Raw genomic sequence first — 72089 nt, forward strand, 5'->3', positions numbered from 1 at the left:
AATAATTTGATAAATAGAAAAAGAGTTGAATGCGCAAGGGTGAAAAAATACGCGACAATTTTCTTTTGAGAATAACAAGAATGACGGCTAGCATCGTGCGAATGCGAATTTTTGTATTGGCTTGCCAAAAAATTCTCGTAATAAATTGTTAAAAAAATCACGTATGTACTTTGTTATGATCCACGGTGGTGGTGGGTTTGAGGTCATTGATGAAGTTGTGTCTACATATATCATATAAAATGTACATAGTATAATAGATATGCCAGCGGTAACGAACCATTTTGTGCTCATGTGTAGGGCAAATTTTGTAAATCAATTATTTGAATATCGAATATGAATAATATGGTAAAATCATCGAATAATCGAATAAAATATTTGAATATTTGAATAATATAATATTCGAATATATTGTATTATATATGTATACTGCTGCAGGAGAGTTATGTTCTTTTATCTAAAAAAAAATTACACACATTTGGACATGGCTAAAATATATGTATATAATGTAACAAATCCACGTTCTCAATTTATAATTTATTATTATTAGTGATATTATAATTATGATTATTAGTGATTAGTGATATTCACGATTAGAACATTTGACATTTAATGCAATATTCAAATTTCTGTTTGTGTGTGTGCAATTTCTGTTTGTGTGTGTGCAAATACAAAATTTCTGTGTGTGTGTGTGCCTCGAATAGGCTCCTAAACCACTGAACCGATTACGATGGTACTTTCAAGATTTGTTGTATGCATGTCCGGGAAGTTTACTGTGAAAAAAAAAACGGGAAGGGAAACGGGAGATACGGGAATGGGTGTCATTGTAACGCTATAATTTCAAATGTTTTCGCGTCGCGACGAACGTGTTTTTCCGACAAATGGGAACGGGAACGGGAACGACAACGGGGACGAGAACGGGAACGGGAACGGGATATATGTATGTATATAAAATTGAATGTCTGTCTGTGTGTCTCGTATAGGCTCCTAAGCCACTGAACCGATTACGATGGAACTTTCAAGATTTGTTGTTTGCATGTTCGGGAAGATTACTGTTAAAAAAAATCACCCAAAAATGGGAACTGAAGCGGGAAAAGCGAGAATGAGTGTCATTGCAACGCAATAATTTCAAATGTATTCGCTGCCTGCGTTTTTCCGACAAATGGGATCGGGAACGGGAAAGAGAACGGAAACGAGAACGCGGACGGAAATTGCATGCGTTTTTGTGGCATTGCAACGCATGCCGGGTTCAGCTAGTAATTTTATAAATATTGAAAAAGGGGTGAATATATTCGAGTATTGAATATTCGATTGGGACCAACCAAAAGTCCAACTCAATGCATAGTTTAAGTCATTTCATAAATTGATACATTTTTGTACATATGTCAATTACATCTAAATATATTGTAAGTATTCTGTTGTAATATCATTAAATATCATACAAAAATACTCGTAATTTTCTCTGAAAAATTTCAGAATCAACATTAAATTTTGTCCACCTTTTTAGACTTACATATATGTATGTATGTACATATGTACTTTGATTGTCAATATTGTTAAGTAACGTGTGAAACCTAAGCATGTGTAATTGAAGATCACTTCACTTCAAAATTAAAGGCCAAGTGAAAATATAATATAATATATTATATAATATGTATGTACACATAACTTTTTTGATTCTACATATGTATGTTCTTAACATATCTCCAATTGTTTGTACAAAGCTTGATGAGCTTAATAATATTGCAAGTATTACGAATATTTGTAAATATAGTAAGCGAGAAAAACTTCACTAAAAAAATCACTCGATAGTTTTCATTTCCATTTGATATAATAAAATAAAATTGTTATTAAATAGAAATTTACTATTTCAAAACAGAGTGAAAATTGCCATTTAAAAAAATTTCAATGTTCTGTTTAATAATTAATAATATAAAAGCAAAGAAATTGTTTCCAATTGTGAACAATAATTTAACTTAACCAGCAGTGTCGAATGAAAAATATCACCCCGTTGAATCTATTTGCGATGCTTCGTTCCAAATGTAGGGTATAATTTTCATAATAATTGTTAAGGCGACCCTATAATTTTCACGATATAACAAATATCGATGTAGATATGAACTTACATGCACAGTTATATAAAAATATTACATTTTTAGATTAATTTGGGATTCGTCTGAAATGACTGTCACTGTAATTGTGATAATTTGCCTTCGCCTAAAAATGATGACTTTTTCAGTAGACGGTTTCTTTTTGGCTCTATTCACTATTTACCCGACTCGTTATGACAGACTGACGTCAAAGATTCATATTGCGTGCTAAACAGAATTTAAAATCTTTCAAATTTTAATATTAAAGCTAATTTCAACTATCATTTGGATTATAAAATAAAAATATGATTATCATTATTTGGATACAACAAACAATTAGAAACAGGTAAAATTTTTGGGTTTTGAAAAATGTTTAAGTTTACTAAACTTTAGTGAAACAGTATTATTTTATTGTTTGCGAATACAAAATTCTGAGACTATTTTTCAGCTACTTACATATGTTTGTACATACATCTAATATATAATTTTGAAAGTGACTTTGTATGTATGTAAGGTTTGGGTGGTAGAGTCCGTGACGTTAAATTTAATAAAAAATCAAATGAATTGCCATATTTAAGCGGCTTATATTACAAATACCGAGCGAAGCCGAGTAAAACCACTAATATATTATAATTTTGCATCAACGGTTTCCTTCATATGTCTCGCGATCGACTGAACGCATACATATATGTATGTATTTAGGCACGTTGGGTCATTAATGCGACGCATTTTCCAAATTTTCAACTTATTTTTAAAATAATAAATGGTCAACAAGAGTGAAAATGATTGTTCGAATGACGTCATTAACGGCGTGTATACGTAGGCGTGTTGTTGTGATGTAACAGACGGACGAGCCCCTGTTTTCGCCATCGACGTTGACCAAGGTGACTAAAATTTATCTCTTGAAAGCTCATTTTTTAGTTTTCCAGTGGAAAAAACACCAGTAACTATAGTATTTTGAAAATAAACCGTGGAAAAGTCCATACAAGTGCGCGCGAGCTAACTCGTGACGGTGACCGCCCAACGGCACTTTTCCACATGTTTTTCCGGATTTTTATCATAATTTTCAACTTTTTACTTACAGTAACTTAAACTTGAAATATTATTTAATATCGATAAAAAATCTTTGAAATCAATCTATGCTATCTATGTACATACATGTGCATGCATAAATGTACATACATGTGCATGCATAAATGTACATACATGTGCATGCATGTTATACATGTGCATGCATGTTAACTAAGATGATTTCTATATATCCATTATTTTTATTAAATTATATAATAGATATATACATGTTACTATTAGAACGTACATATAGGAGCCTCGGACAACAAATGCAAATGTACATTACGTACATCAACTGACATAATAACACCGTTATGATAAACGTAAACGTGCGCTATTTAGTTTTTATTATCAAAAAATGCAATATATTTGTCATAAAAATATTGATTAGTAGAGTTATGACGTAATTTATATGAAAATAGTTATATAAGGTTTCATCAAATATTTATTCGAACTTATTTTACCAAATGTATAGTCGAAAAATTTAAAAATGGTCAGGTATATTACATATACACAGTATTGGTATTATTATTTGATGTTTTTTAATTAAACAACAACTAACAACTACATACCGTCGCGGTTTCGGAAACCGGAACACTTGTGATTTTACGATTTTTGGGCCATAAAAATATTGTCCCTTTAGGTGTGTCGTTTTTAACGATCGGGTCTTTTAAATATGATTGTTTTCTACGATTTGAGTTCAGTTTAGTGTGAGTTTTCGAGGTGTATGGATCGAAATCGTTGATAATAAAAATACCATGCAACAATACATTCAACTATCATTGGAGGAGAATATAAAAATCACGGCTTTGCCAGACTCTGGACATTCATTGCGATCAATTTCTCAACAAATGGGACGTTCTGTATCTACTGTGTCAAGAATAATGAAAAAGAAAAAGGATTCTGGAACTTTTGCTCGTAAGAAGGGGACAGGACCGAAAAGATGCACATCCGAGAGACAAGATCGCCTGATAACTCTATAATCTTTACGGTAACGGTTCAAAACTACTGTAGAGATAAGAAAAGAGATCTCGGATCAATTTTCAATTGAAATTAGTGATGTAACCTTAAGAAAACGACTCAGAGAAGCTGGACTACACGCTCGGAAACCTGCGAAAAAACCATTACTTACGAAGAAAATGATGAAAAACCGATAAGAGTGGTCGAAATATCACAAAAATTGGACGACATCGGATTGGCGACAAGTCATATTTTCTGATGAGTCGAAATTTAACCTCTTCAGCTCCGATGGTTTTCCGTATGTTCGAAGAAAAGTTGGAGAAAGATTCGACCAAAAATGTACCCTGAGACAGAGAAGCATCCCCCAAGCCACATGGTTTGGGGATGTTTTTCTTATTATAGAATTGGTCGAATACAGTTTGTGCAAGATTCCATTAACGGAATAGCATATAAACAAATTCTAGAAGAAAGTTTATCCCATCAATGGAAAACCATCTTTCAAATTCTGATGATGTCATATTCCAAGATGACTCTGCCCCTTGTCATCGAGCTAAATTAGTGAGTATTAATTTTATTTAATGATATTGAATGTAATTAATAATATTTCGATCAAAAAACTGAAATATTTTTGTTACTTTTTTTTAGGTTCGGGTTTATTTGCAGGAATTGGGTGTAAATACATTAACATGGCCTGGGAATAGTCCCGATTTAAGCCCAATTGAAAATTTATGGATGGCTATTAAATATAGGATTAGTAAAACAAATGTGTCTAGCCATCAATCATTAAAAGAGACCATTGAAAAAGTATGGTATGAAGACTTCCCCATCGACATTTTAAGAAACTTAATAGATTCTATGCCTAACCGTATCAAATCCGTCATAAAATTAAAAGGAGCCGCAACAAAATATTAATTAAGTTTTTATAATTTGTAAATAGCACCATGTGACTAATAAAATTAAAAGTTTGCGCTCAACTGTGTTTTTTCATTCAAAATTTCATTCAACTGTGGAGACTGCGTTTGGTCATAAAAACCGGCTCGGACTAAAATTCTCCCTACCTTTTTTGTTGTTGTTTCTTTTCTTAACGATTGTCGTTAAAATAAAGCACTATGATATAATCTACCATTTTAATGACTTTGGTTGTTTATTTTATTTAAGATCACTGAAATTTTACGCAAAATCACATTTTTCTATGGTGTTTCGGTTTCCGAAACCGCGACTGTACATACATACATAGGTACATACTAGGGTTTATACAAAAACCGACTTTTGAAAAAACCGGTTGTCGGTTTTTGATATTCCAATAAAACCGGTTTAAACCGGTTCCCGGTTTCACTCTAATATTATTTTAAAAAATCCAAACAATGGCAGACTTGACATCTAATGGAAGCTATATTAAATAATATTTACAGGTATTTATTTCATTTAAAGCATCTGCATTCAACAATATGGTAGTTGTCTTTATGTTTTAATATTCCATCTTAAAGATAATGCTTCAAAATAATATTTTTTTTACATTCTTGAAATTTTGATGGAACACCTTAGAACACCTAATTGAATGTCTATCTGTCTGTCTGTCTCGTAATGGCTCCTAAACCACTCAACCGATTACGATGGAAATTTCAGGATTTGTTGTATACGTGTCCGGAAAGATTACTGTGAAAAAAAACCTCTTAATAATATGATTTGTAATTATGATTTTACCGACGCGAAAGTAAGCGCCATTGTGAAGTCAAGGAAATGTGTTTGTTGGTAACCACGTTAACACGGTTGGTTTATGACGACACGACGTTGAGAGACTTTAATCCATGGTAAGGGGAATTGCATGCCCTATTCTGGCATTGCAACGCATGCCAGGTTCAGCTAATATAGAAATAAAATCCCGGTTTTTTGTAGCAAAAAAACGATTTTTGAATGTTACAAATTGATCTTATCAAAAGCCGGTTTTCCTAAAATCCCTAGAACATATGTACATATGTCTGTTATACAATTTTAATCCATGAGAATTCAATTTGGTTTGAATTAGCTAATCGTTTCATTCAATTTTCATGTTTAGACTGTCGTCACGTCTTACGTACATATATCTGAAAACTGAAAATTCATTGCAAAAATTTAAAGAAGCCTTTTATGAACAAAAATACATACGAGAAATCGTCATGGTTATTTAGTAAATGATGATGCTAGTGCAAACATGCTAAAAACGTGTACGAAATAAATTAACATATTTATTTCATCATTATCGGTAGTCTTGAAGCAATTTTGTTCTCGTTTAGTAAATAACCGACTTCATTTAAAATATTAACAGATTTTCTTACAAATATTATTATAACAAATTTACCGACTTCGTTAAAAAATATTAAACAAATTTTTATTCAATTTCTAAGCATATCCTTAATTTTTTCAGCAATACAATTTTAACGTTTTATTTAAGTAATAAATATGTTTTAAAATTGACGTGATTGTTTTTTTTTTTGTAACTTATTATATGTATGTATATCAGCAAAGCTGATGTAACAAAGAAATATCTTAATTCGCTTGCTATTATTTTTGGTCGATTTTATGCAAATTTGCCGAATCAATTTATGTGTCTACCCAATTGATTAGATAGCCTGTCTCATTAGGTCGCCTATTCCGTGCTATTTTGGTCCCGATTCCTTGCAAATGTCGATTGTTATTCGTTCAAATATTTATATTGAAACACTTTGTCGTGATTGTCGAATGATTTTGTTGTGTTTCGATAGGAAAACAAAGCGCGTCACAGTGTTGACGCGCTGACGGGATAATGGCTGGAAAAACATTTCCATTTCCAATTAGACCCGATTACAATTGCGAATATTATCACGAGTTTTAAAGAAACATACCTTTGTGGAGGCGGTATGCATGTGTATGTGCAATGTGTCACAGTTGAAATTGGCACTTACAAATGACCGTCTAATTTTGACCTCTTCTTACCATAATAATTTGCCATTTTACCATAGTAATTTAACCAATTTAATAATTTAATGATTGGATTCATATTAGATCTAATAAGTTTATAATTGGATTCATCATTTCAATGACTGTTGACTGAATATCAAAAACGCAAATCGCAGTGGAGGCTGTCAACTTCATTTATAAAGAAAATATCCGTGCTGTTGAGACTATAATCTACGTAAATGATAGCTCAGATTTTAGGCAAAGTCGTAGAGTCAGCGAAGTCAGTTATATCAAAGCAAGCTCACACTATGATGAGTACCGAAATCACCGAAGTCGAAACGTGTTCCGCTGCAGTGGATAGAATCAAAGATTATTGAAAAAAAAAATAAAAATAGGGGCACTGTATGATCATTTTTTTAACTCATGAAAATATAGTGACTTTTTATTAAAATTGCCCGGGAATTTTTCGAAAAAATCGAATAATCTTGATTATGTTAAAATATTTATTTATGTATTTAAATTTGGAACATTGTGGCATTACAAGAATTTCTAATGCGCCACAATGATCGAAAATATAATAAAGGGGAAAAACACATACATATATGTATACATATATACAGACAAAAATACATAAAAAACAATAGTATCATAATAATAGCAGATAAAATAAAATTTTCAAATAAACAGAATATATGTAGGTATGTATGTATGTATGTAGTAGGAAATGTCTTGCATCTGCATACATACAGCCAGCACCAATATATAAGAACCAGCCATAAATACAAAACATCCCCGCGAGGAAGAAATAAGATCAAAATTCCACTCACACATCACATCTAATTATGAAAATAATGATGAGCGCAGCCTACCAGACAAATAGGTTAAAATAGTCTTTGATAACCTACGCTTACTTACATTGGTGGAAAATATCACATTCAGGCACGGCAGCAACGATTTCACTAAGAAGTCGGATAGTTCTTGGAATAGGAGCCATCCGATAAAAAACTGTGCGAGCAGGATATATAACCATCACATGATGATGTTTACCACGCGTAAAATTAATAGGGGCATAAAGTCCCAACTGTTCCAGCAAAATGAATTAAAGATAAGTTCAAGGGAATTATACTCAATTAATTTGCTTCCACACGATAGCATTATACTCTGGCTTGCTTCTGACAAGCGAGTTGAAAAGCAAGTGAAAATACAAAGGGCCTCAAGACAAATCCAAGTCGACGAAAGGAGACATCAGCGACTGTCTTGATGTGGTTGTGAAAGGTGAGTTGAGAATCAAAAGTGATACCGAGATCAACCACAGATTCCACACGCTTCAACAAGACGGATCCAATGGAATATCTGTGACAATAGAGCGAATGTTCATGTCCATAAAAATAGCTTATTAATATTAAGTTCTAGACCTAAAATAGAACTGACCTCCAGTATGGCGTCAATATCAACTTGAAGAAGAGAGGCTTGCCTCTCATCCTTGACTGAAAAGAATAATTTGACGTCGTTAGCAAACATGAGACATGATGCATTATAGGATAGATAGGTACACTTATTTAGCAATGATACAAACAATATGAGGATTATAAAAGTAATGTTGTTTTTTCATTTATATTCATATTTGATTAAAACGTTTTCTATCCTTTTTGGGTATTACTGTCAAAATAATAAATATATTTATATGTAGGTATATACATATTTACTTTCAGTTGTATATTAGGTACTAGGAATCGATACAACTCCATTTTAAATATTTAAACTTATTACAAGACCTTCTAAATCAACAAAACTTTCAACACCGAAACTGATACGTGTATGGACAATATTATATATTGTAAAGTGGTGTTTACCTTTTGTAGTGGTCATCTAGCGATAAGCAATAATTGGATTATTATTTTTTTTTTTTGATATCGGTATGTAGGTACATATAATGCAATGGAAAACAAAATAAATTACTCTGAAATACATAGGTATATATTTTTAATGATAAAGAGCCTGTTGTGTTCTGCATAAGTGGACTTGGGAGAGTCCTAAAGGAGACAGAAACGAAATCGATTTCATCCTAACAAATGCCCTGCACTCCGTTAAAGACGTTAGTGTTTTAAGTAAAGTAGATATAGCTAGCGATCACAGATTAGTCCGTGCCAAGATGGCCATTAATATAAATTGCGAACGTAGGAAATTAATAAAAGGATGCAGTAACTCTCCAGATTTCGCTCAACTAAGGTCTAGGAAAAAGGAATTCGAACTCGAACTTGGAAATCGATACGGGAAATTAAACCCAGAAGCAGACATCGAGGAATTGATCACTGTAATTAGTTCGGTTCTAACCTCAACAGGTAAGAAACTAGGTGGATTCAGGAAACAGATTAAGCTAAGCAAAATTTCAGAGGAAACAAAAAACCTAATTAAGCATAAAAGGAAGTTAGATAGGGATAATAATAAGCAAGAATACAATCTAGTAAATAAGGAAATTAAAAAGAGAATAGTCAGGGATGTCAGGGATTTTAACAGCAAGCTAATAGAAAATACCATTCAGAATAACCGTAGCCTGAAAAAATGCAAACAAGATCTTTTCTTAGGCAAAAACCAAATGATCGCAATCAGATCAGAGAGCGGAGTACTAATTAGGAATAGAGAAGAGATCATAGACAGAGTTTATACGTTTCTATGCAAAACTTTACGAGAACATCAACGGTCAATTTCCCGCTCCGGAATCGACACACGGCCAAAGGGTTCCTGCAGTATTGCCTAGCGAAGTAGAGGCCGCGCTAAAAACTGCAAAGAACGGTAAAACCCCAGGGGAAGATAATATTCCCATTGACTTACTAAAATGTGGCGGCCCCCCCCCCTAATTAATATCTTAGCTAGGCTTTTCAGCAAATGCATCCAGAACCAAGCTATACCAGAAGGATGGAATTCCAACTATCGCAACTATCGGAACGCAACTATCATTTTAATACACAAAAAAGGCGACAAAAGCTATATCAAGAACTACCGACCCATTAGTTTACTTTCAGCGGTCTACAAGCTCTTCACGAAGGTTATTACAGAAAGGCTGAAGAATATCCTCAACGAGAACCAACCTATAGAGCAGGCAGGGTTTAGGGCAAATTTCAGCACAATGGACCACCTCCAAGTAGTTGGCGAACTAATCGAGCGCGCCAACGAATATCAACGGCCATTGTGCCTAGGTTTCGTCGATTATGAGAAAGCCTTCGATACAGTTAGCCATAATGCAGTACTTAGCGCCCTACAAACACAGGGAGTGCCGGAACCCTATGTGGGACTGTTAGCTGCAATATATAAGAATGCCACAGCTTCGGTTAAAATTTTTTCAGGTACAGATAGATTTAGCATAGGAAAAGGAGTAAGACAAGGAGATACAATCTCGCCCAAGTTATTTAATGCGGTGCTTGAGGGAGTTTTCAGGAACTTGGATTGGGACACAGCCGGAGTAAGCATCAATGGTCGCTTCTTGAGTCACCTTCGGTTCGCAAACGATATAGTTTTAGTAGCTCATGATTCAGCTGACCTACTTATCAGACTGACACAGCTGGACAGGGAAAGTAGAAAAGTAGGATTAAAAATTAACGTAGATAAGACTAAACTAATGTTCAATAGTTATTGCATGCCTGATAGCATCCCCTTAGATGATAAACCAGTAGAAGTAGTAAATAATTATTTATATTTAGGTCAAATAATTGACATGTCTGGTAGTAAAGATGAAGAGATAAAGAGACGTATGAAATTAGGATGGAGTGCATTTGGACGGATGAATGCTGTTTTTAAATCAAAAATGCCACTCTGCCTGAAGAAAAGGATCTTTGATCAATGCGTTTTGCCAGTGATGACGTATGGATGTGAAACTTGGACACTGAACGCCAAGATGCTAAATAAAATCCAATGCACTCAAAGAAGTATGGAACGCTGTATGCTTGGCATAACGAGGAAAGACAGAAAGCGGAACACGTGGGTGAGAAGTATGACAAGGGTAGTGGACATAGTGGATAGAGTGAAGAGATTAAAATGGCAATGGGCGGGTCACGTAGCTAGGAGGATGGACGAAAGGTGGACAAAAGAAGTGCTTGAATGGTACCCGAGAGAAGGCAAAAGAGTAAAAGGAAGACCGCAGGGAAGATGGGTGAACGAAATTAGGAAAATGTGCGGAATGAGATGGATGAGTGTTGCGCAAAATAGAGACGAGTGGAAGCGTGTTGGAGAGGCCTTCATCCAGCAGTGGATGGCGAGTGGCTGTAAATGATGATGATGATGATGATATTTTTAATAGTGCAGTAAGAAAAATAAAAGTGCAAACGTACCTACATATGTGTGAATGTACAAATGAATGTAATACGTAGTAAAAAATATTTGAAATCGAAAATCATTTATCACAATCTCCGAAAGCCAATAATTACTTTAAGCAGAAGTATCATTGAACGCCTTCGTTATCGTTTATGTATACATTTGATTTTCGTATTTAACGTGGGGTATCGCTAAAAGCCAATACCCCACGTTAAATAAAGCAAAAATATCTGTGGATGAATACACATTCTCATATTACAGTGTGAGAAAAACGTGCTCAGACGGTAACAACAGTATTGTTTATAAATTCTTCGGAAAGAAACACTATATTTAAATATAATATTACTAGGGATGAGTCTAATGAAATATAATCGCATGAGTTATTCCTTTTTTTAGTGTACAATAATTTAAAAAATAATAAAACCCGAAGTCTGTCGATGAATACATTCTCATATTGCAGTGTGAGAAAAACTTTCTTAGACGGCATCAGCAGTATTGTTTATAAATTCTTCGAAAAGAAACACTACCTTTCAATATAATATTACTAGTAATGAGTCTAACACATTAAAGTATGCAATAAAAAAAAATAATAAATCCCCAAGTCAAAATCGAAGTTGAAATCGGAATCGAGAATTGGGAATTGGACTCGAAATCGGATGGTGTGAAAAAAGAGCCTAGTGAACCTTAGAATAGGCTTGTAAAAAAAATCGTTCAAAACCTCGGTTGAGACTCGTTGAACTTAGATACATACCTACCTATATAAGAAGATATTTGTGGTTTCGCAGGTTCGATCAAAGTTTAGGCTTTTTACTAACCTCTTCTTAGTTCATAATCGGTTTATTATGTTCGGCTAGCGTTATCCCACACACACACACACACATAATAGTGTCTTTATAGGATATATATGTAGCTTTATATGTACATATATAGCGTCTTTATAATATGTTGTAAAACAGTGTTTATTTCAATTATATGTATGCATAAATCATTTGTGTAGATCTGCGTAAGGACGTATGCATTTATACCAGACATTGCGTCAATATTTACTACAGTTATCATTAAAGATGGTGTCCTTTGTGTCCTCACACGTTTGTCTCTTAATACATGTGACATCAAATTGCAAACAAGTGTTTGTGATATATTTAATAAAAATATTCAATATGTAAAATCGATACAACGTGATTTCAATCATAACGAATAGACCATTTCAAGACTATAAAACAAAACGATTTTGTCAAAAATTTATTGCAATGTTAACATTATCTTTGTATAGAAATATGTGCATAGGGTCTTTCAACTCAAATCTTGCGTTTTACTTTGAAAACTTTTGAATTTAAGTTTTTGTATTAGAGCCGTTTTAAAACCTGTCTAGGGTTTAAGTTGGGATACCTAATCTGATAAATCAATATTTAGTGGTACCAAGTTGAACTCTGTGAATTCGGAGGTATAGCAAACGACCATAAAAAAAATCGTTATGTACATACATACATACATACGTACATACACATACATATGTATATAAGCTTTTGAATTATATAATTGATAGTCCTTATTTATCAAGATCCTATTCCAATATCAGATCCCTCCGTAATTCTTCATTATTTCACATTAATCCCTATTCTACCAACTACTCCTGTAATGCATTTTTATATAGATCTTGCTCTTTTTTTTTAAATATTTCCTTTTCTTGCTTAGAATTTTGATTTTATTTAAATTTTGATTATTTTTCTTAGTAATTCGTATATACATATGTACATACATACATATGTATGTATGCATTGTGGCACACACAGGCACCGTAAAAGAAAAACCACCAAAAATTCGAAACATGAATACTCATAAGCCGTCGTGTTTTCCTTTCCCCAGTTTTTCGGGCGATGTCGCTCCAATCTCCTGCAACTCCCTTCTTTCTTCCGCCCAGGCCGGGCACACGAACAAGGAATGCTCTGCGTCATCTTCTTCAGCTTCGCAGTGGTGGCATTTCATTGAGGCCTCTTTTTTGATATTGTGGATATATTTGCCGAAACATCCGTAGCCCACCAGCAGCTGCGACAAGTGGAAACTGGTATCTCCATGTTTCTTCTCGACCCAGTTGCTCACGAACGGGATGATCCTGTAGATCCAGCGTCGCTTAAGAGAGCTGTACACCCGAAACCTTAATTTTGTTGCCGTTCCTTTCTTCCATATATATATATTGAGTGAATGCGACAATATATATCAATATATATGTATATATTGAGTGAATGCGACAGTTGCGCTTCGACCAGATAATACGTATTTTTAATCGACAAAATCGAGGTTTCGTATTCTCCAATTTTCTCCTCCGAAACTGGACCAATTTAAAAAAAAAATCATCATCAGTATGAGAAAGATATTTTCTGTGCAACTATATGCGTATTTTTTTTTAAATCGACCGTTAAATAAGCACGCTGGACTCTTTTCGTGGGTGTAAAAAAGGGGCGATTTTATAGATGTTTGGCGGCTCCTAGCTCCTATAAAAAATAACTAATCAAAAAAATAAAACGATAAATGCATCCGAATGGTAGATATCCATAGCATATTAAAAATAATTTCTCTAGTGCCATAATTGAGGAAGGGAGAAGTGTAATACGTTTGTATGGATATGTCGCTGGTGTCCAGCCCTCTTAAGGTGAAAACACATTAAATTTAATGGCAAGGCACGTCTTCTTGGCTTCGAGTCAAGAAAGGGCGTTCCCAGTTCATCATTAATTCGAAGGATCTGATTATTTCGATAAGTTTCTCCTACATTTATTCAAATATGGGATTAACCGCTATCAATTACTGTCAAGCTTATATCAACACAAGTGCAAAAGATCACCGAAAACACTTCAGGGGCTGATTTTTTGGGGAATGTGTGCCTCAGGGATGGCTAGGCATGCTTGAGTTTATTTTTCATGCTAAGTATCTAAAAAAAAAACACGTGCCGCGTGCCTCTATCTGTGATTACGCCCTTACAGTATTCGTCTTCTCACCACTTCTGCCAGCATCTCGTCAGCTCCTGCCGTATCGCCTTCCACCTACGTGTCGCTGCTTCTCGGACTTCCGACGCGTTGCCTCTCGAGCCGTTGAAGAGCTGCTTCCTCTCCTTCGCCAGTAGGTCAATCCGGATGATTCCTGCGACTACCAGTACAGCGTTTTCGGAGTCAGTCGAGTACTCCGTAGCCACTCGAAGTACATTCCTGCGCTGTTTAGCAGCTTCCTTCTCTTCGGTTTCGGCCTTCCTAGGTTAGACATCAGTAGTCTACTCCATCGTGGTGATTTTCGCCGCTTTTACTGCTACCCTGCTCACGTGTTCCCTGAAGTTTTCCTGAGCTTCCTGTCAATGTGTTAGGAAAACTTCAGGGAACACGTGAGCAGGGTAGCAGAAAAAGCGGCCTAAGTATTAACTCCCAAGTATTTTAGAGAATTCTGAAAAACTATGGGTTCTCCTCCGATATTAATCGTCGGTGGCGTCGGTTTTCAGCCTCGGGTGAAGAAGATCGCCTCCGTCTTCTGCTTAGCCAGTGACATTCCCACTCCATCTATCCAGTTAGATACCCTTCTGAGGACCTCGTTGGTGTGCATCTCCAGCCACTCGGGTTTCTTCGACGACACCAAGATTCCAATGTAATCCGAAAATCGCACCACGAGGGCGATTTTCGTACTGGTAGCTCAAGTCGGAACATACCGTCGTACGTTCCACAAAGTCGGTCCGAGGACCAATCCCTGCGATCACCTGCCATCACTCGGTACGTTCCTTTCTCACGTCAATTCCCCATGGTGTATTCCAGAATCCGGTCGCTGAAGTAGCTTTGCATTATCCTTAGCAGTTAGTCTGGAAATTCGGCGGTCGCCTTCATGGCCCTCACCACTCCTGAGTGACCAGTATAATGTGGTTTCTGGATTTCAAACCTGGATTTCAAACCATTACCTAAGCTTCTAGAACCGTCCTTACCACCGTTCCAATGGCGTCGATTGTCGATCTTCCCCTTCGGAACCCAAATTGCTGTGAAGACAACCTATCCGGCTCGAGATACGATTGTATCCTTTGCAGGAGGAGTTTCTCCAGTAGCTTTCTGGAGTTATCGAGCATGTCCAGAGGTCTTTATGAGGACGGTTCATCGGGCGGCTTCCTGATCTTTGGGAGGAAGACCAGGTGCTTCCATTCCTCGTAGAATTTCCACTCTTCAGGCATCTATTGAACAAACGGAGTAGTAAGTCGGGGGCGCATTCTTTGACCGCAAGTATGGCTTTGTTTGGTATCCCGTCTGGGGCGGGTGCTTCGCCGCCTTTCAGTCCTCTGCAGGTAGTTTTCTACCTTAACCCTTTTTTAGGGGAAAACCTTGAGAAAACAATTGAGAGGGAAAAACCTTGCCGATCACGAAGGCAGCAAAGACCTCCCAAGCCGATAAGCTCTCTCTCTGTCGTGGAACATCGAGCCCATCACCATCCCTGTCCCCAGCGTTTCAACCCCGATCATGGCCTTAAGGGCCTTTCTTGGGGCATCCCACGCAGGGCAATGAAGCCATGTCTGCTCCGCGTCGTCTATCCCAACTTTTTTTTCCCGTGAGAAGGGAAGAACACTGCCTCCGTCTTCTGGACTGCACCTGATAGAGCGCGTCATTGCCGCAGATCTCCACGCTTCTGAGGGATTTCGCAACCACCATGATTGTGACATCGTCAGCAAAAGCAACGTCTATCCTAACCTTAACTTAACCTAACCTAACCTAACCTAACCTTAAATAAATAAGTGTTGGCTGCTAAGATATGTTTGGTTCCGCATCCAGTCCCACACATTTATACAAACATCCCAAAAACATGTACCAAATTGATTTACGTGATTTTCCTATAAAATCTTTTTAATCAAAATTTTAAATTATATTTAATACCCTCAATGTCCGTTTTTCCTCTAACAAAATTTTTTCCAGCTCCTTCAACAACTTCAGATCGGGATTTCGTTGTATATAATGTGTATATCAAAACTTTTCACTAACAAATACGACGCTTCATTACGGCAGATAAATCATTTTTAGAGCTATGCCTGTAATCTACAGATATGTATATAAAATTGAATGTCTGCTTGTCTGTATCATATAGGCTCCTAGACCACTCAACCGCTTATGATGGAACTTTCAGGATTTGTTGTATGCATGTCCGGGAAGCATACTGTGAAAAAAAACGGGAAAAATCTCTTAATAATATTATTCGTAATTACGATTTTTCCGACGTGAAAGTTTGAAGCGCCATTGTGTAGCCAAGAAAATTTGTTAGTTGGTAACCACGTTACCAGTAGGTTTATGAAGACACGGTGCTTAAGAGACGTTGTTCAGTTCCAACCATCACTTGAAACGGGAACGGGAACGGGAATTGTATGCCTTATTCTGGCATTGTAACAAATAAAATATCAACAAAAAAATACTAAAAACAATTCTAAATTTCAACGATCGATATTTTGTATAATGCCCAAGTAAAAAGTTGGTCGCCATGATAACTAATGTGACATAAAAATAAGGTAAAAAAATAAAAGATGTCACGACACTGTTAAAATAAAGTAAAAAATTCTGAATCACTCATAGCAAATATTTTTTACTGCCAATATTCCAAGCGTCGTTACATTTGTACACACATACAGTGATTTTAACGCATATTGTATGTAACGTACACACATTTAATTTCAATTCCACGGTTCAAAACCCACCTTAAATCCCGCGAATACCTACCTTAAATTCCGTCTGACAATCGGCATCTTTCACACATAATATATCCGTTTACAGTAGGAATTTTCGCATTGGAAAATCGCACTTCGCATACAATCTATTAATTTGCTGTGTCAGGTGGTGGGGATCTTTCGAAGACTTGGCCCCTTTGCCACTACCAAGGCGTCATTCTTCGGCCGACGCTTGGACACACGCTACGTATTTACAACACTCTACATATATAGTGAATACGACGACGGCAATCTGAAACGCAGACGGCGCCCTTTATTCAGCGATGCCCAAAAGCAATTCGGCCGCCGCACTCAATGGTGACTATAGGGTAAGTCGAAAATAACGAAAAACAACCACCACTGAAAATTAACTCGCCCTCGCGCCGAATTTCCCAGCGCACTCGTGTTGACAAGTGAACTGTCACACTTGAAAAAAAAACATTGATATTACTATTTGACCGGACCGTAGTTCATATATATATATATATATATATATATATATATATATATATATATATATATATATATATATATATATATATATATATATTTATAAATACAAATGTTGTGTATTACAGAATGAATGGAAAATGATTTTGTATTAGTTTTTAATTTTCACTCTTTTCAACGAGTCAATTAATTTCATTACATTCGGAAAGTATCGGAAAAGTCAAAATTAGTTATAATTTGTTTAAAAACCGGTCTATATTTTTTGTTTATTTTCATACTATTTTTATCGTGTCAAATTTTTTTGTTTAATTCGGCGCTATTTTTTTTATTATAAAATTTAATATATTTTCAAATTCCATGAATATATTGAAGTGAAATAAAATTTTTTTAGCACATACACATTTACAGTCGGCGCATATTTGTCGAAATTTATAATTTGCCTTGTGTACATATTTTAAATCATATTAATGAAATAAAAATGCTTATTGCTTATAATGCGACTGAGAACACTTTCGATCTTTCTATTATTGAATAGTGTATATTGACACAAATCTTTATCATAGTCGAAATGATTTCGTGCTTAATGAATCGTTCAGAATTTAATAGTTGTGTGTAGATATGCATGATATATGTAATTAAATTGTATAATATTTGCAGACATTCGATTTCATTTAAAACATGTGCACAGGGTATCGGTATTGAGGAAAGTGAAAATATTATTGGGGTTTAGCCCACTGAGATACTATTTATCTCGATCCCCGTGTTTATTATGTAATAAACGACGTTTTGGCTCGTGATTTTTTCATATTCGTCACTGAGATACATCGTTAGACTTTTCTCTCGTATTATATTTACTTCATTTTGCGTCACGTTTTCATCTATTTGCAATACTTTTTTGGTGATCCCAATTTAATTTGCAACATGTTAACTGCCCATTTTTATATTTACCGCGTTGATTCCCACTATTTATACACAGTTGATATATAAAACACACAATTACCAGACCGAAGGTGTTTCATCGTCATGGCATAGTTGCTTCGATTCGATTTATTAATCATGACATACAATCTATGTACGATACTTAAAATTTGTTATTAAAACGCATTTAAAAATAAATATTCAAGATGCTCAAACAATGAAATCAAAGGACATTTATTTTTAATTTAAAACATATGTATTCCAATTTTTCTAAGCCGCTTCAACCTTCATGAAAATTCACAATCATTCAATGATTCTTCCTTGAATATGAAAATTTTACTTTTGAAATAAAACTTTTAGTACTTTACAGTAGGTACTAAAGATACAGCGGGAAGGTCAAGTTTCAATAACACTTGCACATGAAAAAAATAGCAACGTAAAACATAAATAAAGTAATAATATCATTACTACGAAAAATATGTGGATCAAAGTATTTAAACTAAACAAAATACTGCTATCCAATTTCGCTTACGAATACGATTCGCAGGTTTCGCAAACGAATACGAGTACATAAATCGATTCATCATAATTTAAAAACAATGGAATTATTCGTATAAAATGAATATGTTTCTACTATCGATAAGATATTTAAAAGGCAATATTTTAAAGAGAATACAAACGTATTAGCTAACTTAAAACAATAAAATATAACCTTCATATAAATGGACCAAGGTTAAGTAATACATTTATCTGTGTATGAAATAATATCAGAGTACATATGTATAGTATTTCCAGGACGATCTTTGAATAACTTATAATCATTAATCAGGGAAACGAATCGTTTGGATACTGTATGTATGTACATACATACATACATACGTTCATAATTCATGCTATTTTTTACATATGTACGTAGGTGTGTTAAGTTATAAACATCCCAAATATTAAATTTACACCACTCCATTTTGGTGTTTAGTTTTTTTTTATTATTTACATTATTCTCATATATTAAAAACCAATCAGATATGCACTCACTACACGCAATCAGTGATTAAAAAGCAATAAAATGTTATTCTTATTTTAACCATAAAGCGATTGCCAACATATCTGGCTATATTTTTTTGTTTGCATTTAATAAAGAATTCCAAATCGTACATTTGTGTAGTGACATTGCACCAAGAGATGTTCGCAAAAACCAATATTGCAATCGTTGCACTCGTTGATTGCAATCACATACGTAAATTGCAATCGTTGCACTGCATATTGTTTATTTTTCTCGATATAAAAACGCCACGTTCAACATCAAAAATAGTGGCGATTATTTTAAAATTATCGTGGCTCTGGGGAATTTTTGGCAGGTTCGTACGCTGTTTGTCGTCAATTGGAAGATGGATATTATTACATTGAATTATTCGTCTGCGTCTAACTATTTGCTGAATTTATTCAATTGCTTGAAATACTATGTATTTTATCATTGTTTAGTTTAAATTCCTACTCATTGCGGTATTCCAAAAAAATTCAATTAATATTTTTTCCTAATATACCATGCATCAATGTATGAATGATTTCAAAAAAGGCAACAAAAACCATAGATATTTTTCGGACAATTTTTAAATTGGATTCAAGTATTCAACTTTATCCATTTTCAATATATTCTACATAAAATTTAAATATCATTTTATATCTTGTGTATCTCAAAAAAAGCTTAAACATATTGTATGACATGTTATTTTGCTCCGTCTGAAGTTATATCAACACGATTGTATGAGCATGTGTATAGAAGAATTATTGAGCATTTTTATACATCATTTGCTGGATCAAATTTCTAATAATGGAGTCATCTTAAATCATGTTATTAAAGTGACGGATCACAATTTATAACGACAGTTATAATATAACGAATGAAAAGCGTACTAATCAGGTAATTACATACATTAAATAGGGGAATCACACATTTTTAACGCGCATCATTGAAATCATTGAAACAACAACAAATATTCCAAATGTTGCAGAAATTCAAATTTACATATGTATGTATGTAAGTTGCTACACAAAAATAACTAGGACACATGTGAATTGTAAATTCTAATGACGTGAACCATTTTTCTTTTAACCTTATTGTTCTTTTTTATTAGCTTAAAGATAATCAGTATTAATGCAGTCGTTTTATAATTCACAAACTATTTTTCAGTTAAATAAACTACCATAAAATACACCCCGAAAAATAGCCAGAATGTATCGTAATAGGATAAATGTGCATGCCTAAATTTCCATGCAATTATTTTATTCTGAATTATTTTAAAGGACTGAATCAATTTTTTATTTAACAATAGCTGAACCCGGCATGCGTTGAAATGCCATAATAACGCATGCAATTCCCGTTCCCGTTCTCGTTCTCGTTCCCGTTCTCGTTCCCGTTCCCATTTTTCGTAAAAACGCAGACAGCGAACACATTTAAAATAATTCAATTGCGAATTAATTCAATTCAATTCAGCGAACACATTTAATTTAATTCAGTTTATTTTACCCTAACAACGCAGGTCGCGACGCAAAAACATTTGAAATTATTGCGTGTTGCAATGACACTCATTCCCCTTTTTCCCGATTCTGTTTCCTTGTTTGGGCGATGTTTTTTCACAATAATAATCCCGGACATGGATACAACAACTCCTGAAAGTTCCGTCGTAATCGGTTGTGTAGTTTAGGAGCCTATACGATACAGACAGACAGACAAGCAGACATTCAATTATATATATATATATATATATATATATATATATATATATATATATATATATATATATATATATATATACATATGTATATAGATTTTCTACGTGAATTAATCGAAAGATTCAGAAATATAATGCATTCACGGCTCATAAACAAATGTGACGACATCTTTAATCACACTATAACAGTCATCTTTAATCACACAGATAGTCCGGGAGTTCTGATTGAATTTAATGGTCTATTTACATATTCATTAGATCTTCCCTATTTTTAAATTCCATACAAATTAATTTAATTTTTATTTAAATTCCATAAAATATTGTAAGTTCATTTTTCTCTTCGCCAAAAACTTGTCAATCGGATTGGGACTAAAAAACTAGAGTTTCTCAAAGGGGATGCTAAAAGGTACTTTAATTGAAGAAAGACTTTTTTTTAATTTTATTTAACATTTTGATTCGGGGACGTTCAAAGAAATCGCCCATTATGTATCCAATAAATTATTTTTCAAAATGTACATATATGTATGTACACATACATACATTTTATATGTCTATGCTAATAGTTACTGGTTCATTAACCATAACCTCCATATACACATGTATATATTGTATATGTAAGTATGTATTTTATAGATTTGTTGATTTTGCTGGTATACTTGTAATGCTTTTTTATTATATCGTCAGTTATCGTCAGTATTTATAGAATAGTAAATATTTTTGAAAAATACTCGAAATCCTGAGACGGCTTGATTATATAAATTATACGAAATCTTTTCCAAATTTGATAAATTATTGAGTAACAATTTACAAAGACGATAATTTCTAATGAATGATAGGTATATTTTACATATATTGAAATATTGTCATTTTGGACCCCAGTGGACGGCCCGTCGTCGAAGAGTTAGATCTCTGCGACTTGAAGACTATCCCAATCGGCTCTCGGGATTGGGTGCGTTTTGGCCGTATTCCAACCTCTCGCGAACCCGTCGATTTAAAAATAATATTTACCAGAAGCGTTCAAAGCGACTCCATAATGCAGGAGAATTTGGAGGGAATTTGCGTTGACCAGAATAAACACGGGAAGGTCGCCAGTTCAAGTCCGGCGGACGCGGAAATCCACAGACGCACATACAAGTCATTGTCAGTGCGTTCATGTCACAATGCGATCAAACTGTTTGGTTTATGTACATATACATAAAGTTGTAGAAATATTTTTGTGACAAATTTCGATCTCAAGATTTTGACTGATGTGAATTGATTACCTCTTCTATTCAAGACTTGATGATTTTTGGAAGATGTTTGTAAAAAAAATATCCTGCTTCCGGTTGACCGAATATGAAGTTTTTTATCATTATATTAATTTGAGTAAATACATACATATACGTATGTGTGTAAAGTTAAATTATGGCATTCCTTCTTCTTCTTGTTAATGCCTTGTCCACATCCGGACGTTGGCGACCACCTCGTCGATTATTTGAATATATCCGCATCGGTCTTCAGCGGCTCGGAACAGCTCTTCGGCGCTCATATCGGTCCACATGCGCATGTTTCGAAGCCAAGATAACTTTTTCCTGCCAATCCATTTTTTCCTTCTATTTTCCCCATGGTTATCAAACGGAGAAATTCGTATATTGGACCCCGTATCATGTGTCCGAGGTACTCCATCTTTCTCCGCTTGATGACAGAAACAAGTTCCCTGCCTCTCCCCATCATGCCGAGGACAGCTTCGATGGCATTCCTACATACACAAAAGCTTCCTCTTATCCTAGAGACTTTCAGATCATTTTTATAAATCGTTCAGTACTAGTGGTCTTACCCGGCTTCGCTCGGTATTTGTAATATAAACCGCTTAAACATGGCTAGTCTTATAGTAAATATTGTATTGTACAAACAATGAAATAATATTGGTAATGGCTGTTTTACTAAAGTTTATTAAACTTAAACATTTTTCAAAACCCAAAAATGTGACCTGTTTCTAATTGTTTGCTGTATATATGTATATATATATATATATATATGTATATATATATATACATATATATGTGTATATATATATATATATATATATATATATATAATATATATATATATATATATATATATATATATATATATATATATATATATATATATATATACATATATTTATATATAGATTAATGTTATAAACCGTCAGTCGTGTGTGTTCTTCACCAATTTCATCGATTTAACGTCGATGAAATTTAATTATCGTTTGATGAAATCATGCAAGTGCTGTGATATATTCTTTCTTCGTACGTAACGAAGAAAATAAATAAAACATCTCAGAAAAACGTGTGGGTGTATAGCGTGGATGTATGTTCAAAGTGTATAATAAATATAATACATGCGAGTTTGAATTCTAAAAATATTTTTAGAAATTTTTTTATTTAGTAATGTTGAAGTCTTATTGAATGAATTATGTGTATGTGTCATCATCATCACCATCCATCTTACAGCCATTTTAATCCACTGCTGTATGAAAGCCTCTCCAATACACAACCATTCGTCTGTGTTTCGCGCATCTCACCCCTCACATTTTTCTAATTTCATTCACCTATTTCCTTGTGGCCATCCTTTCACTGTTTTACATTCTCTTGGGTTCCATTCTTGCACTGATTTTTTCCACCTTTTGTCCATTTATCTAGCTACTTAACCTGCTAATTGCCATTTCAATCTCTTCACTCTCTCCACTATATCCACTACCCTGGTCATACTTTTTACCCATGTATTCCGTTTTTTATCTGTCATCGTTATGCCAAGCATAGAGCGTTCCGTACTTCTTTGAGTATATTACACTAATAAATATATAAATGTGTATAATATTAACTGATTACAATGTACATGTATATACTATTTAAACATCAAAAGTATATACATATATATTACAGAAAATCTTCAATTATTTAAAACTTTAATTATTTAAAATTTACAGCGATTTGCTAATACATGCATACATACTTGTGTCAATGAAATATGTCGGTACTATAATGAATAATAATAATAAAACAACAGAAGACATATCATAAAAATCATAATATGACAATAAATAAGTAATAAGTTATGAATTCTAAAACTTGTTTTATGTACTCGTTTCATTCAATAAAGTAAAAAAACTTCTTTCAAAACCTTGAACTAGGCTGTGATTTTATAATAAAATAAATATTTTCTTTTGACGACTCATTCAATGATGTATATCATTCAATAGTTTAATTTTTACTGGAAAGCATCGATACAAAATGAAAATTTTAATGACATAATTTTTTTTACTAAAATCGTCTATTAAAAAAAAGGAGACCCATAAGGGAATCTATGACAGTCAACCCAGGGGCGGTTTATCGAACATTGAAAATAAGCGTGTGAAGAGGCGCCTGTACTTTGGGGGCCTCGAAATGGGCATTTGCTACCAAAATTTACAACTTAATTACTATCATTGTCCACAATATGTTCGTAAGCCAAGAATAAATGAAATTAGTACCTATTTTACATAGTATTTTGAAATAGTAACTATTTTATTCCAAATACTGTTAGTGTTTATAGTAAATACATAAAAATAAATATATGGTTTTGTAAAATCCTAATGAAAAACCATATATTGAAAATAATGGTATAAAACGATGATAGCATTTTTTTTCTTCTCAAAAAACAAATGCGTCTGGGGCACCTCCGTTTACTAATCCGCTACTGAGTCAACATAAAAATTTGAAAAGAAAATAACAATGGTAATGATCAACAATTCAGTAACTAATACCTTGTTTCCTATCTCCTATGTACATATAATATAATATTGTTCATGTGTAAAAAATACAATTAACGCACAAGCCATATTATATTATTCACATCATAATATATGTATGTACATAGATAAAGTTTTACTTGAGTTTAATTTTCACGAGATTTTTATCGTTCATTATGTCTCAAATACTTTTCTAAAAGCTACTGATTCAATGATTCTGTTTTATACATTTTTAATTCATCTACATTTTTCTTGTTATTAGTATTCATAATGTTCTCTTGTTCTATTGTATAAGTTTTTAAGGCATAGTAGGGAAAAACAAAATTTATTTACAATTCTTACAAATTTGTTCATAATATGAATTTTCAACGATAAACTGATTGTCTTATCGGTAACATAATTGCACAAATATAAATATTTCAATGTTAATCTCGTAGCATAGTCGGACTATTAAAATTGAACTACATATAACCTTTTTATGGTCCATTTTTTCAAAATTACCATATATTCACTTTATCATATAAGCCACAACTGGAACATATTTAAATCTCAAAATTATCTTTAATTTTAAGCTAACGAAAAAAATGTATACATAATTTTCAATTCAGTTTAAGTTCAATATAAAATTTAGTTCAAATTCAGTTAAAGTGTTGAAAAATTCTTATGGTAAATGCGATTGTACTTTTCAAATCGTATATCTCGTGGTGGTTTCATGTTTTATTAGTAAATTAATTTTTTTTATCATAAATGAATCTCCTACTATTTGACATATAAATCACAATGCATTTATGTATTTAGCATCTTCATAGATATTTAGTTAATAAGTTATGCAGCGAAAACCCTGAGTAATAGCCAATGGACGTCATTGTTACATATGTACATAGTACATATAATTAAATAGAAGAATTTCATATGAAATATTGTTATAGAAACAATATTTATGTTGGCGTATGTTTGAAATAAAATCTGACTTCAATAATGTTGGAACTCACGAATGTTTCCATTGCATTAAAATAGAAAATTTCTGGACTGTTTTCATTTAAAAAAAGTCGTCTTATCGAAAATAAATTCAAATAATTTTTTCGCATAATAATAATCAATTTGATGTATCATTAACACATTTATATTCCGTGTATAATTCATTAGCGGCGTTAATTAAATTGTGTTGAAAATAGATAAATGCACACATAGTACTACAATAATTAAGTTACATCTCCATCTATATATAATACATATATATACCATACATATGTACATATATGTATGTATGTGTCTAGTTATTATTTGGGATAACAAACTATTAGGTTACTTTTAACTGCGAAAATTAATAATTAATTTATGTAAAAAATTTTATTGCTGAATATAAATAAAATGTCTAAATAAAATTATCGTATTATAAAGACCACTACAAAACTAGGGTTTTGTTTCGTAGATTACGAAAACAAACGCAGAAAGTTCCAGAAACCTACTATATGGGGTTGTTACATACATATGTAGTTGCAAAATACAGATGTACATATATATATATATATATATATATATATATATATATATATATATATATATATATATATATATATATATATATATATATATATATATATATATATATATATATATATATATATATATATATATATATATATATATATATATATATATATGTATACGAACACCACAGCTTCGGTTGGTCTTAATCAGAAAATGAAATACCATATCTTCCAAATTATTGAATTCAGTATACTCGAAAACGTTTTCAGGAACTTGGAATTGGATAAGGCATAATAAAATATTTACTGTCACCTTCGATTCGCAGACGATATATGTACATATGTATATCGTCTGCGTACATATGCATATGTACATATATGTATATATTACATACGTGTATATATTTATGTATATAAAGATAGAGTGTATGTTTATGTAAATGGTTTTTTCCAGGAAGGCGCATTGGGTTTAACTGCTAGGCCTTCCTGGTATAAATAAAATAAAATAAGCATTTAAAAAAATGAGCAACTTATACAAATTTTTGACTTTTGCAGTCATATTGCCGTATATTAAAATATTTATATTTAATTATCTAGCGAATTTTAAAAGTCAAAAACATGCTTTTTTACTATTTTTTTCCGTATTCCGTATTATGAGCTAATTTCGCTATTTTTTTACTAGCCTCTTTTTACTTCACTTTCGATTTTTTACTTAATCACGTTTATAAGTATTGGTTTTTTTATTTTAATATTTTTTGTTTTTATCGAAACATGCTAATTTGAGCGGAAAATGATTTCAATCAAGATTTGTAGCTGGTCAATTCTGTCAATTATTTCAATGTTAATTCTGTCATATGTCATTTACCGAAGTTGTTATTTTTGTACTGTGTGTATGTACATATATCAGCGCTCGAAATGGACGAGAGCGCATGGGAACGCCGCTCCCTCTCCTGAAATCCGGAAATGTAACATTCCCTCTCGATAAAAATCCAATATTTTCGTACCCTTTCGTAAATTTAAAAATCGTTCAGTTTTTCACGTCTATCTGATGAGAATGTTTGTATTTAACGATTCATCACACACAAAGATGTCAATCTTTTATGAATACATAAAATCTGTTATGAAGAATATAAACTCAATGAGCCACTGTTCGAGTATCTTCAAAATTCTTCATATATACATGTGTATATATGTATATATATATATATATATATTATATATATATATATATATATATATATATATATATATATATATATATATATATATATATATATATATATATATATATATATATATATATATATATATATATATATATATAATATAAGAATAACATTTTATTTCTGATTAAAAAATACTTATTGAAAACAAAACATAAAATTACATAGGGGCGCAAATTGAAAAAATGTCTAGTAACATATAATGTATTAGGTATAATGTAATAGGTAAAAAAAAAATCAAAATCATTTTTAAAAATTATCTAGCATTCCCATTCGTGAAAATTTCCATTCCGTGGTGTACATATGTACATGTAGATATATATATGTGTATTCGAATCTTCTCAATTTTTACTAAATAACCGGAACAGCACAACTGGTTCAGGATGCCGGCGCCATATCTTAAAAGCGAAACAATCCTGGTCAAACTGGGACTAATGGTAAGCCTATATAGTGTTATAAAATAATAATATTGACAAGCCCTGGTAGACAGGGACGAACGAACGATGCGACACGAGACTGCGCGCCAATATTATCTTTGCTTATAAATAGACCGCAGTTCGTACTATTCCCGTTGGAACATCACTGGACCACTTGGTTAACACGTCGACTATCGCTGCACATTTTTATTTCCCGCACGCCTACGCAACACAATTTATTCAATCAAAAATTACCATGTGTCTTGTTTGTTTTGAGAGCGCGTTTGGGGGGCTAAAATACAAATAGCGCCGTAAGTCACGGTTATGTCCTAGTGGCCTTCTCGCGAGTGATCTGACGCTTCCTTTAAAAATATTGTTTGTGACCCACATATTGAACAATTGGTCCTTCCCATTTGTTTGCACTGATTGGTGCACATCAGTCGCACACCGGGTGGTGAAAGAAATTGCCGTTTATTGAAAGAATTCTTTGTTCATTTGTTAACACCTACCCGCTCCTTTTGGTACGCGTCAAGGACCATCGAAAATTATGAGACAGGCTTTGAAAATTCGCTAAACGAATTTCGGCAATGTGTTCCACGTGCTCTACTGCAATCCATCATCATCAAACTGTTATATACCTATACATGGTAGGTATATAACGTGTGCAACTACCAAAGCTTCGGAAGTTTATTATACACAATCAATTATGCATTCAAGATACGTTATCATACGACTCGTCAGTTTTTCCATTAAAATCCAAATAAAACTTTTATTTAAAATGTCGAAATTGTATCTCCGCGGCTTCAGTTATTCAGTTAAGTACATTATTTATTTTTGACTATTAGTAAAATACAATATATTCACATATTATTATAAGACAGCTATACTTTCATCGGAAATCCGTATAAACTTTCAATAAAATCTCGCTTGAAGTGTATCAAAATTTTTTTGTAAGATTTAACTCACAAACAGAAATGTCTAGCAAACAAAAATCTCCAAGTCGTTTTTATGACGTCAAATTTCTACTTATGAAATAGTTTAAAAGCTTATAAATGAGGCTTGGGAGCCTGAGATTTGATACTCTAAATAAAAGTTGAATAAAAGCACAAATCCCGGATGTTTAAATGTGATGAAAATGCTATAAAGGAGTTCAAAACAATCTAAATCCGAATCCTTTGAAATTGTTTCCACTCTTTTTGTACTCGTTTAAATTAGTAAATAAGAAGAAAGGGACTTTTAATGAAAATACAGAGCATAAATTGCAATGATTACATTTGTGAACTTGAAATGAAGCCAACAATCGGATATGATTAGTTTCGCATTTGTATATCGAAAAGCGAATATTTTATCCACTGTATTTTTTTTCACACGCTATAATTTGTAGATTCGCAAATAGTGAAATGTGTGAATTCAAAAACAATTCATGATTAGTACGCACTTGCGAATTGGTTTACGCCACACACAGTACGTGGAAATTATTCGATTTTCCAAAATTGATAATGTAGGACCGGAGCCTCAAACCGAAACTGAATTATAGGCGATAAGAATAAACGTATAGACAGCAATTATAATAAAAATTTAAATATAATAACAAAGTAAATATGATTTTAGGACAAATTATGCCAATTAAAAGGTATTATAATTTCCAAGCTGTTTGTAAGAACTTTTGCGATCATGTGCCAAATCCGGGGATTCACGAGCATTGTTTTTAAATATACCTAGTAATAAAATATCTATAATGAGCAACTTCATTTTCGCCAATGTCATTTTTTTCCATTGTCGTCAACTTAGAAATACTTGAAAACCCGAAAAATTTCCGAAAAAAAAAAAAATATCTTTCTTTATTTATTACATTGTATAACAAAGTACATATATGAATACAGTTCAATATTATTTAAGTTTTTAAATTTGTATAAAAATAATTAATAATTTGAATCAAAATAGTTTTTAAAACAAAAAGTTATGAGAAGGGATTTTGTACGCAAGAACTTAAACTAAGGCATTAAGTAAATAAGCTTTTGAATATTTTAAAATATTAATTATTTATACTAATATTTTATGTTAATATTCTAATGTACAAAAATTGAGTTCAGAAAGTAACTATAACTGAGAAATTCATTTAATTTTCTCCGACCTCTCATCCTCTAAAAGGAATTTAATTGAAAATAGAGTTTAATTACATCCCCACAAGCTCAAAATAAATTTAATATTATAATTAAATTCCATACAAAATAAAAATAATTTGAATTATTCGAAAAAAATTGATCCCTTGCAGATCGATTCAACATTGCCGATACAGTCCTGTGTCAGAACCTGGAATCAAAATCCTTTTTGTGTTATTTTATTTTTTGATCAATAAATGTTTATTAAAATTAAATTAAATTTTAATAAAAATAAATAGCGATAAAAACATTTTTGTATTTTGCATTTGCTAGGGAGTCATCGACGATATTTTTTTACTTATCCAAATCAAGAAGACTGCCATTCCAGGTGCAATGAGCTGACATTTGTATTATATGTGAATTTATTATGCGGAAAATACACATGTTATAACATATTATTGCGATCGACCACATACTAGCAGCGAACGTAACCAGAGCAAGCATTGTAAACAAGCTGAAAATAACTTGTGTAACGGCTTGTGCCAAAACAGATTGAATTAAAAGTGTCTCTTTTGACTATCGTCGCCGATTTGACGACCACTGAATTGATTTTCGGCTTAATTGATACTTCAAATTGGTCTCAGTACGTACACTTAATGTTAATCACCACATCCAATACTATCACGTACGTATGCTCAAAACTAATAATATGTAACTATATTTTAATGACTGTTTTTTTTTTAAAACAGTCATTAAAATATATGTTATGTTAAGGTTAAGTTAATATATGTTATATACATGTTAAGGTTAAGTTAAAAGTGGATTATTTTCAAGTTCTTAAGCAAAACGTTTAGAAAATTCAAGTTACTACATAGTTGGATAAAATAAAATTTTGGGAAAATCTTGTGTGCCACACTTCGCAAACTCCTACTCATTTTGAGTTTTTCTTATTGCAGTCTATTTATTGTGTTAATTTGTATGTTTTCCCAGATCGTTTTATAGACGCGTTATTTTAAAATTTGATTGCGATGTACTACATATTTACCACCCACTAAAAGACATAAAAAGAAAATGATTCGCCTCCCCATTCTTCAATCTATTCATTTCTTCAAAGTAAACATAGAACATTTTAAAATCTTACGTATAAGATATGTATATATTGAATTATAAATTTTACAATGAAAACTTTTGTAAAGAAATTGCTTTCTTACAAAAAAAATCTTGTATTATTAAAAAAAAGTTTTGTATTATTATAGAGCTTACAAATATTTACTTTATCTATCTTTAATTCTATAGTATGTTTGTAGTAACAATAGATGAAGTTTTGTTACAGTGTAAAAATTTTCCCTCGTTTTTCAATCTGTCACTAACATTAGTACTGGATGTGACTGTAAGGAGCTTTTTTCACACATTCATAGATTTGCGGCCAAAATATAATCAAACAGAATAAATGAAACATAATCAAAATAATTAATTGAATCTGTTTAGTTTTTAAGTTTAATAAAGGTTTAATAAAAATTAATTAATTCTGATCTGCCAATATTAAAATATAATTTAATATTATATTACACGTAAATAAACATCAGATAGATATATGTAGCTCGAACCAGCCTTGTATCGATCTTGAAGATCGGAATTGGCAATGTGCGGCATAAAAGCGAACACCTTCCGGCGTCAAGCGACGCTCAAACTGTGGGGCGCGTTGCTCTCGGTATTTCTGGTACGCTCTCGTCTATGTATTGCGCAAGCGTCACACTCGATGCCAACAGCTTCGTCAGCGAGATTGACGGGATTTCAAGGTCAAGTTTTCGACGTCGATGTCCTCGTATCCCACCCACTCACCTCCCCCTTGTGTGTATACCCTTCGCCCTCGTATAACGCATTCGAGATCTCAACCGGTGCAAATCACAAAATTTATAGAATCAATACATAGGGCGAAATATACATAATTTGTATGTATACATAACATACAAATATACATACATAACATCCGTGCATCGATGATGATAATGCCCATAATTAATACATAATTTAGAAAACATTATACGTTGTATTAATTTCAGAAGACTTATTGTAGTGCCAGAGCTGAATGTCAATTAATTGATATGGTCACAAAGTAAACAGATACCATTTATCTCATGTGGCTTCTATAAACATTCGTTCATTGTTCAAACTTTTTTGTGGAGTGGTCAACTATTTATGAAAATTTTTCGTTTAGTGGATCAAAAATTGATTTCAAAAGCTCTTCTCCTTCAACAGAATTATCGATTCACATTAAACTACATTTTATATACATATGTACATATATAAAAAATATTAAACTATATAACAAAAACAATCATTTTCAGTTTCGCTTCCATATGTCATCACTGGCAAGACGCATTGATCGAAGATATTTTACTTCTTTTGATTTGATGGCAAATGGCATTAATTCCCCCGAAAGCACTCCAACCCAATTTCATAAATATCTTCGTTTCCTCTTTTTTATCACCAGTTTGTTAATGATTTGACGTACATTTATACAGATAATTTATGTCTTTTGTCTAATATAAAAATATAGGGAGTGCACTACTTATTTACATTCATTTAATCTTATATACGTAAATTTTTAGATGACTTACATACATATGTATGTATATTCATACGTACATATGTATGTATACAGAGATAACGGGTGACTATAGCATTTCCTCTCATGAATAAGATCAAACTTATTCCAAAGAAGAAGCTTTTATATGTGTAATTAATTAGATTTTTTATAATTATTTCCAGTGAACCAAAGATGATAGTTAAATTTAATTAACTTTAGATTAGATAAATTTCAAATTCATACATATATTCTATTGTTCAATTTGTTTCGTTCGTTTTATATTTATCTCAATTTATTTTAATTTTGTATATGTACATACTTGAAACTTTTGTCAAATCTACATGTATACTTATAAGCAGAAATATCTTTTTTTTTCCTCTAAAAATGCAAAAAAATTTAATTTAATTTACATTTGATATTATTGCTTTTACATTTGTACATATACATATATACAATATCACATTTAACCAAAATATTACATCCAGTATGTAAAATATTCTTACATTGCTTAACTACATAGAGCTAAGGGACATCTTTGGTCATTCAATAAAATTTTTCAACTGCCAAATTGCGTTTTTCTACATAATGTTTGTAGAGAATATACATACATACATATATTACCTTCCTATTTCAACCTATGCATATGATGGGTGATATTCACGATTAAATGAATCAAATTTTACCCATATACAGGGCCACCGAAAGGAATCTCGGGTCTTGGGGAAAATAATTCCAGGCCCTATTGCAAAAACAAAAAAAAACTTATATGTACATATATATTGTATTTCAATATGCAAAAAAATATCAGAACTATGATAATTTTTTTTTGCTATTTTTTTAATTATTCAATTATAAAAAGTATGAAAGGGACTTATCTAAAATAATGCGCGGATCGAAAAATAAAACATTAAGTGTGAAAAATAAAACATTAAGAAAATGTGTGTCATTCTTTAGAAAATACGATTGTTTCCATTGTCTTCTGCTTCTCGGTGGTTGCGATGAAATTTCTCTGGATATTGTGTAATCAAATATCAATATTAATAATCTATCGATATTTCATTTTAAGTCAATGCTTATCGCATATTATGCGAACGAAGGCTGAAGGTTTAATTTTTTTCAGTTTTGAATTTATTTATACATTTACTTTCGCAGTGCTATCAGTCAATTCGTCTCGGCACATTGAGAATTGGCCACGCCGTCACTTATTATATTGTTCTGATGCACTTGAAAAATGCTCGCACAATTTTCATATTTTCACTCAAACGCCAGTCTAATGGCGCGAAAAATCGATTCAAGCGTGAACGTCAAAGATTTCGTCTTTTGCTTTTCATGTTTTATTTTTCAGTATGAATAATATGTTACTGTAAATGCACGAATGTGGAGTTTATCCCAAAATTAGTAGCAGCTTCTGACAAAAAGACATTTTTATTAATACAAACGTTAAAGCTATGTACATATGTTTATTTGTGTTACACAAGTACCTATGTACATACGTTCATAAAACTAGTAGCATCTTAATAGCCGATTATTTAATCGTATGTTAATTGATTCGACGTAAGGCCACCTATCTTTACCTATCCACGTCAAAATTTAAAAAACCTTTTTTTACTTACATCTAATAGTTAACTTCATATACATCTAACAGTTAATTTTTAATTTACTTATATCTAATAGTTAATTTTTAATTTACTTACATCTAATAGTTAATTTCGTGATTGAATTGTAATCTGACGTGTTGAACTGTTTTGTTAGACTACATATGTAAATGCTTATCAATTCAGAAAGAAAACTCTTTATTGTTTTCTTTTCAATTGAATGAAATAATCAATCCTAGCACTTACCATAAATTATAAATAAAGAAAAAAATTTTGTTTTCCTACACTTATTAATAACTCATCGTTAATTATATATAAGTTGCACATCTCAATTAATCTTTAAATTTGTAAACAAAACAGGCATTTCCTGTTCCGGTAGTTTTTTTCCAATGCATTCCGTCATTTTTTTTACGGCAAAACATTGGAAGTAAAATTTCACCTGCACCAAATCTATCAAACATTTAATCAACGAGTAGGGCGGTTGTTGAAATTAACTAATAATTATTTTAAAAAGACCGTTTTTTATAATTTGGTATAATCCAAATGAAGCGCAATACAGCCATGATCAATAAAGTAGTTATGAATGACAAAACATAGAATTCAAACTATTCTCAAACTATATTATTTAAGTTTATGAATTTGAGTCAAGAATCTTGCGAATAAATTTTTCAGTTCGAAAAACATTTTATATTCAATATATGTACATACATATGTATAACATAATTGTATGTACATACATACATATGTAGATGAATTTACTATTTTCATCGAACATATATTTAAGACCTAATATGAGTCCATTTAATTTTCCTACATATTTTAATAATAATGCATAGAATATTTTTTTTATGAAAAGCATGTGAACTTCTTAATATTAAGATTTTATTTTATTTATTGTAGTAATTTTTGCATAATTATTAAAGTATTCATATGTTATGGCTTGCGATGTATTTATTGCGACGGATTCAATTGGTACTTCACAAATGCATATGCGATTACGACACTTTTCAGTGACACAGACTTGAAACGTTTCATTGTCAAGTTAATACGGTATTATTGTTCGTTTACACTACGACGACTTTTCATACATGTAAATATGTATGTAAATACACACGTATGTACTTGGTATTTATGTACATGCATGTCTAAATTTAAAATAAACTTCATTATTTTCCTTCCTGCATATAGTACATATGTACGTACCATTCCATATAATATGAATAAAAACAAAGTATAATAAATCATTAATTTGGTGACGGATTTGAACGTTGTGAAATACCAACATTGAAATATTTATACATTATTGTCAATTGAACTGCGCATTTGTACATTTTTCCGTTATTTTCTGATGTTAGATGTTAATTTCATGTACACATTTGTATGAATTGTTTCAGCAAACCCCTATGGTGCCGAAAACGAAAAAAAATGCAACCATTGTCAAAGGAGGCACTGAACTTGTCGACATGATGACTGTCAAGTGAGTAATTTTGCAGTTATTTATTTCACATTTTACATATATGTAATTATGTATTTATCATAATGTAACGTCTAACTCGATTACTAAGATGTGTTTGTTATTTAGGACAGGTATCGATTTACAGTACGATAAATCATACATACATATATGGCAGTGTATAAACGATACAAAAATTTATGAGTAATACAAATAATGTATGAATTTCGCTCTTTATAAATTTTTATTTAAAATATTCTCCAGATACAAATGCGACAAGAATACCGCAATGATAAATATGGAAGCTGGTTCGACTGTACCATTGGTCGATTCACCGAATGTCGATGCAGAAATCGACGATGATTACAATCCTTTTGAACATCGAAAATTAACACATCCGACATCGTAAGTATTTTTAATTTAGAGAAAACTTTCTTAGCTTCTGATAATCGATTCGTCATCTTTATGTTATTTAATTCGTACGTAAACTTATTACGTTATGAATTTGACTAAAAAATAAACGAAAAAAAGCTTAAAAGAAAAATATTATATCAACTTTCCTCCTTTTATTTTTATATTAAAAAGACTTCTTGTAGTACACTTTTATTTTTTATCTGAAAAATCAATATGTGCATATGTACATTCATATACATATGTATTTATTTCAAACAGTAAAGTGTGATCAATCTTACATATAAATTTAGTAGTGATATTAACAAAATATTATATATATATCTATAATATAAATTTCTAAACTTTCATTATCTTTAAAGGGACTACGATACATTCATTCATCTGCTGAAAGGATCTCTAGGCAGCGGCATCCTCTCAATGCCTAGAGCCGTAATGCACGCAGGACTTTGGGTGGGCGTACTTGCAACATTTGCCATTGGTGCAATTTGCACATATTGCGTCCACATTTTGGTAAAAACAGCTCAGCATTTATGCAAAAGAAACCATATTCCTTCATTGGGATTTGCCGAAACAGCCGAAATCGCTTTTTTATCAGGACCTCCCGCATTGCACAAATACTCGAGATTAGCCAAGTGAGATTTTTTTACATTAAATTATTTTTCATAGTGAATTTATTTATACCTTACGTTTGGCCTTATTTTTCAGAGCTGTCATCAATACATTCCTGGTGATAGACTTGTTAGGCTGTTGTTGCATATACGTAGTATTCGTCTCGTCGAATTTGAAGCAAGTCGTAGATCACTATACTGGTCAAGATATGGATGTTAGGATCTACATGGCCCTCCTCATGCCTTTCCTTATACTTCTGAACCTCATACGAAACCTCAAGCTTTTATCGCCGTTCTCGATGATAGCGAATATCCTTATCGGTGTTGGAATGGCGATTTCCTTCTACTACATATGCATTGATCTTCCACCTCTCGATTCGAGACCTGTATTCGCCTCTTGGAGTCAACTTCCGGTATTTTTCGGCACAGCTATTTTCGCCCTGGAAGGCATCGGTGTAGTTTTGCCCCTCGAGAACAACATGGAGAATCCCCATCACTTTATTGGCTGTCCTAGTGTACTCAACTTGGGCATGTGCATCGTCGTGCTCATGTACAGCATCACTGGATTCCTTGGATATTTAAAATACGGAGAAAACACCAAAGCTACTGTCACCCTAAATCTGCCCACTGATCAAGTGTAAGTTGAGTAAAAAATTAATAATGTGCAGTTGCGATTTTGCGAACGCGGGCGTCATCTAATGCGATTGTTTTTCGTTGTTTAATGTTGCGATTTATTTTCAGTGGAAATTTATTGCGCTTGTGCGAATTTTATTTTTGCCTTTCTATTATTAAACTATGCATTGTGAGTGCTTCGAATTTTCTCCTCTAGTTTTGCACGATTCGTACAACTTAAAACTTAAGCTTCTAGTTTTAATAAAGAAACCTACACATTACTGAACTGACCAAAACGTGAAACTTCAATATTTACTATTTTATACACAATCTTTATATGAAAACGAACGTTTTGTTTCAGAATACAATTTAACTTTGACATTTTTTATACAAAGTAACAAAATCATATACGATTTAAAATTTCGTTATGTTTATCAATTTTTAGCCGTTTTCACAGGCCTTATTGAACTATTTTTCATGGGTGATTATTTTTATAATTTTGTTCAGAACATTTGAATGGAAGTTAGCTCAAATGATAAATGATTAATTTTATTATCTGTGTATATAATTGTGTATTATAATATTTATGTCTTATTGATGTTTATGAAATTGTGCCTTTTTCAGGATGGCCCAGTCTGTGAAGGTGATGATAGCTCTGGCCGTATTCCTGACTTACAGCCTTCAATTCTACGTCCCCATGGAGATCATATGGAAAAACATAAAGCATCGCTTCGAAGGAAAGGAGAACTTCGGCGAATACGCCCTGAGAATCGTCACAGTGATCGGCACAGTTTTGCTAGCTATAGCGTTGCCAAATTTGGGACCTTTCATCACGCTGATCGGCGCCGTGTGCTTATCGACTTTGGGTCTAATGTTTCCGGCCATAATCGAACTGGTAGCGTTTTGGAACCACCCTGACTATTGCAACAGCAAATGGTTTCTAATCAAAAACGGTTTTTTGGTGACTTTCGGCGTGCTCGGCTTCATCACCGGCACAAAAGTCAGCATTCAAGAATTTACTGAAGGGTAACAAATGGCTGTAAGCGTCACAGTCCATATAATTTTCTACAAATGTATGTCCAAGATCAATTAATCCAACTTTGATATTAACATTTTTTATATGATTTTTTTTTTGGTAGATATAATTTAAGAAATATCAACGTCAGATTTGGCGGTAGGCAAGTGCTAAGTTTTAATTAGCAAAAGCCACGCGTGCAAAACAGTGCGAGCGCAACTAGAAAAGCGTCCGTTCAGTTGCACAATTTAGAACGCATCTGACACTATGCTATTTAAATGAATGCTTTTCATATATACTATTTTTTTCGTAGACTTTTATTATAGGTTTATTCTTTTTAGATTAAAATATTCGCACTGGTCGCTAGACGTGTGGGGAGCTCACAGACGACTAGCGACGCTTTTTAGCATACTTAGTATACACGTTTAGGCGTATAATATAATATTAATTAAATAACAATTTTTTACATAAATATTTTGATAATGAAACATTCATACATGTACGGAGTTACGACTTTAATTAAATACTTTTTGCTCAAAGTTATCTTTTCCAAGACATTAAATGTAATTTTAATTAAAAAATACATATATTTTGTTATACACCTACTAATTAAAAAAAACATTGTATTTTTCACGCTAAATGCGTGTAAACAAGCATATCGGTTCAATGAACCGTCTAAAATTATATGGTAGTTATTATACACATATTGAATTTTTTGGATGTAAGATATTATAACATCTCATTATAAATCTGCGACTCGATTCTAAATTATCAATAAAATTGTATAAGAATTTTCTTCAAAAAAGTGTATCAGATTTTGGGTATGATCATATAAGTTTGTATATTATAAAATAATATGTATGAGTATAAATTTGATACATATGTGGGCATAGAAAAATCTAATTTGTCATTCTTAAATCGTGGCGCAGATGAATTTATTACGATGGATTTTATACTTGAGCAATTACATATAATAAAATCTACCACAAAATGTTGAATTTTTTTGTTTTATTTATTTTTATATCATATTATATTAATTATTTCCGGAAAAAAGTCGAATTTTACATGTTTTATTCGACGGATCATAATATAAAAAAATCAAAACATTACTTGACAGCAATTCAAACCTTCAATATTGGCAAAGTTTTATTGAATAATTGGAGGATTATTTTCTTCGGAGAAATGATTTTCACATAAGATGTTATATAGAGAGATGAATAAATAAAATATCGATTTTCGTTAATATATTTTAATAATATTTATTCTCCTATCTTACACATATTATCAACTCTTACCCATGCTAACTATACATTTTCTAAATAAAAAAATTATCACAAATTAATAGTTAAATAATAAATAGCGTGATCAATACAATATACAATAATCTATCGTATAAATATATATAATATAGAGTCGTGCAAATATACCTATAGTACTTTTTAGAACGTCCAATAATTCAAATCAGTTTTAATTGATTTCAACACATCCATATACCTAACATTTTTCATAAGAATCTCTTACATTTAACTTGTGTAGCTCTAAAAAAGTAAGTTACTCGTATATTGCATCTTCCAGCACATGTATACATATATTTATTATATGATTAGGCTTAACAGAAACAAAGCGGATTTTTTCGCATATGTAATATAATATAGATGTATTTAATAATTAACGTTGTATTTTGTGTACAAATTGTTTTGCTCAACACGTGGATTAATTTATTTACAAATATATAAGCAACTGAACAATATAATTTTTTTCGACGAGAAAAAACGCATCGATGCCCCGTAGCATCACTAATATGATGGAGGAAGTGTTTTAATTTAATATTTTAATCATTTTACTGTACATACGCATGTTTAAAAATATTTTTACTTTCCCAAAATTCTGTAGAGCGTGATTCGAGCACAAAAATGATTTTAAAATTAAAAATCATAACATTTAATAAATTTTTCTTAAATATAATACATTACTTTTAAAACACCTACTCTCACGATGCTTTTCGTTAGTATTTTCTTTCAAATATAATATATGCAATGTTCATATAATATATCAAATGTAAAATGACAAAGTTTTAATAATCGATTACGTTGTATAATAGTTATTATTTTTTTATGAATTAAACCGATAAAATTCTAATTCATACAACCAATAACAATTAAAATATAATACTATCCTGTAAAAACTACGTTTACATAAAAAAAATCTCAAGTAATAAAAAAATGTACTATGTTTAGCCAAACTAAATGAATATATGTATGTATACATATATAAACTATATTGATGATTCGATTCATCTAACATTTCACATGATAAATATTGAAGATATGACAAAAGAATATTTTATAAATATTATAAAATAAAAATGCAGTTTGTTGATTGATTGAGAGTTGATTGTTAAATCGCCTTATAACTATTTCACGTACATGGAGTATATTTTGAACGGAATACTAATGCATTTATTTATATTATCGCTATAATATGTATATAAAAGTATTTATACATATTTGAAAAAGCATACGTATGAATGAGTAGATGCATAGAATGGTAGATATAGAGTTGGCACAACATATATAATTTCCAACAGAATTAAATTTTCACACTTCGCTCTGCATACAATGTATAGAAGAATCCTCTGAGAGTTCGTCCATTGATGAATCTGAAAACAAAATTGATACTATATTTAATAATATTTCAGAAAATAGTCAAAAAAGTTTAATTATTTTAAGATGTAATATGCAAAATAGTTTTATTACATCAAATTAATATTTGTGTATTAACCTAGAGGTGCAAATTGAGGCTTGTTTTGGAATGAGTATGTGAGATGAAGATTGATGTGACGGCCGAATCCTACAGCATCCCCGTCACGAGCCAACACTGTAATATAAATAAATACAATTTTAAAACACGTGTCGATGAATAATGTTAAATAATTTTGCACACAAAAAATCGCAAACTTCGCGCTTTTTCTATGGAAAAATTTTAGTTTCGAATTTCGCCAATAGATGTCTATAGTAAGAAAATATTAAAAATATCACATTAAAAAAATCGCAGAGCAAATAGAGCAAATTTTGGCATTTTTGCGCGTCGCAAATATTTAAAAAAATATATATTATATATAATCAAATATGTGAATACTCACTTTGTGCTCCCTTGCCCTTTCCGGTGTGCTGGTGCTTCTTTTGGCGCGCGCGTGAATTTTGAAACCACACCTGGGTGACCCTCTTGCTCAGTCCTGTCACCTGAGCAATCCTCTCCAGATCTTGACCGTCAGGGTTCGAATCCAGTTGAAAGTTCGATTGCAGCACCTGAAGCTGCTCCTCCGTGAAGGTTGTCCTCACGCGCTTCGCCTTGTTCTTGTGGTAGCCCTCTGGATCGCATCCATCTGTCATTGCACACTTCTTATACTAATTATCGACGATCACCAATGAATGTTAGAAACTTAAAATTAGACGTGTTTCATTTTCAACAAAACACCGATTTGAATAACTTGCAAACACTGAAGCAATTGCAACTTTCGTGCTTCGACAGTCGACTTAACAATTATAGATATTCATATATGCACATATGTATGTATCTATATACTACTTAGGTCAACAATGATCAAAGTCTTCAAGTGCATTAAATTATATCGATGGTTTGGTGCACAGATATTGTATGTCCGTTTTTGAATTTGTACAGAATTTTAAGTTTGTAGATGCTGGAATTATTCAGATTTTTCTTTACAAGGTAATTTATGCGGTATACATAAATTACCTTCTAAGGAAAAACATAAATTATTCCAGCATCTACAAACTTAAAATTCGATACAAATTCAAATATGGTCATACAATATCTGTGCATTAAGCCATCGATTTATCAGTTGAAGCAAACCGTTCTATCAAAAAAGTTACATTAAAAGTGATTCGAATCCGATCGAGTTCTAAAATATGCTTTTAAAAAAAATCTAATATCAGTTTTTGTTTCAATCAAAAATATGAATCCATATTGAATTTATATGTAAATAAAATTCAACTAAAAAAGTCATACAATTTATTAAGGATATATTTAAATTGCGTTCATAGAAACATAATATTTTTAAAATATTGATACATAAAGTTAATTATTTCTTAGTCACTCGCGTATAAATGTATTTTGGTTCTGAAATTATATTCCTCGCAATTTAACAATGAATAGTAAAACAACTTAGAGCTTTTTAATTTATTATTAATTTAGTTATTCAATAAAAACTGGTAAAAAAGCAGTTTTATGGGAAAAAAATCCTTCAACTATCGTCACAATATTACTATAAATTTATCGAATCGGTCCAGAAGTTTGGATAGTCTGATCTCCACTTAAGTTGTTTGAATATCCACTAATCGGGATGGCCTCAATTTCTACAAATCAATTATTTTAACTCTGGTTTTGATCTGAGTTAAGCTATTCTAAAAATCTAAAATGCGTATGTATATGTATGTAGTATGAGTGAATGGTCACCATCTGAGGATGCGCTGCCTCCATCCAGAGTGTCCAAATAATGAGGCTTGCAGAGGACTCGATCATCGTGCAGGGCAAATTGCTCTCCGGTGGACAACTGGCGACCGCATGCGTCACAGGCGAAGCACGCCAGGTGATACACCTGAGATCGAGCTCGACGAACCCAATCAGATGAGCTGATTCCTCTGCAACACTTGGAGCACTTAGCGCCGAAGCTCCTGAACATAAAGACAGACTCACGCTAATGTACGTAATATAAAATCACAATTTTATCATGAAAATAGCGCAATCAAACATCATAGATATGGAAAAAAATAATAATAACAATGGTTAAAATAAATGAAATTTTGAATGAAAATCTTGTAGTGGCATCGAATATTTCAATATTATTTCAAATATTTGTACACGTTTTTCTCTAAAAAAAAATAATAAATGTATGTACATATCTACATTGGAACAGTATTAATTACAAATAATTGCAAAATCTAGTACATTTATGTATGTTACGATTTTTTTCTAGAAGAAAATACGCCCCATTTACAAGTCCATTCACAAGCTCCATTAACAAATCGTGATACAAAATATAATTCTTGGCATAAAAACAGTGTAGGAACATATATAAACGACATTTAATATAATATGCTAAATAACGCATCGCAAAATTGTGCCAAAGAAAACCTCTTATATTACAATAATTACAATTTATTCAGTAACGAACTACCATCAATATTTTTAAAATACCAAAACATCAATCACAAATAATATTATATTGTGATTAAAATGGTTAAAAAATCAACTAATCATAAAATAATAATTGGATTTTCATTTACATAAATTTGTAAATATGTCCATATGTATATAATTGTATATACATATGTACATATGTACATGTCTACCAAAAGTTAATTTTGTTTTCCCTATTACTTAATACGTATCAATAACACTACATATGTATAATTGAAAAATTCCAACCGTACTCAAAACTAAAACAACGACAATATCAAAACTAAATGAGACGAGACGTTTTAATGGCCGTTTATTTTACCTTATTTGTTTGCTTATGGTATTTATAGTTTAAATAATTTTAGATGCAGATACAGCCCAGTGTCAAAACACAAGGAACCCGCGAGCCCACATCATTTTCTTTAATGTCCGTCTAATTTTAATAAACATTTCAAAACGCTCCTACACGACCTTAGCGAGAGATATTTTTTAATTTAAAATATGTCCAAGATATTTTTAGGACATGGGTTGGTAAGAAATTAAACCACGAAAGGCTTTATATCGATAATTGTACGTTAAAAGCATACATAGTAAACATTTTATTAAATAATTGACGATTGCATTTAACATTTTCACATAAAATATTTTTTTTATCAAAAGTCTTTGTGTACTTATTTATATATATATATACACTACGTATCGAGAGCGAATACGGGCCCTGTGATAATAATTATTCTGGACCGTATTTTTGGGGAAGACTTATTTAAAATTTTGCAAAAAAATATTCCCCTTTTTTGACATATTAAATAATTATGAAGTAGAAAAAGAATATTTTTGCATGCATCGCAGGAAAAAACATTTTTTGAATACCCTTAATGGACATGTTATTTAAATGTTAAAATCAATATTAACTTACCTTTAAGTTACAGTACCTACAGGCAAAATTTTCTAAAGAAAGTTCATTATATGATAAAAAAATCCTTTCTAAAATTCGGTTTTTAATATAATTCTTGTTATGATTTTCTCCAGAATCGGGGTCTATCATATCGAAATTTATCCCCTTCTTGTCAGCCCTGTAAATATCCGCAATAAACTACTCAGATATAAATCGTCGTGTCATTTTATGACAAAATAGCAATCACTACTACTGCTAGTTTAGATATGAGTTTTTAAGAGCAAAAGCTTTGATATTTTTAACAAAATTTGAAAACACGTGTTAGATATCATTTTATGAAAAAAAAAAATTGTCATGATGGTGAAAGTTATTGAAATATTATACCATAAAAAACTCGTATTGAATGTATGATTTTAAAAACAAGGAAACGAACATTTGTTTAGTATCAGTGAAACATCAAAATGATCACAATTTATTAAGCTTATAGATTTCAAATACAGATGTATTGTAAAAGCATACCGCGAATTCCAAACACGTGTGCAAGTGTGTGCGCGCTCCCCGAACACGGAACATCCGGCGCGAATGGGTTAATTAGCATGCGCTTCTTGAGCGGCGCCCAAATGCGATCTCCGTGTCGTATGTAAATTTTGGAACCCCTTAATTAATCACCGTGTGTGTCCTCCAGATTGAGAAACATTCGAAGATAAAATCCAAGCCGCTCCCGCTCGGATCAAAACCCGAAAGCTTTACTGTGTTTATTTCATTTTCATTCGCTGTTACGGAATATTATATAATTTTGGGAATATATATGTACATATGTATATGTTAACGTCAAAGTGTATAAGCAGTTGTTATTTATTTTATGTAGCGTTTATATAATTCATATACGAATATAAATTAACTAGTAGATACAGTTTCACCGGTGCTTGCCAGTTAGTATATGTATATGTAGGTAGATATATGTATTAGCTTTGCACACAATACTTTAGGATTTAGCACTGCGTTAATATTACTTACTATTACGAATTATGAAAAAAAGTTTCATATTACGATAACCCTAAGAATGTATTAAAAAAAATGTGACTTTTGACTCAACTTACTAGTCAAACGATGTTTTCACGAAAATTACTACTGTGATTTATAAAATACGTGAAAATTTATTTATTTTATTTATTTATTTTAAACAGACCATTGTGGCATAACAGGAATTCCTAAAGCGCCACAATGGTCAAAAAAAAAATATAACACAAAAAAGAAAAAAAAAAAAACAAAATAACAATTAAACATAAACATAAATACATTCATACATAAACATAAAAAATAGCATTTATAATAACAGATAAAGTAAAAATATCAAATAAAATACAGCATAAGGAATGCCTTGCACCTACAGCCAGTTTCAATAAATATGTAAGAAACAACTACAAATACAAAACATCCCTGTAAGGCCCAAATGGAAGAGAGTTAATCAAAATTTCACTCATAAATCACTATCAATCATGAAAACAATGATGAGCGCAGACTACCAGATAAATGGGTTCATTCTCAAATAAATACCAGATAAATGGGTAAAATCAGGTCGCATTCAAAGCCTATGTTCTGTGAATCATATTCAATAAAAATTGGATAAAATAACGAAGAACAGAATACACATTGACTGATTTTGTCATATGAAATAACTACGTGGGATATATAAAACATGTTTTAACTATTCAAAATATATTAGAACTAGTAAATACACTCTGATGGAATGTTGTATGATTGGCATAACGAGTAGACAGGAAACGAAACACGTGGGTGAGAATTATGACAAGGGTTGTAGATATAATGGATAGAGTGAAGAGATGTAAATGGCAATGGGCGGGTCACGTGGCTGGAAAAATGGACGGAAAGGGGTCAAAATTGGAAAGTGCTATAATGGTACCCGAGAGAATGCAAAAGGGAAGACTGCAGGGAAGATGGGTAGACGAAATTAGGAAAATGTGTGGGGTGAGTTGGATAAAAGTGCGCAATACAGAGACGACTGGAAACGTGTTGGAGAAACCTTCATCCAGCAATCAATGGCGGATGGCTGTAGATAATGATGTACGAAAGTATGTATGCATGAAAGTAAAAAGTAAAGCTATCTTGACGGGAATTAAACACTCGAAAATTCGCGAATTTCTGTTACTTTTATGAGTTTATTAACTGGACCCGGAATTATTATTTTTCGCTCCCGGCGTCCCTTTGTACATTCATACATAAATATATGCATTAACATTTCAAAGAATAGTTGGGATTAATAAAAAAAGCTCATTCATGAAACGCTCGGTGGCAAATCCTGTTAGTTTGGGCGAGGCAAAATTTGCACGCTGCTACCATATATTATATATGTATATATCAATATACTTATGTGTATGTATGTATATAGTTAGGGTGGTGTTGGGGGGGGGGGGGGTGGAAAGTCTACTGTCGCACAAATAACGAACGTTGCAGCACCAATTAAGTTATCTTAATTATAGGGCACACACAGATTCCCCAACTTTCAACCCAACCCCTCCCCTCCCCACTCCCACATCTCCCTCTTTTATTCGCGAGCCCACGAGATAACGCAATCTAGTCACAAAAGCGCACCACTTCATTAAATTCGCCCCAAGCTCACGTATTTTCCGTAATCAATTTAATTTATTTTCTTTGTAGCCGATCGTGTTTGCCACTATCTCGCCGATAAATAAAACGTGGCGTTGATCTGAAAAAATAAAGAAAAATCAAAACCGATCTGCGTTGAGTGTTTCATATTCATCATCATATTGTTATTATGTGTGTAAAAAATTTTACGGTTTTTGGTTTTACGACGCATGTGCATGCACAATTTCGCAAAGCAATAACTACTACATTGTTCGGATGTAAATCTATTATATAATGTACATACATACTTGATGGTTGCGTAGTTTTTGTTCATAAACATTTTAGCATCCACATTATTTTTGTGTAAGTATACTTGTATATGTACATATATGCAACAAAAAGCTTTAATAAACTCACCGTATTGCAAAAATATTTAACAATGATATGTACATAAATAAATAAATAAATGATATGTACATAAATAAATAAATAAATGATATGTACATAAACAATGATATGTACATAAATAAAACTATGAAATACAAGTATTAATTTATAAAGAAGCAAATTTTTATGTTAATATGTATTTTTTATTGCTTATTTTAATTATAAAATAATTAATAAAAAAGAGTATTGTTTTAGATACATGTTTTTCTAATTCTATCAGACATACATACATACATATTTACATACATCGTATTTTTTAGCTTGAAGCCCTTTATAACAATATTACATATAGTATTTTTTTTACATGAATGTTCAAACGTGCAGTGATTTAATTTTTGTTTTCATGTTTATCGATTATCTTATCATTAGCCATTATATTTGAAAGTGGGCTAAGTTAACTTTTTTCACTTCGATTAATATTTCGCAAGACATTAATTACAATGTTTTACGTTTAACAATATTTAAAAATACTGGTGGCCAGTAATACGTTTATTCTACTTTTCCAAAATTCTGGACATATCGAATTAAAAGAAGTGATAGCAATTTGTGAATGAAGTCAAACAGAAATAGTGTTTTTGAAACTAAAATTGGACCTCTGCCACTTTATTTCAAAGGATTTAGATTTATATTTAGGCACATTTCCGCGTATTATCATGGAACTGTGCATGTGAGTGTTCTTTTGAATTACTGACCATTTAGTCTAAATCGTCATCATCTGCGCAACTCTCATCAATCTCACCCCACACATTTTCCTAATTTTGTTTACCCATATTCCCCACAGTCTTCCTTTCTCCCTTTTATTCTCTCGGGTACCACTAACCCTTATATGTATATTATAAAAATTACTGATTATTTAAGTAAATTACAGAAAATTTAATTTATTAACTGACCACAAACATACTAACCAATGAATACAGACCACTTATAAAACTCACTGACCATTTTGATATATTTTTAATAACTTTGATTTACGGACCGAATTGGAAATTAGTAACTGTAGTTTTTTTTTATTAAAAAATCGAGAATATTTTCGAATGACATTGTTGACGTGTCAAGAATTGAATTGATTTTTTTCGTATTAAAATATATTCTAATTAATAGTCACTAATTTGGGGTGCAAATTGCTATAATTAAGTTTTATCATTTCCTTTCTATATGATAGAGAATAAAGTAGGGGAGGATGGTGAAAAATTTTGTTTGATTGTTTTTAAAAAATTGGTAGTACATACATATGTATATAAGTACATAGCATAAAATGGATCATAGGAAAATCAAATCCATGTGATAATTATCTGCACAAATTAACCGACCCGCGTTATCAAACATGTTTGAGCAGCAGTGTTAAAATACACCGTTACATATGAACTTTCCAACCCTTCGACCGCCCATGGATCCGCCCACGCTTGTCAACGTTCAATATTGAGACATCGCAGGACGTCTGTGCGCTCATCTCGAATGCGGAGGGCGGCAGATGAAATGGGCGGGAGAGGAGATACAAGGGGCAAAAGGCGAGCGCCCTGGGCGGCCATCGGCCCGCGAGAGCTTCGCCTTCGCGGTGACTTGCAATACTTTGTTTTCATTTGTCATTTATTTTGATTGTCATAACTCACGCCGGTCATATATTATCGAAATCTCAGACACGTCAAGAATCCGACGGTCGGCATGCACACGCGGGTCGTTCAGATTTGAAGTGTTCGCATTTTGTTGTTGTTTTTTTTTTTTGTTATTTTTCTTTGTTAGCGTGCACAATCCTCAAAATCAGAAGCATCGAACAAACATTTCAATTTTTTCATCACGTACATTCAAACATGCATGCTCAACAAATTAAGCGCTAATTTCAATTTATCACGAGATCATAACTTGCTAATTACATAGCGGCAGATGCTTGAAAGGGACGAATTGCAATACATAATTCAATTCTTCTACATGACGTATTTAAAGATTTTTGATTAATTTGGCTTTGCTTTCAATTAAAAAGTTCACCGTTACATAGTTATAAATTTCTTCATTACTTGTACTTGAGAGACATGTTTAAACTCCAACGCCTTTGTATTATTTTATTTTATTTTATTTATTGAAAAATCAACAGACAACAATTAGGTTATTACAACAATTAGTATTATGTAGAATCATTGGAATTTAATTATATTGCTACTAGGTGATGTTGTTTTCTCTGGAAATACCTCAAAAAGATATTGAAGGGTCAAATCCACTATTTTCCTACTCTAGAAGAATTAAAATTTTGAATTCCTGAGCGTAGTACTGAAACTCACTCGAGAAATATTTTCCTGCTCATTAGAACCAGAAATAAATAATTACGAATTCGCCTCTACCTATTACAATTAATCTTTTCAAGATATATTGGTGGCTTAAATTAATATCTTTACAGCCAATATATTTTGAGATTGAAAAAAATATTTTATATGTTTATAGATAATCCATTTTGTTTTCGTTAGATATACGTGCACATGGCTTTTAATATTCTGGCGATATACAAATTATTTATTATCTTTAAAACGGGTTCAGAGAAACAGAACGACCTCACCTCAATATTCAAGATGATGGAGCTTTGCTCTAATTAATTTATTAGCCCTATACCGTGACCCATTGATCAAAAGTTTACATTTATATAAAGAAGCATACTTAGCACGCAAACATACATTTATATTATAAACATTCATGTGCATTATAAAACGCCTTCCTGGTATACGCATTGGTATAAATAAAGTAAAATACTATACGTATAAAATACCTAATTAAGTTGAACATATTACATTTTAAGTAAGTATAAAAACAAAATCTATGTAAAGGATGAAATTCAGTAATTAATTTTTTTTTCATCTTACATTACGTTTATGTAATCATACACCTCTTTAATATACATATATTGTAATACTTTGCAAATTTCAATTCTCTATTAATTATTTTTGTCATGTATGAAGGATTTTAATATTTAAATCGTTTTCATTGAAATGTGTTCTTCATCAATTATTTACATTTTTTAAATTTTTGATATATCATTTTAGATTTTTTATCTTTCAATATGATCGCATACGATTTCCTTGTGAATGCCCCGTTGAAATTGATCGATTGAATTCCATTGGCACGTCTCCGCGATCTTTGGGTCTTCAGCCCCCATGTGTGGGTCCCATTGTGGCCTCTAGATGCCCTCTGGTTTGTCTCTTTCTTTCTAGGTGCCACGATGGCTAGCTGTGGATGCACGAAATGCGATATGTCCGTGTGTCGGTGTGGACGAAGATGACTAGGTGAAAAAAAATCACGTCACATTGCGATTGTTCAATTCCATGCGCGCACCACATGTGTGGGTTCTCAGGCTCTCCTCGGCAAAGTCCTTTCGTATCGCGTGTGAACCGATATGTTGTATACGTGACGATTGTGAAACTTGTCATAACCATTACTATGTAATTTAAATTCTTATGTGCTTGTATTCGATTTGAAAATACATATATGTAATACAATACCTACCTCAACTTTGAAAACTTGTATGTAGGTATATCCAATATGTATTAATTTATAGCAAAGTAGTTAAATGTAATTTTTATTGCTTGATTGCTATAAAGTTAGAGATACACGCTTTCAAAGTTGATGTGTTGTTAATTTATAATATTGCAAAACCAGAGTAAAAGATAATGAAATTAAAATTTGAATTTATTCCATTGACGTATAAGGATACGTCAATGGAATATTTATCGATTATAAAAATGCATCGCGCAATAACGCATACATATGTATGTATGTACATACATACTTTTAAAAAATCGCATATCTATTTAACATTTAACAACTTCATACCGTTCATTATAAATAGGTAATATGTAAAATCATACACACCTTTTTTATTATATCTATTTCCTTAATTGAAGTTAATTAATTAATTTGATTATGTAAACAATTTTAAGAAACAGGTCAACAAATTTAAATGTCTTCGATTTGTAAAATAGTATCGATATAGTATGTGTACATTGACATACAATAAACAAAGTAAAAGCGACATCTCATTTTCTTTCATTTGATTATCATGATTTGTACCCACATTATATTTATACATTTTTATCATAATGAAGAATGTTACATAGGTTCTGTTTTCTAAGACAAATATTTTGAATATCTTCATCTTTAAGTATTGAATAACGATAACTGATAAGATGGATTTAATGTATTATATAATAAGATATAATGAGAATGTCCCGTTCAATACTGTCTATTGGCATGTTCAATAAATAAAATTAAAATATTAAGAAATTATGCATAATAATACAATGGCAAAAATTTGATATCGGTGTGCAGTTGTTTAAAATAGATCGTATATATTATACATACATATATGTATGTATTTATCTATGGGCATAGTCCATATATTTCAGTATCAGTACTCACTTGGCATAGTCCTGCTTGCAGTAGACCTGGTGGTCCCTCATGAAGCAGGATGGCTGCCTATCGAGCTGGAGAGCACAGACACAGCATCGCAGACATGCAGCGTGCCAGGCGCGTCCAGAAACCTCCAACAGGAACCGGTCCGCAATCTGCTCGCCGCACGACGCGCATTGACGCTGCTCGCGCTGCGAAAATAACCGCTCGTTCATCTCTCCGAAAATACAATACTACATACAACATTGTCTACTTTTCACACTATACTACATTTATTATTTTATTATAATACATATTTAACAATTCATTATATATTTATACTAGTCTAATTCGATTTTTAAGTAGAAAACTGTATCGGCAAATATATCCAAAATAGATCTTTCAATTATTTTTGTTATTTATGTTGGTAGTCAAATTGATTTTCGGATATCAAGATTTCAAACTCACCTAAATAACTTGATAAGATACATATTTTATTAATCAAATAATTCTTTTGAATGAATAAGAAATATTGTCATTGCCAATATTCAAATATTGCTAAATAATCTTTAAAATACAGAAGAAGTAAAACTCATAAACCTGACTATTAGACATCTACATTAGGTACAAAATCCACCTCGCTTTTATCCAAATTATTCTGTCAAAATTAGGGGGTACATCGATATAATTCATGTCTAGCATGTTGCAAGTTTGATAAACACTGGAGTGGAAGAATGCCATAAGATACATAGATATAATATTCTAAAATCTAAGTGATTACGATAATTTCTAAAACTTACAATCGTTTCAATAATTTTAACCTAAATAGGAAGATACAAGTAGTAAATAATTACTAATAACTTTATACATTTACATACATACATATGTATATGTACATAAGTCGGATTGTCATTAATCATGAGAAAGGAAATATTTAAAAAAAATAATTAGTTATAACTATTTACGTCCAAAGCTTTATCAAATTTTAAATACCTACATTCATCAGTTTTTAATGCGAATATTTTATATACACATACACGCTCAAAGATCAAACGGTGTTTATTTAGTCTGATCAGAAGTGTTATTGAAACGAAGCTCACTCAATTATATTTCTAAGCGCTCCTCACGTTACGACTGCGTTTCTCAATCTTTTTACAACACATGATGATTATCCCCATTAGATTGAAAAACGTGCTTAAAAATTTTAACTATTTCAATTCTAATATTTTATATGATTGTGAACCCTTTATAAATGTTTGTGTTAGCCTTTTTCCCTTTTTGAGAACTTTTTGAACGCCTCTAGTTATAAAATGCAAAGACGTCATATAATATGTTTTTCCAATATGATTCCAAAATTGCACATGACAAAAAAATTATATATTCAACGAAATGTTTGCACAAAACTTAATCGATAAATTTGTTTCTCTTAGAGATTCTAGCTACGATAATTATCTCGAGACATATTTTTCGACAAATCCACTACATATGTATATGTATGTACGTACCTACATATATACATAGTATATGTATGAGTATGTACTCATATTATGAAAGATATCTGACACTTCAATTTATAACTTTTACGATAGAAACGGCAGTAACTACAAACTGTACCTACTTTGAAAAGCATATTGCGGTACCCTCAGCAAAATGTATTGTGTCATATAGATGCTTTGAGAATTCGAGTTGATCTCCCGTTTGAGAGGCGGATAGGGATAAAATTTCCGTGCTATTTGAGTCCTGTTCTGGAGAAAATTATAACAAGAATATATTAAAAATTATTAAAAACCGACTGCAAATCCCAATCCGTAAGGGTTACTCATACTCAGTGGTGTAACCAGGGCCACCGAGAGGAATCCCGGGCCCTGGGAAAAATTCATTGCCGGCCCTATGATAACCTAATAAGAACTCAAACTTCGTCACCCGACAAAATCGATTCTGAACTAAGAAGAGGTTAGTAAAAAAAAGATCGTAGAGATATACATTATTTTAATATGCCAAAAATCTATCAGAACTATTAGAAAAATACCTATGTGTTGGTTGTTATTTTTAAAATAATTGAATAAGAAAGTATGATATAACATGTACATACATACTTTCACTTGGACTACTTGGATCGAAAAATAATGAATACATGTATTTTTATGTAGAATAATATAATATATCAATATCACGGGCCCTAGAACTTTACCCCGGCTCCACCTCCCCTCTCGTCAACCCTGAGTGTAACTACAAACCCATACATACAAAACATACATATTTGGAGGCCCTAAACAGGGTCTATAAGAAAATGGATATATAAAATTTTTAAATTCATCAATATCATTTTTTCAACAAAAATAATACAACGGCTACGGAAAATTTATAATATCATACATACATATGTATATGAATCTCTAACCTCAATCATATACAGGTAATTGTTTTTATTTTTGCGGTTATTCATCGGGTCTGGAATTACTTTTTCAGGATCCGGGTTGGCTCTCGAAGACCCACCCTATCTACAAACGAATAAATATTTGCAGTTCGTCAAAAGGGCATGGCATCGGGTAGGAGGGGGGACGTAATCTCGCGCCACCGTTTGACCTTCGTAGCGATCGTATTGATGAATAACTGTCGGCTGAGATGAGAGGTTTGCTGGTGTGACTAGCCGACACCAGTACAAACAAGCGGGAGGGCGGCTGCCATCATTAGTTATTTCGGTGAGACGAGACGGGCCGCGTGATTAATAGTAACCCATAGTGCAGTGCTATTGTGTGCTGGCAGCCACCTCGACGGCCAACCAGGAAATTCCTCAAAGAACCCCATTGACCCCGCATCGAGGATGACCACGCGCCACTCCACACACGTCTAGCCTTGGACTCCCATCCCGAACACCACTTGTGACCATATGCATCTCCGGAACACAATTAGTACCATTCGAAGTGTGATTTAATTTCACTCTTGATCCAATATTCGAATGAGACCGCTTACTCGTTGTTGCTAGGCTCGATTACGATTCGACAGATTTTCCATTAATTCAAACGTGACATATCGAGGCTATGGTTTCGGTAAAAAAACTCCACATTCAATTTCAATTCTGATTATTGCCGAATAAACGTGCAGTGCAATGCCATACTTTTTGAACTTTCAACCAAAAAGCCACACATCAAGTTTATCGAACTTTAAATTACATTCAATAATAAATAGAACATCACGAGTTATTATAAAAAAATATTACAAAATCTAAAAAAAGTATATTTTTAAAATATTTTCACAAAAATTCTTCAGATCATACATATCCACCAAATGTAAAATTAAATTTTATGCCATTTTCAGATTGACACATTTGGCATTTTTATTTAAAAATAACAAACAATGGCGGATCAAATAAATGGGCTCGAAGCGCATTCGAGATTTGAGGCCCCACGTCAGTAAAAAAAATGCTATCATCGTTTTTTACCATGCTTTACATTACATGGTTTTTCATTAGGATTCTACAAAACCATATTTTTATATTTCTTTACTAATACGTTTACTATATTTGAAACACTAACAGTTTTTGGAAAAAAATAGGTACTATTTTAAAATACTATGTAGAATAGGTATTAATTGAATTTATTCCTGGCTTACGAACGTATTTTGGACAATGATAAAAATTTGTAAGTTGTAAGTTTTGGTAGCAAAGATACGATTCGGGGGTCCCAAGCGCGCGCTTATTTTCAATGTATGATACACCGCCGCTGATAACAAATTTAACAATATTTTTAAAAAGAACAAATTAAACTTGCCGCAAACCAAATTTGATAATTTTTTTATTCTAACTGAAGAAATTTAGTTTTTGATGAAAAGTAAAAAATAAGAAGCGATCGAAAATAAACTATCATTTCCGATTTTCAGATCCAAGCCAATACATCATTTATTTTATCTCAAAATCTTATCGCATTAACCTCCAATACTAAAGTTAACTACGATTTATTTGAATATATCACACCTATTATAATATACATATGTATGTACGTAGAAAATTTTAGATCCATATTATGATGTGAGTTGAAAATTGCTGGGTTAGAAAGGCGATAAATAAAGGTAATAAATAAATGCATACATAATACATAATTCGTCATATTTTATTTCTAGTAGGAAATTTTAAAAGTCGTGTAAATTTCACGGCTTAACTGTTACTTTGAAAATAATGGTAGCTTTGCACCATTACTTGTTTTAGTAGCAGTAGTCATAATGACCGTTAAAAGCTCATGTGATGTTTTTGAAAGGCGGTAGCAAGATTACATTTAATATTATACGATATCTAATCTTCGTATAATATTAAATGTAATCTTCGGCCTAAAATTTTATTTTGCCTTCATAATTTAAACTCGATCCTCTCAATTATAAACAGTATATACCTCATAAAACAAAACTTCATTCGTAGTAATTATTTTACATACGTTCATGCCTCACAATCATCGGAATTCGTGGGCACGCGTTCCTGTGATCGGCGATGAGATACATATCCAGCTAACCCATCTTTTGTTCTACAATGTATTTGAATGTAGAAATGGAATGATTAATTAACAACTATTTGATTAATTTCGAGAGGCGGTACATTGTTTCGCGAATGAATGAAATTCCAAACAAAGCTGCCCACACACATACTCATCGTGAGGAAGCTTTTAAAGACAGGTCACGTGGATCCATCGAACTTGGCGATATTGAAAATAAACTTCGTCCATTATAATTTAAAAGCTTTTCAAAAATATTAAATAGGAAAATATATATGAAAATTGTTGATTCAAAAATATTTTCATGAAAACTTAATGTATTCTAAATTATTTAATTTTTCCGTATTTAGGTTCATATGAGTTAGTAAAATTACAATATGATATTTTATTTAATTTTCTTACTTTCAAATTTATAATATTTTGAATTTAAAAACGTTAGGAATAATCTACTTTAGTCTTCTGTTTTTTTTTTCGTGTAAATAGATGTATTTATTTGAGCTAATTTAATTGGGTGCGTAGAAAAAAGCATCAGCTTTTATTTAGAACCGTTTCAGTAACTAAGCCAAATAAAAATTAAGACTTAACTTGTCCTCTCTAATAATATCATACTAATTTTTCTAGGAACAAACATAGTCATATATGAATGAATTATGTATGAAATGTATTAAAATGAAACATACAGATAAATAAATAAAAAAAAAACTAGTCAAATCTCGCTATAACGACCTATTAAATTATTTCGCTATACTGAATATTCACTATAAAGAAATTGGAAAAAAACTGATAACTTCAAGTAATAATTTAAATAATTTTGTAGCATAAGCTCTTTCACAGCTGAAGCTTTCCATATACATATGTATGTATGTAAAGATACATTATAAAATGAATACGTTTTCAGAAAATTTGAACGTCTGGTCACCCCAGTATCAGCAATGGTTGTAGTTGTTGTTATTAATATTTAGTATTTATGAGTATATGCGAAACCCGGTGGCAGATGGGTACGAGATTTGGGGCGGCCCAGCCTCCGGCCCGGCCCCCCTCATTTAAGAGGCGAGGTCCCCTCTTCTGATATGTAACACCCCTGTTGTCAATTGACAATACAATTACAACCGAAAAAATCACACAACATTTAACAACCCGCGCCGCAACAAAACGGCCGGAATCATATCCCTCGTTACCCTTCAAACTTGCGATCACCTGGACTTAAAAAAGAAAGCGTCGTCGCATCCAAAGGAATGGGGGAAATTTGCATCGGTTTTTTCTTAAAAAAACACATATGTTAATTTGCAACTGAATCGTTTTTTCAGTGCCAAGTAAATCAGAAAGTTACATTTAATTTAAGCCAAATTTAGTGATTATTTTGTTTATTATAAATACAAAAACATATATTGTAAATAAATTACTATTTAATGAATTAAAAATTTGCTAAAACTAAAATTTTGGGAATCAATTATATATAATACATACATAGATACATTTTCTTATTAAAGAGCTTAAATTTTTAATGTACATACATACATATATTCGATTCTGAGCGTAGCGAACTTCGCCGTGCTAAACAATGGTACCATTTCGAAGGTATTGAAGTTTTTATTGAAAGAGTTTTATCTCCATTATTTTCTTGGAGCGAAAATAATGGGAATGGGTTACTGTTGTATATGTACATATGTAATACATACAAACATAGGGAGGATTTTATATGGAACTGGTCAATAACAATTATTGTTAAATCAAACCGGCAACCTCTGAATGAAAACGATCCAGTTTTTTCCAGCTGCAATTAGCATCGTTGAGAAAATCGAATTCATTTTTTAGTTTCGGCTACAATTTGATTATGTAAATCGTTGTTCCAGTGAGCAATGACGTTTGAAAAATATGCATAAATAAAATTTTATGGAAACATTTTCAAATCCATAAAATTAAACATCCATTGTGTATAAAAACAAATGCAACCATATTTTGCTTGGTTTTACAGTGGTTTTTGACACGCGCTTCTTAGATTTGCCACCCCTGCGCCAAGTCGCAATTCTCAAGGGGGTCTTTAAAATGCAACAGTGAAAAGAATCAAACCCACAAATATATATATTTAGCACTTAACTTGAAATTTGCGAACAAAAGTCAAAGCCGAACCTGGCACGGGGAGAATGCGAATTGAATTGTACCTTTTGTCCGTATCTCAATGACACACACATATGTATATATTTATACATAATACACACGCACGTTTACACACGGATATTCAATAGAAAATATTCGACATATGAAGTAGAGAGTGAAAAAAATAATAATAATAACACATTCTGATTCATTGTGTCCCGTTTGAGGGATATCGATGTCAATGGGATGCGTGTCATTCGTAACCGACACCTTTAGAGTTATTTTATTATTAATGCGATTTGAAAGATCTAAACAAAAAAATAAATAAATATGAAACGATGGATTTGAAGAAGTCTGCTGTGTGATAAAATGGATCCTATTGTTTTTATAACGTATCCAAAGCTATCTAAAATGCACAAAAATATATTGTTGTACGGTTACATTTTGAATTTAATTTGAAAATTATGAATTTGTTATTTTGGTATATTGTTTTTTTAATATAAATTATTAAAAGGCCCATTTTTTTAATCAAACCTCATGGTTTAATAACACTATATATCTGATTGATGTTAAAATACATAGATGCATATATTTATATATGTACATATATCTAAATGAATTAAAATTTTCACATTTTGAATTTTATCAAAACAATGAAAGAATAGCATACTATGTATGTATGTAGGTACATACATATGTAGATGAATGGAAATCTTTTGGTGAAACTGAAAGAATTCCTCATCAACTCATTTTTAATATGTTCATTTTTCCATTTCCACCTGGTGATCCTCTCGGTGAATCGATTTATTGTAACTACGATCCGATAATAAGATTATCGTGGACTCAATGATAGATAATAAACACGACTGTAATCCGCTAATCCGTTGTTAAATCAACCGTGCGACAATAAAAGGTTCGCGCATTGGTATTACACCCGTGAAAAGAAAGGGGACTATGTAGTGTATCATGTATAATAATATATCGAGTGGTTTTTATTGTTGTCGTTCTCAACCCAAGAGACTGTCTCTCTATTCCGACAATAGTGCGATTGACTTCTGTTGAGGGGGGTGAGCCTCACAAAGGACATGACACACAGAAAAGTCACAATGGACAACAAACCGAAACACGAGGAACAAATGCGAAAAAGATTGCCAACACCGCGCTTGCAATTGTCGCTGGCCAACGGCGCATTCAAAACACACGCGAAATGAAGGTGTTGCTAGTGGGACAAAAGGCAGATGGGATAAGTCAGGGGTTCTTCACAATATCTGTGAATCGTGTACAAAAATATCTAAACTTACTGGCATATAACTAATAAAGTAGGGAATTATTGAAATTATTGAATATAAAAAAACTTTATTGTATAAAAATTTAGGGATCCAACTAAAAAGTTATTTTTAAACGGTTAACCGTGCATTAAACATAAACCAGGTAGCACCGATGTCGTATAATTTTTGAACTAAACTAAAAAAGTCGGAATTAATGTACAACTTTTGCCAAATTCTATAATAAATCCTCGCATTACATATGATATGTATGATATTATGAACATTTGATAAACGATCTACTTGTCCACTTACGGATAATGATCATTGGGGTGAACCTAGTTGTGTTCTCTGTCTTTCAAGGATTCAATATCGTTTTAAAATGATCCGCTCACTACGATCGTAATACTATTTAACAATAAATTCACATTTTTTTATAACATATGTAAGTATGTACATATGTATGTAAGTATTAACATTATGTTATCAGGTAATGGGTCGAGAGATGAGTCTCTTGATGTATGTATGTATGTATAGTATCTCTCGTAGATTCTACGACCAATGTCGTAGAGCCAGTGAGTACGGTAATTACTGCCACCGTACTCCTTTATTTTACTATATTTATTCCTAAGCCCTATATTTTAGTGCTCCGTCCTTTTGATTTGTTTATCTATTTTGTGATGTTGACTCTCGCCGGTTCATAGTAGTTCAATATATTCAAATATTTTATAGATAAATATGTAGTAAATTCCTTTTGAAAATCGTTGAATTTTCATTACATCCCCGGGGATCTAATATCCCCATTGAACGAATATTGAACAATATGTGGAACAGTGAAAAAACCAAATAAAAAATAGACATTTATTTATGCATTGCAAATTGAAATGAGCTGTATACATTTTTGAATTTTTAAAACAAAAGTTTAAATATGTAGTTATTAAAAAAAGTTCGTCCTTGTGAAAAACTTATAATATTATAATATAGTACATTTATAAAGATTTTTATTTTTAGTGATAAAAACAAGCACAATCAGTCTTTTTAAGTCATGAAAAAATTATTTATTTAACCTTTATTTTTTTCAAAAAATTATGTCCGCCGTAGCTGAAACTTGTCGGTCGACAAATATCTACAATGTGAATGCCTGCTTACCTTAATGTGTATATGATATATCTTAAGGGCGGCGGTCAAGTTTCTATTGCCCACAAAAAATGGTTCACTATTGTCAATTACTATCCTACAAAGCAAAAGAGCATAAAAAGGTTGGAAATAGAAATTGAAAGTAGTGAATCATTTTTTGTGAGCAATGGAAACTTGACCGCCACTCTTTAGATATAACTAGACTTAAGCATTGGCTTGGTGCTTTTAAAATATCAACAGACCGCTCCATTAATGTACAAAGCAAGCCGGAAAAAATCATGGTTGACAAAAGTGAACCATTTTTTTGCGAAAAGCATCGTCCCAAAGTCTTTACATGTACATATGTAGATATGTATAATTTATGTACAATAGCTTAAAGAGTATCAATTATTTTTTCCATTTCAATATTTAAAAAAGATACATTCAATATATCAAACGGTTTTTTACAGATATATATGTACATATGTATGTATGCAAAAGACATCAACGGGCGGTAGATAGTGGCAACGGCCGTATCCTTCCAAAATCACCTCACAAAAATAAAAGGTAGGCGATTAAAAATTAAAAAGAAATCTCATTTGTACATGAGATATGTATAGGAGCGTGTACCGAGGGGCAAACTGGTGTACATAATAATATGCAACCGATTGTTTTCAATATGGCCGCAGGGCGTAAGCGGAATCCGTTCGACGCGTATATAAATAAGGTGGCGAGCGGACGCGGCCAATGTAAATATTACCGACGATTAATTGACCGAGATAAACGGCGTAAATCTTGCTCCCTTTTTCGATGTTTTAATTTTGTTTGTTCTATATTCTTTTTATTCTTATTCCACAATCTATTATTTATTTATTTCGACTCAGAGTCGGCGACCGGCGGTTTGCGAGCGGCGCGCCCCCGCATCTGCCGCAAGGCGCCACCGACTCATAAATCAGTGGACCAAAAGCGCCCAAACACGCTCCAAAGTGATTTCATTAAACGGTATCAGAACCCCCGAACATGCGTCAGCTTCCCTCCCCTCCATCTAGCCTTCGAGCGGAAAATTTGTGCAAAAATGGCGCGAAACTGAACTGTCAGCAAATGCTGCGTTTGCTGATTCGATTACGCGTCAACGGGCTGACACGGTTAAATTTAAATTCATTCAAACTATTTGAGCTTTATGTTATGTTATGCTATCTGTAAGCTGTTTTTAATTTGTAAGAAAGTTTTCACAAATTGGAAACATCGTCTTACATATATTGACGTGTCATTCATATTTACCTTCTGATATCGCATATATACTCTGAGTAATATGTACATATGTACAAATATTAAATATAATTAGTTTAATTTTAAATAGATACATGCATTTATTATCATATTTAACGTGAAAATATTGTCTTTAGTGTGAAAAAATTGACCGGCCCAGAATTTTCTGAGCCACGTTACAGTTTTGTATATTTTATTAAAAGAGTTATTTTTGGCAATAAAATCAAGCCGAGATTTTAAAAAGTATTTTTTAAAACATATGACATATCAATTTAAAAGATTCAGACTTTTTATATAACATATTAAAAATTTACATTTTCAAACATTTGCAAATTGTTGTCCACTCACTTGTAATTACATATGTATATATACAATGTATAATATTGATTAACGCGCAATCTACAACTTAATCTGAAGGTTTTTAAATTGAACCCCATTTAAATTTAATAGTTCAATATTTTTAATAAAATATTTTTATTATTCAAATACAAAAAAAATAGAGATATTTAAGTTTTATATTGATTTATTAGGCACTAACACTGTTGTCCATCCAGTGTAGGATGACTCTCACATGCCGTCCTTTTCACCCCATTTCGTCCAATGACATTTCGCGCGTAGTGTTCTACACGAAATGTGATGACGGAGATAACACGTACATTTTTCCTAAGTCTCTTCCTACAGTGGACCATGCATACTATATTATATTTGAATTGCTTAGTTGGTTGTAGATATGTATGTATAGTTAAACTTGAACTACAACATCCATCTGTGTAACTTAATATTAACTCCAATATATGTAATTCTAATTATATCATTACCACAACAACCAACTTTGTTTGTAGTTGTTTTCCTACATTTTTTTTATTTTAATCGTTATGTTCTTATTAGTGAACCGGTGGTGTGAGGTGAGATATCGCAGAAGGGCAACAATGTTTCTAAAACCTTCCTATCTGATTTCCTACTACAGTGAGAATGGAATATAATACTTTTTACTATTCGACTTTAACAATTCGATTACCAACATCCGTGTTGAATTGCTGACATTTGAATGTTGCGCCAGCGTGCTCAATAACGGTTCGAAGGGTCTACGGGTGATAGATGGGTTCTTTTGAACTGTGCTTGTGCAAAAAAACATCCGAATTTAACTTACGTTATGCTGAGCGGATTATATTGCGACAAAGACCTAGATTTAATTCTTTACAATGATGAACGCAATTTATTAACACGTTTCAAAATAAGATCTCTAATCAAAACCACTGTCTACAGATTGCATTATTATTTGCTTAAAGTTCCCAAGCATAAATTCTAACTATTGCAGAATTTTCTATCCATAATATTTTGAACAATCATAACTTTTGTTACATTTTATGAAAGTAATGTCCTTCTTTAGATAAAATATAAGCTCTGCTGTGAAATCATAAATTACACACGATTCTGATTCTTACATTAATAACTTCCCCGCTCGTTCCTGCGTGGAGTTATTAACGTAAAAATTTATGGTCGGTCATACAAAAAATCGTATATATTTTCACCGTTTATTTCCCCTGTCTCATTAATGTACGACCAGAGAGGGCAGACGTTTCCCGTTTAATTGTTTTTTTTTTAATACGACCCCCCACCCCCGATAAAACTCTGACTGAAGACCACAAAAGGTTCCCACAAACTCATAGAGACGTACGCTAAAAATATAAAATTCTAAGATTTTTTGTGCTCTAAGGACGCAAATCCATTTTATTTTATACATAAACATGCCATATATATACCAGGAACGATATAATTTTCATAACTGGTGATCCAGCTGATTTACTAAACAGACTAATACAACTAGACAGGGAAAGTAGGATTAGGATTAGTAGGTAGGATAGACCAAACTAATGTTTAATAGCTATTGCATGCCTGATAGCATTTCATTAGATGATAAAACAGTAGAAGTAGTAAATAATTATTTATATTTAGGTCAAATAATAGGCATGTCCGGTAGTAAAGAAGAATAAATAAAGATACATGAAATTAGGATAGAGTGCTTTTAGATGAATGAATATTGTTTCGAAATAAAAAAATGCCACTCTGCCTGAAGAAAAAGATCTTCGATCAATGCGTTTTTCCAGGATGTGAAACTTGGACATGAACGCTAAGATGCTACACAAAGTCCAAGGTATTCGAAGAAGTATGAAACGCTGTATGCTCGGCATAACGAGGAAATACAGGAAGCGGAACACTTGGGTGAGAAGTATTCTAACTATTGCATGACAAGGGTAGTGAACATAGTGGATAGAGATTGAAATGGCAATGGGTGGGCCACGTGGCCAGAATGAACGAAAGGTGGACAAAAGAAGTGCTAGAATGGTAACCAAGAGAATTCAAAAGGGTAAAAGGAAGACGGGTAGATGAAATTAGGAAGACGTGCAGGGTGAGATATATAGATGAGAGTTACGCAAAACAGAAAGGCCTAGCAGGTAAATTACAAACATCAATAAACAATTATGTTTCTACTGTGTCATACAGACAGAGTAGGTATCATAATATCAGAAAATTTGAGATTCTGTATGTATAAACTCTTAGAATATATTATACTAGTTGTTTTACCCGGCTTTGCTCAGTATTTGTAATATAAACAGCTTAAACATGGCGAATCTAATGGTAAATATTAATTATGTTTTTTATTTAATTTATTAAAAAAAAAAAAGATATCGAATCGATCACCAAGATATGGATATATTTTTCATATATAATTCGGCCATAAATCATACACGAAGCCTTTCTCCAGGACATATTTTTATGTTTACTGAAAGTTACATACATAAGTATGAAATAAATGTTGTATTTTTGAATTTGACTCCGACTGAATGAGAGTATTCCGAGTCATCCTATGTAGATATAAGTGACACATTTAATAATAATATTAATGGGTATTTGAATTAAAAATACTACTCGTGCAGAATTTGCATACGTTTTTAATTGACTTATTAATGAAACAAATAAAAGTTTAATACGAAAGCATCGAAATTCAAATCACTGTTGTGTGGATGTACGATCCATAAATTCAAATTCACGTATTATATTATAATATATATGGGTACAAACTATTTTGTATGCAAATAGACCAATTAAGCGGCTCGTGTTCCGTTTCGCCTTTTACTTTGAACCGAAAATGAAACAAACAAAAAATGAAATACCTATATATGTAAATAAACGAAAACGAGACCGCCTGACGAATAATTTAATCGGCACACACTGATTTCGAATAAACAATAAAATAAACGTTACCAAGAAGGGAGCAGATGAAAGGGAATGGGGGGTGGGGGGGTTGAAAGTGGACCGTGTCGAGATTAGATCGACTCGCTAATGGTATCGAATAAAGCTGTCGAATCGACTGGGCGTGATGTCCAAAAGTACTCCATACAAATATTATTTACTCGTTCGAATTAGATGAATACAAATAAACGAGTTTCAATTTTCGACCGGCAACCTAATAACAAATATAATTAACGGAAGCCCGATCTCGAAAGGGTTCTTCAAAAAAAATTCTAAGAGTGACGAAGCGTGCATTTAAATATTTGGAAAAATTGCAAAACAATTTAAAATATGGCCCAATACCTTTATAGTATAAAAGTATAGTTTAGTTCTGTATAGTATAGTTTCTGGCCACAGTGACATATTGGGGTGACCTGTGAAGACACTGTGGTATATGTACTTGTGTATTAAAAATAAAAAGAGTAATAATATGCTTTATAACATAAAACACATATTTAATTTACACGCTATCCAACCCTACGGTATATATGTATATATACATATATACCGTATTTATGTATATACATTTACATATAATACATTTATGCATGTGTATATTATTTACACATAAACTCGACTACAAAATAGTCTGAAAAAAATGGAAAACGAGTCTTGAGATATTGTAAGTTGGTGGAACGAGGAAGACCCCAAGAAGGGACTAAGTGACGTCATATTAAGTCCTCTTGTGTCCTGCTCGCGCACACGTAAGTAAAGCTGTGCGATAAATACAGAGAGATTTTCACGATACGCCAATAATACATACATAAGCCGGATATAAAAAGGTTTGAAATATCAACTGTACAATCAATCCCCCCCCCCCTCCTTCCCACAACACGCTAAATCAGTTATGTAAAAAAAGAAAAGTATAGGGGTTTAGAAAGAAAAAAAAGTTGATAGTTGAGTAGTAATGCTCGATAGCATGTATTTTAAATTTTCATTTATTTCTTGCGTTTTTTACTGAAACGATCTAACGCGTTATAGATTAAAAATAATTCTTATGTAAATATAAGTCTAGGCTGGTCCTCTAAAGTTTTAAAATATCCACAATTCAATTACAACAAATTTATATCGTTGTCCATATTTGATTGTTCACTCGGGTAGGCGAAGTTTACACCGAATGAAAAACTGGAAATCGGCCTACCTGAGGTAGTAGATTGTTATGGTATGGTCCCTCGCGTCATTTGCTTGCACGGACTAATTCCTGTACCCTCCTCGCTACTGGTGAATTGTTCGGTCGAAGGCAAAACATTTTTTAATGAACTCAACTCTTCGAGCATTTATGGAATTTCCACTAAAAACAGTAGATTTGTATCTATCAAACATCATTTTGAACTACAAATAAATAACTCATATTTACACAGAACTTTTTGAGTGCAAATATGGCAGGGGTTCGGCTCGTGAAACGATTCTCTCAAAAAAATCAGTGTATAGCGCCCGGAAATAAATAAGGAGACCATGGAATGTCGCATTCTCGATCGATTAAGTATTGAAGACAAAAAAAATTACAACTAAGAAAAGTAGGCTACTTAGAATATTTCTAATAGCACAAAAATGAAAAATCACTTCTAAACAGATTATAATAATTCAAATTCAAAGTCAAAGCCACGGCACGCCACTGGTACATATGTATATATAAATATAATTTGAACTTTCTTACTGATAAAAATAAATATGTTTTTACTTTAGATAAATTTCCTGTAGTCCACTCATGGGAGTAACTCGATGTCACAAATTCGCAACCGGAAAAGACCTGATTCCTGAAGAAGGGATTGAAAATGGTTTCCGAGTTAAGTTAATTGTGACTACTTCCATCCTGTTGGTTTTCGACCCGTACGCACTCTAAAGGGTCAAAGAAATTTATTATGCTCGTAATACACAAAAAGAAAAATACATTTTTTCCCGACGTTCATTCCGTATATTGACATATACATAAACGAGCTGTTAAGGTTTTGTAAACTCGTTATTAAAAAAGCAATAAGATAATGTCTTAAATGTCACATTTTTATTTATATAAATGTGTGTATATACGTACATATACATATAACAAACACGGTATATGTATACTTTATTGAAACATAATCGTGAAAAAAGAAAAACATGTTTTTGGGTGTGGAAAATATCTTTCCAATAGACGAACTGTAGAAACGTGAAGTTAATAAACGCTAAGGTGTGCGAACTTTCTTGTTGATTGCTCTTATAGAAATATAAAATAAAAAGCTTGTACCATGAAATGTAAGAAATACAAGCTTGCGAATCTCATCACCTCATTAACAAATTACAAAAAAAAATCTAAATAAGGTCCTATTTCCATTATTCTAATTTTACAATTTCTTACCCGAAAACAATTTCATTTCTGTTTATTTATTGCATCTAATAAAATTTATGTCATACATATATTTTTAAAATCAGAATATCATTTTTCAAACAATACATTTTATAAAATTTCAAGAAGAATCATATTAAGAAAAAAAATGACAAACTAATAAAACAAATGACATGTAACAAAACCAGTTAATTTGTATTGTACATTTTCTAAGAATGTAAACAGGAGGTACACTTATCTGTCCAGTATAATTTATTGCTATACGCACCATAAAAGTCTAGTTTGCTTTTCATATTTTCATCGAATTCATACTAAATATTTCGTTGTAAGTGACGTTTCAGCAATATTTAAAAATAATGTAATTCCAAGCAACGTTTGACGTGTTTTAATCGTGAGTAGTTGATGTTTGACAGTCAACATCCTGCGTTCCTCGTAAATTATAACATTATAAATTATAATATTTCATAATCAGTATCATCACTTCAAATGGAAAAATTAGGTTCAGTATAAAATGTTTTATGAACTTCTAACTTTCATATAACCTATTCTCGGTAAATTTAAACATTTGACCTTTAACTCTTCCAAATATAGATATGTACAAATCTCATTTTGACAAAATAACAATAACAATTGACTATATATTCAAGACACAATTTTGTATATATTCAAGCAGCTGGATATTCGTAATCTGGAGACACGGGCTAGCAAAATACGTATGTATGTATGTACATACATATATGGAACTTTGGAGACTACCTGCAACTAGATGATCGAAGTTTTCAGAAACTTACAATACCGAAAAGAATAATATTTTATCCCTTTCATTCATAAATTTTAAACTGGTTATAGCAAAATATAAAGAAATCACAACACTGGCAATTACATACATACGTATGTATGTACATATATGCAACCGATCAACTCTTCAAATAAACATATGTATGTATTTAGTTAGCCGCCTCTACGAACGCCTTCAAACAGTTTACAAATACGAAAATAAAACACGAACAATTGAAGCGAGCCTTGTCACGTCAATGACTTGCCGAAATTGAAAATAAGGTCATTTCTCATAATAATCCCCCAATAATCCCGAGAGGCTACCAAAACACGTCTAGCGCGCCACAAAGAGATAGCGCGCTCTGGGGGGAGGGCCCCCCCACTCACACAAAAAAATAAATAAATTATTTTAAAAAAATCAGCATGATCTCCGCGGTAAGAATGCGTTTAGACATTTGGGTAATGGTCGACCCCGGCTTATTTCGCCGGCTTATCTGAGTTGCGCAGGATATTCTCCCTCGTGGTCCATTGTGATGTGAGCTTAGCATCTTATCTTGATTTCTCGAAAACCACACCGCGGCATTGTTTTCTCTTTTAGTTGCGTGTTTGAAAAAAAAAACTTTTGTGCATTTCGCCGAGTCATCAACAGAGTTCACGGTAAATATGCGGCGATCACCAAAGAAGTCGCACACCCGTTGTATGTATGTAATGCATGCGTGCATATACAATATATGTACATACATATGTTCATATGTATATCTGTATGTATGTATGTTTGCATGCACGTACAATGTATCGTAAGTAACTTTTTCAAAAACACTCTTGTTTCATTACAATATATGTAAATAACTAGTTTTTTGTCCGCTGATTCAACGGGTGGTTTCGGAAACGAATTATATGTTATATATATGTATGTTAAAATAAAATATATATTACTATAGCCAGCAGTATGGCTCGGTGGTTGCGTTTATGTTTAGCACCGAGAGACTACTGGATTCGATCCCGTGCTACTCTTTAATAATGCTGGTTAGACTTGGATATTTGTGACTCCAAGTCGTCGATCGTTTCTTATCAGACTTCGCCAATTAATCTGATTTTCATTGTTGCAACGGTTCCTCAAATTGGCAAAAATCATCCTACCCGCTGTCACAAATATCTGAATTTGATTTATGCACAATATGTAAAAATGTGTATACAAGTCTAAATCCATAGATGTCTCAATGGATGAATTAATTAATTAATTGTTAATTTCGTGTTCTTCAGCCTCTCTAAATACAATGATTTATGTAATAAAAATGCTGCAATATTTGTAATTAATTGTCTAGGAAGGCGCATTTGGATCTATCTGTCTGGCCTTCCTGATATACATATATCTATGTAAAAAATGAAGTAAAATATAAATAAAGTTATGTTATATATAAATATAATGTAAGGTAATTTATAAGCGCGTGCGCACGTAATATTAATCGTAATAAAAAGTGCGCGCATTACACGATCACCAATCCAACCCGTTCGAAGTGATGAATGTATTTGTGTGTGAGTGTGTGTGTGTGTGTGTCACCCGTCGCTCGACCTGACGTCGCACATGCCTGTCGTCGCTCGTCCTGACGTCACGTGACGTTCCACACCGCCCCCCCCCCTCCCACTTCCCCGCTACCACGCTTCCCCGTGTCTCCTCGACCCATTGACTTTGATTGGCTGTGTGTCCACGGTCTGGCACATACCCACACACATCGCGTCCATTATTTTTTATATATATTATATTATATTTTTTTGTTATTGGCAACTCTTTTTAAAACTTTCATATATGTACATACATATATAGAAACAACACATGTACGTATATTTGTAAAAATGATATATTTACAACTACATGATATGTATTCATATTTGTAAAATGCGAGGATAAACAAAACAATACGCTTACACACATTAAATTACATAACATTTCGTTATATACATAAACGTTTAAATAATGGTATTTAAATTGAAACGGAAAATAGAGTCGTCCTCACCGGATACGAAAGCCATTAGTGAGCCTAAATTATTGTAGCAATTGCCTTATATTATGTTCCTACGTCAACAATTTAAAATAATTAATATGTTACAAGTATGTATAAAAGCACAAAGATAAAACGTTTTTTATTCGTTTATTCGTATTTAATACAAAAAAAGTATCGACATACGATTTATTTCTTGTGGGGAAAAATGAAATATACATACATATCTCTCTTTGGTGAAATACATATTTTATAGTTGTTGATATCATCGAAATAGTTTCTCGTAATGGATAACCATTCGTTTTGATTCGTGGCATCCCGATTTGCGAAACTCACGATCACCCATCCGCGTTGTGGCATTCGGTGACGTCGCTTATCTCACGGCCGGCGGTCCGCCCCCCACATTGAAAAATGCTGGAGGCACTCCAGTGTCCCTCAAATGCAGAGGTAATCGGAGGCGTGCTACGGTACAGTAGGCGGTGAGTGGGTGGTAGGGGGAGGGGCTCATATAGTGACAATAAATACAGAAAAACCAGATCATACAAACGCACAATGTACTTAAGCATTTACTCGAATATGCATATACATACATACATATGTATGGATATAATACCGGGAATAAAAAAAAACCTATGTAGGTGGTTTTATGCCAGAAATATGTCCTATATGCCAGCGAAAAATCCTAAGTGCCCAAAAAATCTTAAAAATGGTACTTAGGTAATTTCTTATTTCCGGTATTCATATGTACATAAATACGTGCATTTCTAGGGTGCCCAATAAATTAAATTCAAATTGTAAGAAGAGTTTAGATACATACTTAAGTTTCAAAATTATATGTTTTAATTCAAATTGATATTTAATGAGCTATGTATTTATGTATGTCGATACATATGTACAGAGGTTTGTTAAAATTTATCTTGAAAAGTCTTGACAAAAAAGTCAAGACCCATTTTTCCCCAGGGTGACCATAAGTCCCGTTTTCACCGGGACCATAGACCCCAGGTGACCATACGTTCCGTTTCGACCGGGACATTCCCATTTTTTACGTGCTTTGCGTTCGTACCGTCGTTTTCGTGATTTTTTTTGCTTTGTCCTGTTGTGTCCGTCCACTGATGCACAGATGATTTTTCAATATTGCTTTCATTTCCATATTTTTCCAATATAGTATTTATTCTTTATTTCCTTTATAGTACTTATTCTATATTTCTTTAAGTTTTCTATTTAGTTCTATATTCTATTCCATGAATTTTATGTTTCAACAAAAAAATATTGGTAGTGAATATTTATTCATAAATTTTGTTAAGAATTACGGATCAATTTCTCATTCAGCAGCCCGTAACAAACAGTAACTTTAGAAGAAAAATTCAAAATCAACCAAATACAATACTCATGGTTGTCGTTGTATGTATTTAAAAATATGAAAGATAAAAACGAAAACAATAATACTGTGCTTTATCAGGATATTTTCATGAAAATCTTGAAAATCTTTCACTTTCCATGAAAATCTTAAAATTAAAACCTTAAATTTGC

The 72089-nt window shown here is 32.1% G+C and overlaps 2 protein-coding genes across 2 annotated transcripts; one reads left to right on the forward strand and one right to left on the reverse strand.

The window, feature by feature from the left end:
- Positions 1 to 17226: 17226 nt before the first annotated feature.
- Positions 17227 to 39408, forward strand: LOC143922533 (proton-coupled amino acid transporter-like protein acs). The gene is made up of 6 exons (XM_077445800.1): positions 17227 to 17378; positions 35714 to 35796; positions 36037 to 36177; positions 36546 to 36818; positions 36892 to 37431; positions 38031 to 39408. The coding sequence occupies exons 1-6, from the start codon at positions 17334 to 17336 to the stop codon at positions 38434 to 38436; spliced, it is 1488 nt and encodes a 495-aa protein (XP_077301926.1). The 5' UTR covers positions 17227 to 17333; the 3' UTR covers positions 38437 to 39408.
- A 1610-nt stretch (positions 39409 to 41018) lies between these two features.
- On the reverse strand, positions 41019 to 52173 carry Awh (LIM/homeobox protein arrowhead). Its single transcript, XM_077445530.1, has 5 exons — positions 51968 to 52173; positions 42898 to 43115; positions 41564 to 41806; positions 41203 to 41298; positions 41019 to 41080 (listed from the first exon to the last, which is right to left on the reverse strand). Exons 1-5 carry the CDS (start codon positions 52171 to 52173, stop codon positions 41019 to 41021), a joined length of 825 nt encoding a protein of 274 aa, XP_077301656.1.
- Positions 52174 to 72089: the final 19916 nt, after the last annotated feature.

This window comes from Arctopsyche grandis, chromosome 2 (genome assembly GCF_051622035.1).
Source record: "Arctopsyche grandis isolate Sample6627 chromosome 2, ASM5162203v2, whole genome shotgun sequence".
Lineage (NCBI taxonomy): Eukaryota > Metazoa > Arthropoda > Insecta > Trichoptera > Hydropsychidae > Arctopsyche > Arctopsyche grandis.

Coding starts and splice junctions, on each gene's coding strand:
- Awh (XM_077445530.1), bottom strand. CDS start 52,173: ATGAACGAGCGGTTATTTTCGCAGCGCGAGCAGCGTCAATGCGCGTCG. Junction 43,116..51,967: donor TGCAAGCAGGACTATGCCAA/GTGAGTACTGAT, acceptor CTTTATGTTCAG/GAGCTTCGGCGCTAAGTGCT. Junction 41,299..41,563: donor AAAGGGCAAGGGAGCACAAA/GTGAGTATTCAC, acceptor TTTATATTACAG/TGTTGGCTCGTGACGGGGAT.
- LOC143922533 (XM_077445800.1), top strand. CDS start 17,334: ATGCCCAAAAGCAATTCGGCCGCCGCACTCAATGGTGACTATAGG. Junction 35,797..36,036: donor GTCGACATGATGACTGTCAA/GTGAGTAATTTT, acceptor AATATTCTCCAG/ATACAAATGCGACAAGAATA. Junction 36,178..36,545: donor AAATTAACACATCCGACATC/GTAAGTATTTTT, acceptor TTATCTTTAAAG/GGACTACGATACATTCATTC.